Raw genomic sequence first — 72,089 nt, 5'->3', positions numbered from 1 at the left:
AAAATCCTGTGCTGCATTTAGAATAAAATCCATATCCCAAAATGTGGGGTCCAAAACCCCAAGAACTTTTCCCAGCTCTTCTCCCACCTTATTTCATATCACCCTCCTCCTCACTCATTGTGCTTGGTACTCATTCCTTGGTACCTGCCAACTCAGCTCATCCTACGGACCTCGTCGTCCAGGTCTCTGCCTAGACGGCACCTTCCTTGAGAGGGCTCTGAAACCCAGTCCGACAGAGCCACTCAGTTCTTCTCTGTCGTGTTCCCCTATTTTAATTCTACCAGTTTGTCACCTGATATTTTTCTTGTTTGCTTCCTGTCTCAGCTCATTCAAATCCAAGGCCTACAGGAGCAGAGACCTTGTACAGTGCACATCCTCAGCATACATGCAGAACGGATTCTGGCTCGGAACAGGCTCCCGATGCACGGTAGTGGAATGAATAGATGAATGAATGCACACCAGCATGGCTACTTGAGTAAAAGGCATGGCGGGAGATGCATGATAAACAGCAATGGTCCCTGTGGCATCTGGAGCCTCCAGTCTGTTGGGGGCCCAAGCAGTGAGGACTGCATGACTAAGTGCTGAGCTGTGGGGTATTGACCTTCGGTTACACAAGAGTTCAGAGAAGACTGTGGGAAATGCAAGAGACCTAAGCTGGGAGCCTGGGTTCCAGTATTTGCATACTGTTCCAGCATGCAAATCACTTAACTGAACGTATAGAATTTCCATTCCCAGCAGTGTGGTGCAGCAGGAGCGGAATGGTGCAAAAGTGGCCTGTGATAGTTTTTGCCCCCAAACCCCGACCAGACAACTTTTTTCCAGTGCTTTCTCATTTGAGTCTGCCTTCAACAGAAACGTTTTGAGTAGGTTTTAAGCCTTATCCAAACCAGGTAAACAATTTAGCAGACTTCTGCCCTTTCTAAACAAGATGCAGGCTTGGGATGACCTTGAAGACTTTTCACATTAATTCTTAGGCAGTAAGTAAGGGGACACGGTGAAAACTCGATGACATCAACATACCAAAGGACACTTGGATATTAATGCTTGGTTTTTTTCTCCCCCTCTTAATTGCTTATTTTTTAGTCTTAATAGATTACCCTACTTTGGCTTTTGAAAGATAATTGTTTTTAGAATTTTTTTTAGAACCTCTGATTGCTACTTTATTTTAGAAGATCAGAATTAACACCTCAGTGGTAAGGTTAGCCAGTTAATGCTCTTGTGGGTTGTCCTTGCGGAGCTTGCTCTTCCAGGTCTCGCAACAGGCCCAAGAGCGGACCAACTAATCACGTGATACCGTGCAAGGCGAAGAAGACTCGTCTTAATGTCCCAGTCTACTGTTGAAACGTGCAGAAAGGTGTAAGGAATCTGCCTGGGAGGAACAGGGCGGCAGGGACGGGCGGGGAGGGGAGCCTGCGCCGCCGTCTGTCCTCCACGAGCCATCCTAGCAGAGGGGTGACCTGAGAAGGTACCGCCTTTGCTGTTCAGATAAATGACTTGGGCGTGAACGCGGCACATCCGCCTGCGGTCGGCCCTTCTCTCCGAGCGGCGTACTTTGAACTCGTCTGCGGGGTGGGCTGGGCGCTTCCCGGCCTCCCTTGGAGACCCTCCCCCGCCCGCTCTGTTACTTTCAGTTTACCGAGAGACTCGGGGCCGCCGAGGAAGAGAGCAGTCTCCTCACTTCCTGCCTTCAGGCTGCAGTGATTGCATCTTCAGAAACAGAGCTCTGGACTCCGGGCAAGTACCCAGATCCTAGTCTATCAGGAAAGCACGATCCCAAGTTATTGCATTTATCACTGAATACAGGGAAACCTCCAGTAATAGGAACCACCTAACCCAACTCTGTAATTAACCACTAATTTTCCCCCCAAATTCAACTTTTAGGAAAAGAGGAGAATAGCTACTGTTTCAGGAATATATTTATTTACTTTTAGAATGTTTTTATTATGATATCTAGCCATAAAATATAATAATTTTTAAAACTAGGACTCCAAACTTAGTTCCTTTTACTTATAATAAAATGGCTTTATTAGCTGTTTCCTCCCGTCCTCTGGGTTCTAAATAAGGGAACATGCACACCACAATCATATCTGGATGAAAATCAAAGTATGACTTTATTAATATTAGCAAAAGCCCTAGAATGCCTACCTGGATGGCTTCCCGTAAACAAGGGAGGCCCTGAAAAACTGGTGTTTAATATCTGTTTTCTTTCATGCAAATTGAAGAAAACGGGCCTGCAGTGCGAACTTCCTGAGCTAGCCATCCAGGTATAAGAAGTCAAAAGATGGTGGTCTCTTTCCATTTCTGCCGCTCTTCAGGAAAGGCCCTGAGCAGGTGTGCAGAAACCTGAAGAGCACTTGATGCTCCCGGGCAGAGAGAGGGCCTCCAGCAAGTGGAGAGAGAGGCAACTTCTCTCTTAAAATACGCAGCAATGACCCTCAGGCTCCAACCGATCAGAGCAGGGAAGGCAGGCTTCCTGGGGGTGGGTGGGAGGCACCGCACAGAGTCTCAACCAGGTGAGCAGGAGGAGACAGGGTGCCGCCGTGCGCTCCACCCCTGTAAGGTGTAGAAGGGTTCTGTTTATACAGACCGTGATGCCAATGTGTCCCTGAGGGTTGTGCAGCAACGGGAGAGCATTGTAAAGATTTTAGGACCTATTTCTGAAGCTAACTAGTTACCCTGGCCATGTCACTAATCCCGGTCCCATTTCCTTGGTTAGAGACTACTATTTTCCTACCCAGTAATCATTCTCCCCTACTTCCTTAGTGGTAGATGCTTATATTGACAGGGATAGATCTGTGTCCAGATTTAAAAAAAAATTCCAAGGCCATTTCCCAGTCTTCCTTGCAGATGGGAGTGGCTAATGGGAAATCTCCACATGAAAGCAACTCAGCTGGGAGATACACCCTTTCTCCCTCCTCCTACCTAAAGAAAGACGTGATGGCTGGAACTCCTGTAACCACAAGGTTACCATGAGGTCACCTAGCGGATGGAAACCACCGCACTGAAGGTGATGAAGCAGAAAGAGAGGAGGAGTCTGGGTCCCTGATGTTGATGGAGCACCAGATACAGCCTTGGTTCCCAAGCTTCCTGATTACAAGAGATAAAAATACAATCTTATTTTGACTAAGCTATTGTTTTTTGTTTTGTTTTTGTTTTTTCTAACATTGGCCCTGAGCTAACATCTATTGCCAATCTTTTTTTCTTCTTCTCCCCAAAGGCCCCAGTACATACTTATATATTCTAGTTGTAGGTCCTTCTGGCTCCGCTATGTGGGATGCTGCCTCAGCATGGCCTGATGGGTGGTGCCATGTCTGCACCCAGGATCCCAACTGGTGAAACTCTGGGCCGCCAAAGCGGAGTGCGTGACCACTTGGCCACAGGGCCGGTCCGTAAGCTACTGTTGGTTGAATTTTCTCTTATGTATATCTAACCTAATCATAAGTGATAGATACTTTATCTGTAATAATACCTGTGTGAGTGAAGAGAAATAAGAGAGGAAATACTGGGAAACACTTTGTGCACAATAAAATGTGACATTAATATAATGGTTTTGTGAGTATCTGGGCTCAAGCGGTGTCCCTTTAGGGCACTGATGACAAAGATTAAAACAGAGCCATGCAGTGGGTCATTCTCTTCCTGCCCTGTTCTGCCCAGATGGCAGTGTAGCTTCCTGAGGGCTCAGGCGCTCGTTTCCTGAGCAAGCTCCGGCGGCGGCGTTCCATGCACGCGCAGCAGAGGCAGCCATGAGATCCTCGGAGGAGCTGGAGAGAGCAAAGCAGAGGAGTAGCCTGGTTCTGAGGTCTGGGGATTCCTTCCTCTCGGGTTCTCTGCAGTCAGAGCCAGAGCCACGGTCGGTGACCCGAGGGGTCCTGAAGCTGAAGGACCAGAGCCGTAACGACTTTATACACAACCCAGAGGGTCCTTAGACATTTGGATACAGCAACTCAGGCATCGATAAGTGGTGTGCAAAAACAATCTAATGTAGGTGAGGAGAAAGAGATCTCTTCCTGGAGATGCCAAGGAAGCGTCCGTCATCCTTGGTCCCAGGTGCTGGCCAGGAAGGCCACTTGCCCTTGAGACAAGGGCAGGACAGTGTGTTGGTGTGGTAGAAATTGCTGAGGACAGGAGATCCGGGCAGCCCGTTGGCAGTCACAGGAAGCTCTTCTGCATTGTCCTCAACAAGCGCGTATATTCTCCGTTCGCACACCGAGAGCGTGAAGAGGTTAAGGAAGTCATAGGATTTACTACCCTCGTAAGGGGACCAATCTGCTTTTGAACCTCTTTCCTTTTGTAAAATGTTCCTCCTTATAATAAGCCCCGAAGAGCTCTTCAGCTTCTCCTCATGGGCTGCGGATCTGTTTCTGAAGGCAACAAAGGAAGTCTGGTCCTACCCGTGTGTGAGCCACCCCGAAAGCCCCTGCGAGCCGCTCTCAGGCCCTCCTGCCAGTCTTCTCGTAAGGAAGCTTCAAGGAAAGAAAAGAAAAATACAAAACCTGGATTCTAAAATCAGATTTGGGATAAAATTCTAGCTTTATCTTCCTGATGGCTATGTGACTTTATTAATTTATTTAACTTTTCTGAGCCCATTCCCTCTTCTATAAATGGAAATAATGATTTCCAATTCCTGAAGTTGTAGGAATGATGATAATGAAAATGATAGCTAAGCCTTACTGGCTATAGACTCTGAGTCAGGCATGCACGTTTTTTCACTCGCTCCTAACAAGAACCCCATAAAGAGAGGACCACTGCTAGTAGCATTTTTCAGATGAAGAAGTTGAGGCAAAGAGGTTTAGTAACTTCCTGGTGGGCACACGGCTGCACTTAACCACTAACCCTCACAGCTCTCCTCTGAGACTGAGTTTCCATCCGGGGCCAGGCAGGACTGATGCTGCTAAGCTCCAGAGGTCAGAGAAGATGAGGCATTGCAGGGAGGTGAGCTCATGGAAGACAAATGAGCTGACAACGTCTGTGCCGCCTACAGAGCTCGACCATCAGTACAGTGGAGGTCATTTTGTCTTTCCTCTCCTCTAGCTTAGGAAGCCACAGTTCCTCTGAGTCCGCTTAAAGGGTGAGAACAAACTAATTTTAGTTATCCTATCGGGGACAATCAGGAAGGTATTTCTGCCCTCAAGGCCTCGTGATTACTCCTAAGTACCTCAACTAGCTTTATGGAGCCCCAGTGACGTGCTGAGCTCTGTCCTGAGTCTTGTTTGCCCATATTAACTCATGTAATCATCACCCCATCCTATGGGGTGGGTAGTGTCGTTATCCCTGCTTGCCACAGGCCCAAGAGGCACAGCAGCCTTTCCACCGTGGGCGCAGACCACCATTCGCTGGGCCTCCTGCCCCTCAGCCTCTTCTCATCGCGCTGTGAAAGGGGACATAGTTTCTCTAGTGAAAATCTCTCTTCATTTTAAGGGTTACTCTAATCCTAGAAGGGAAAAGTTGGAGGATAACAAAGACAATATGGGGGAATTAAAAACTTTATCAAACCTCGTCAGATGTCTGCAGTCACGTGTCCTGGCCTAATGGGGCCCGAGAGTGTGGCAAGCTCTGTTGGACTCCTGCTCTTGACTTGCCTCTGGACACGGGGCTTTCGCCACTGTGCCTGATAAGGAAGTGTTCATGGAGTTCTCAGGGGCAACAGAAGCTGAACACAGGTGCCCCAGTCTCGGCTTTCATTTCTGCAAACCTCCAAATGATACCCGTTTCGAGGAGCACCCTTTTCACAGAATCATAGTCTCTTTGGGTATTTCCTTGTGTTACAAGGGAGGTTTTCTGTGCGGGCTACCCAGGAACCCCATTAACACTTATATAATACTCTTTTTTCAGAACAAAAATTTTATGTCTAAAAAGTCAACTTGCAAATGAGTGTTCAGAACTCAAATTTCTAAGTCAGGACGTTTATATGTAGTGACTCACTGTGGACATTGAATTTCTAGGTAGAATAATATCCATCTTCAGTTGTGTATTATGTGAACACCATCATTTGATTCTCTGTATTTTGTAAAATTACCCAGTACGTTTGGATAAGACTCAATCTTATAACGATGACACTTTTCCACCAAGTTAGTTCCTAGCTTTAACGTCAAACAGAATTCTAACATCATTCTTCACAGAACTGGGCCTACTGGTTTTTAAATTGAGTTGGAAATTAAACAAGAAAAACATCAAGGAATATTCCAAGAAAATGAAAAATGATGGGAGAAGATCATTTCAGATAGTAGAGTATGTTATAACAGTAATATTTAAATGGTGTAATATAAACACCAAAATTATTTATGTGTTTAGTGAAATGTAGTAGAGGTTCTGATCAATTTACTTTGTAATAGCACGTATACGATCAAATTAGACTACAGAAAACTTTATTAAATGTTATAATAAGTAGATAGTAATAGGGAGAAAAATTAAGTTAGAGCTATGTGCCAACATAAGACATAGGAGAGTAAAACATTATTATTTTTTTAAGTAGAAAGAGAGTTAATTCCTGAGTATGTCGAAGAGTTGGATGCTTCTGAGAGAATTAAAGCAATAGGAGACATCACAAGGAAAAAGATGGGCAGTTTTGATTATGTAAAATTGTTTACAAAATTAAAACTAACAAAAAAAGAGGATCTGATACAAAATGGAAACATGGCACCCCATAATGGGAAGGGAGAGGTTCCAGGAGTGGTGGTGAAAGCGCGGGCTTTGAAGTCAGACTGATGGGTCCAAATCCTGCCTCTACCACATGTGTGAGCACGTCCAGGTTACTTAATTCATCTGTGCCTCAGTTTCTCCTTGTGTAAAGGTAGGCAGTGGTATCTAACTTGTAGCATTGTTGTAGGTCCGAGATGTGTGAATATAGATACAGCACTTAGGGCAGTGCCAGACATGGAGAGACTGTCATCGTTGATGGCTAGTCCTGCTGTGTTCTAGGGCAGTGCTGCTTCATCTGGGGCAATTTTGCCTCTAGGGGACATTTGGCAATTTCTAGAGACATTTTTGTTGGTCACAGCTTGGGAGGGGGGTGGTGCTATTGGCATCCAGTTGGTAGAGACCTGCTCAACATCCTACAATCACAGGACAGCCCCAAACCAATAATTATCTGGCCCCAAATATCAATAGTGCCCAGGGTGAGAAACTGCTCTGTGGTATGTAGAAAGCTCATACAACTTTACAAGAGCTCCTGCAATATCCTAGTAGATACGTGGAAAAAAGGACAGGGACCACTGACTTCAAAAGAAGTTTCGAAAATAAACAAATATTTGGGAAAGCATTCAAATTTTCCAGTAAAACAAAAAATGATTAATTCAGACAACAAAGAATTATTTTAAAATTTCAAAAGAATTAATATTAAAATCCAAAGTCAATGATTTACCAGGGAAATGGGTCTATTCATACCTTGTTGATTGCTATGCAAATAGATAGCAGTCTTTGGGACATAATTTGGTATTAAGAGCCATGAAAATGTGTAGAACTTTTGACCCTTTGATATCAGTTCTGGAAATTTATTCTAAATTAATTACTCCAAAAATGACTTACATAGGCTAATATGGTTAATGCATGCTGTAACATTTCTTACATTAGCAAAAACCTGAGAGCAATTTAAAGAAACACAAAAGGGAAACAGTTAAGCATGTTATCTCAAAATGAACTATTTTTTCACCATTGAATTTATGATAAAATAAAAAATATAGCTACATGGGAAAAATCTAATGTTTCAAGGGTTGTGAAGTGAATATGAGTAAAAGACTTTATATTCTATTAATTACAACTATATAAAATATATACACATAAGTAAATATGAAACACAAAACAAGTGTTCAATGACACTGATCAAATGAATTAAAAACAAAAAGAAATACGATGTTATAAGGGTGGTGTGTATGTACTTTTTCCATTTAATTTAATATTTTTTAATGTTGTAATGTTGTCTGAATAAGTAGAAAAAGAAAGCAAAATCTCATGAGGCCCGCCTTCATTTTGTGAGTTACAGGTAAGCCAGCAGGAAGGGGCACAAATGGGTGGTGGTCTCCACTTCCCCACAGCTCGCATTGCTGGTGGTCTTCACAGGCTGTGGTGTTTCTGGGCACACACCTGTCTCAGTTTTGGCTTTGTAGTGTCCCTACAAACCTTGCATCCAGCTTGCAGTAGGCACATTTTCATGGTGCTTTTTTTCCATTTCATTGGGATCTTAGGTGGTCCTTAAGAAAAGATGTAAACAAGTCATCTGACCTGTTAAACACATTCTTAAGGATTAAAAACAAAAGGATAGAGATGAAGTGTTTGTGACTCTATGAAGCTGGTGATGGGGAAAATTCCGTCTTAGAGAGTTTTGAATATTGGTCCTTGGAAAAAAATAATTCACGGGTTAATTATTCTTTAAATGACTTACTTTTTATACAGAGAAAAAGTCAAAGTTTTTGAGAGTAGCCTTCTTCTTTAATTTGATATTTAAGCAGGCATTGTAGTTTATATATTTACAAATTTCCTAAGCTTTTCCCTTTGGAAGAGACAGCTTATAGACAGGAAAAATGCACAAAGTCACTTTGGAATTGGTTCTGAGAATCTCTAGTAAGGAGAAATTGCTACTGATATTGTATTTTGCTCCAAGACTGTCAATTGGAGCTACATACCACACCATGTCATCATCTTCCAATCACTTTTTCCTGTAGATTATTTTTAGGTACAATGAACCATTGGTTGCCAGAAAGAAACTATAGAAATACTCTTTTTTTTGACCAGAAATCTAGTTCTGGCCCCACCACTGTTTCTCAGTAATCTTAAATCATTTAACTCTTTGACCCTTGGATTTCCTAATTATAAAACAGGAATAAAATGCCTCTCCCTGTGCATCCCACCCCTCTGAGATTTCACATCACACAGCAAAAGTTGCTTATTTCCAAAAATGGGCTCATGGCAATAGGAGAGCCATTTGTGGGGAAAAAAACTGTATCTGTCTCACAGCATCCGTACACAAATTAAGTAGAGATGGAGCAACATTTAAATGCGTGAAATGCAACTATGAGTTACCAGAAGACAGATTATTTTTATAATTTTGGAGTGGCTGTTGGGTTTTTAATATTCATTATTTGTTGACTTAAACCTGAAAGTGCATAGGAGGTATTCTGGGTAAGAGACAGATTTCTTATAATTAATCCACAGTAAACAACAAGTGAGATAGCTGGTTTACCTCTGGGGTGAGGTGAGGAAAGCCCAGTCACGTATCCTGCCAGAGTAGCTCAAGGCTACAGAGCATTTTCTCCATTTATATACAGGAGATACCGCCATCCGCTCCCTTCCTGAAAGGAGAGAGAGAGAAAAATACTTTTTTCTCTTATTGCTCCTTATTGATAGGATGGAAAGCATCCTGGGTCCTCACTCTAAGTTTTTGGAATATAAATATATCTTTCCAAGGGCCAGAGAAACTGTGGGTACCTCCAGCTTTTATGACCTAGAGATGTGTCCAAAGTCTGGGCTTTATCCCTTTTAAAATGTAGATACCTACAGAGACAGAGTTCCCATATTCCTGACCCCTGGAGGCCCAACCTGGGCACCTAGTCCAGGCTGTAACCATTTGGCCCTCGTGGCTTAGAGCAGTTAACTAGACACATGGTTACAGATTGAATTCTCATGGTACGTAATCCTTCCAGGGGAAGTGAAAAGAAACATTCCCTACCTTATATCCTATGCTCTTCCATGTCTCAGGGGGCTAGGACTTCTTAGAAGACCACTGAGAAATCCAGGGATATTTTATTTCCTTGTAGTAGAGAATACTTTTCTAAACAGAACACAAAAGCTGGAAAACCCTAAAAAAAATAATTGACAGATTTGACTAGGTAATAAAAAAATGAAAGTTGAGGGAAAAACGATGAGCTAGAAAACACCCCATGTTTACAGCACACATGGTAAGTAAAGAGTTGGTCTCTCTTAACTCTTAAACCTTTAAAAAGACCTTTAAAACTTGTGCAAAGCTCACGAACTTCTTCACCAAAGAAGAAAAGAAGTGCATCTGTAGGAAAGATGTTTAAGCTCACTAGTAGATAAATAAATGTAAATAAAGACCATATGCGATATCATCGTCCACTGAAGCTGGCAAAGGAGTGGCAAATAGCCCTTTTCATACACTGTGGAGGGAGAGTGCTGCTTCCACAGGACGCTTTGGCATTACACATTGTGGGAGGCGGGAGAACAAACCCAAAGATGTCCACATCCTAATGCCCAGGACCTGTGAATATGTTATGTTACAGGGCGAGAGGGACTTATGGTTGCAGGTGGAATTAAGAATGCTAATCAGCTGACCTTAAGGGGCTTGTTCTGCATTACCCAGGTGGGCCCAATGTCATCCAAGGGTCCTTAAAAGTAAAAGAGAGAGTCAGAGGAAGAGGTCAGTGATGCAAGGCAAGAAGGGCTTGACTTGTTGCTGTCTCTGAAGATGGAGAAAGGAGGTCTCCAGAAGCTGGAAAAGAAAAGGAATCAGATTCTTCCCTAGAGCCTCCAGGAGGGAGCTCGGTGTTGCTGACACAGGGATGTCGTCCCAATGAGACCTGTGCGAGACTTCCAGCCTACAGAATAGTGACATAAATTTGTGTGGTTTTAAGCCACTAAATTCATGGTAATTTGTTACAGCAGTGATAGGAAATTAATACAGTTAGGCTTTAAAAAGCTTGTAGGAAGTGCCCAGGCTTTGAGACAGCAGGCCATGTTGTTGGCACCATCGAGTGTATTCTGATTCCCAGTGACCCCGTGTGCGGCAGAGCACAACCCTACCCCATCTCTTTGCGCCATCCTCTCACCTTCTGATGCTGCTATTCAGAGGGTTTTCATGACCAGTTTTTTCACAAGTGGGTGGCCAGTTCCTTTTTCCTAGTCTGTCTCAGTCCAGAATCTCCACTGAAACCTGTCCACCATGGGTGACCCTCCTGGAATTTAAAATCCCAGTGGCAGAGCTTTCAGCATCACAGCAACACACAGCTGCCACAGTGTGACAACCGACAGATGGTTGATGTGGTTCCCTGACCTGGAAACAAACCCGGGCCATGGTGGGGAGAGCACCAGATCTTAACCACCAGACCCAGGACTGGCTAGCAATCTGTAAGCCATCATTCGAATCTCTTTCTAGCATCCACACTCAACTCTCTTGTTTCTCTCCTCCTTGTCATATTCCTCTGGAAAAACCAAAGTCCTGGTAAAACCCTCGTCTCCTGTCCTTCACTCCTTCAGCAGCACAGCTGAACACTGATGGAGAAAAACACGCAGCTGCACTGGCTGGCTCCCCTTAGGTCCATGGTCTTTAACCCCAAAAGGAATCTTAGGACTGCCTGGCAGTCCCACTCTGTTTGTCTAGTCCGTTAACTCTCCCACTCTCTTAGGTGAGCAGTTTACATCTTGTCCTCTCTCCAACTACCTCCAACCCCTCCGTGATCCCCACTCTCGGCTTGCTTGCTGTTTCACTGGAGGAGCCGAAGCATCAGAAGTGGCCTTCCACCGATGCGCACACCCCTCTCCCCACCATCTGCCCCTGTGTCCATACACCCGCCTTGCCCTCTGAGTCCTTCCCTCTTGCTGACTCAAGAATACGCTTGTCCCATCGTCCCCCTACATCCACAGCCTTTTCCTTGATAATGGATTATTCTCATTAGGATACTAAGGTGTCATTTTTACCATCTTAAAAAAAATTCTTAACCCCACTTCTCCCCTCAGCTGTCTCCCCATTTCTTTTCTCACCTTGAAAGCAAAGAAGTTGTCTACACTCACTGTCCCGATTCTTTTCTTCCCATTCCCTCTTGAACCCATTTTAATCAGGCCTTTGCCCACACCTCTCCACAGAGGTCACCAGTAACTGCCCGTTTCTCTAGATCTAATAGTCGTCTCACCATCCTCATCCTATTTATCTACCAGCAGCATTTAACATAATTGATCACTCCTTGCTTCTTGTATTTCCTTCACTTCTCTCCAAGATATCATTCTCCTGGTTTTCCTCCCCCCTCAGTGGCCACCGTAGGCTCCTTTGCAGTATCTGCCCAGTCTCCAGATCTCCACCTATTTGAATTCTCTCCTGAATTCAAACTCCACTTGGGAGTCTAATTTGTGTCTCAAATTCAGCATCTTCCAAGCAGAACTCCTCCACCTTGCTCCTCTCCGCGTCTTCCCCATCCGCTCCAGGAAAGGTTTGACTCCCATCCACCATGTCCAATTCCTTAACAAATCTTGAAAGCCCTAATTTCAAAATATACACAGAATCTACCCACTTTTTTCCTGTAAACAGCAACACCTTCTCTTTCCATCCTGGTCCAATCCACCAAAACTCTCTTACAAAAGCTTGACTGTTCTCACTTCCATCCCTGCTTCTTCTCAACACTGCGAGTGAGAACGGTCCTTGAAAATGAAAGTGAGGGCAGTACTTCTGAATTATCTGTGATTAAGCATCATTTAAAAATTTTTCATTCTATCAAGGATTGATGCCTTTCGAAAATACAGTTGAAAATGAATTACTAGAAAAACTAAATTTTAGAAGACACAAAGTACAAGTTATTTTTATTATTTGATGCAACAGGTATAAAATTAAATTTCAATGACAAGATGAAACAAGAATTTCCATAATGAGTTCTAAATGCTTATTCTTCATTCCTGTACTTGTTTTGTCACAAACGCGTCACACACTGCTTGCAGCCTGGCACAGACTCACGGGCCTCACCTTGGGCAGCACGGGGTCAGAGCGTGTTAGTTCCCTGCTCAAACCTTCCAGTGGCTTTCCCACCGCCTGCAGCTACAGCCAAAGGCTTGGAAGGCCTCCAGGGTGTGGCCTCCTTTTGCCTCTTTGACCTCTTCTCCTCTACCTCGCCTCCAGGCCAGCCATACTGGCCTCCTGCTCTTTCCAGAGCAGGCCAAGCATCCTCTGAGCCCAGGGCTTTGTCCTCGCAGTCTCCTCTGCCTGCAGTGTGTCCTTGGAAAGTCACACAGCTTTCCCTCGTCCCTTCAGGTCACTGGTTAAGCGTCTCCTTTTAATGCTGTCCTCCCTCAACACTCTATTTAAAAATAGCAATCCTCACCCTCCCCATATGTTTTCCTTTATTTATTTACTGTCTGTCTTCCCGTTTGAGAATGTCAGCTGCCTGGAGGTAGGGGTTTTTCTGTTTTGTTCACTGCCGTTTTCCTAGTGCCCAGAATAGAGCCTGGCACATAGTAGATACCGAAAAAGATTTATGGAATGAATGGGATGGATCCAATGTTAGGGATATATCATAAGGATATTATCAGATATGTGCTAAAAATTAAATGTATAAGAATGTTCATGGTAGCTTAAAATATTTATTGAGCATTATTTATAGTAATAAAATTGTAAGCCTCCTATATGTCCATTAATAGGATATTGATTAAGTGAATTATAGTGAACATCTATAATTTCGTCTGCTTAGTAACTCTCTTCTCTGAGGACCTGCCTCTGCCCATTCACATGGCTCCTGTGGGAGTCGCCATATTCCAATATCCAATGGGCACAGGGGTAGAAATTCAGCTCTGAGCTTCTTCCCTGAGATTTTGAACATCATACCCTAAAAACTATAGTCACTGCAGTTAGGGTGATGTTTCTTGCTGTGTGGAGAAATCCGTGCTACCGTGAATTAGCATGAACAGGACCCAAGGGAGAAAACAGACCTGGAGAAGAGAAGTCTTGGTGCTGTCTGAGTCCCTGGTTCCAGCTGGTCCTGCAGTTCCGCTGCATCTTTGCCCTTTCCTCGATTAGTCCCCTTCCCTGGGATTCCACACTGAGTAGCCTCCTCTTTTGTTAAAGTCTGTTCATACTCGGGTTCTGCTCCTGGAAGGGTCAGAAAGGATGAGGCAGAACCATATCATGGATGTAGAAAAACTCCACAATAGACTGGTGGTCAGGAAAGCCAGCTGTGAGTGACGATGCCGCCATCCCGTGAAAGAGCAGGAATTTCAGATATGTAGATGCATTTAGAAAGGAGTGGAAGGCTGTGTGCCAAACTGTGGTTATCTTCGGGCGGAGAGATTTCTGAGGACTCTTGTTTTGTTTTGTTTTTTTCCTTTATCTTTACCGCATTTTTTGAATTTTCTATAGTAAATGTTCTAAACATCATAAATCTTTTACATACAAAAGAATAAGCATAACTTCCTCATACCGAATTTATTATCCTGATATTTTCACTCAATATACATTATATGTAGGAGAGAAAATGGGAAAATTATTCAAAAATGTTCTGGGAATTGACCCATTTACCCTCTTGACTGCTTTAATAAATTTGATGTCCACACCCCCTCCCCTCCAACACCACCACCAATTTACTAATGGAAAACTCAATTCAAAATGCAATTAGAACATATATCCTCTAAAATGTTCTACTTTTTTTAAAAACTCATTTCTTTCTTCTCTTTTTAGAGTGGAAGACTATATGGGACTTTCCTATAATTAAAGAGGTTAATTTCTTTTCACGTTTCAGATGGGGTCTCAAGCACAGGAAAAATCAATCACCAGGTAGTTAGTCCCCGAGCATCAACAGTGTGAGAAGTCATGCTAGTTTTGTGGGGTATCCAAAGAAGTATAGTCCTGCCCTCAAGAAGCTTAAAAGCCACGTGGATTATAATATAGAAACACTTGGAAACACACCTACCCATGCTAGACAGAGCACGGGGAATGACGTGTAAATATCGGGCCTGCAGAAGGGGAAGCGGCAGGCTGGCGGGCATGGCCAGGGAAGCTCTGTGGAGGCGTCTGGACTCAAGCAGGATGGAGAAGAAAGAAAGGACATTCCAGGTAGGTGTGTGTGAGCGTGTGTGGGTGTGTAGGCTGCACAGATGAGCATGTGGGGATGGTACAGAACATGGCGAGGGCAGTGACTCGCCCACTCCAAATGGAGCCGACCAACAGAGTTTGGGCGGTTTGTGCCCAGATTACAGAAGGACTTTTATGACATTGTAAATAATTTTTATTTTAGCTATTAGTCCAGAATGATAAACAATAGCTTTTAGTTCCCGTGCCAACCCAATCAACAGCAGCTGTCTGGAATGTTCTGAGAGGGATCATGAGGCGATCTCTGGAGAGAAGCCCCGTGATCAGTGAGTGGTGTCCCCCCTGGGATGGGAAGTAAGAGCAGCGTCCAGCGGGCTGTGGTTTGCTGGGCTCCCCTGAGGAGCGAGGGAAGCCTGGCTTCACTTCTTGCACTCTGATTTTGGCTAATCTCTAGTTCTGGTCTGCGCTCCTGAAGTCAACTCTTGATGCCCGTGCCGGTTTGCCCACATAGACGTGAGTGTCAAGCTAGCTTTTTGTATGACTGATGTTTCTAAGATGTATTCATGTTGTTCTGTGTGGTGCAGTTTACTGTCACTGTTGCTTATGTTGCTAAAGCCAGTAAACCATCCCCTCTGACCAAGAATTCTTGTGAAAAGTCGGTAATGAGGCTTCTGATTACAGTGTGACTGCCTATGTAGTTTGACTACAGATAAAGGACGTGCTCATCCTGCTAGACGAGTGTGTCCAGTGTGGGAGATGTGTTTCTCCTCGTAAACACATACCTGGGCATGCTGACCTCTCTCGCTGGCTCGTGCACGTTTTAGGAAGCGGGAGTAAATCTCTCGTGACTAGTCAAGAGCAGGTCTCCAAGACCTGGAACTGCAAGGCTGGATCTAGTAGCCATCTCTTAAAGGACACAGAATCTGTGCAATTTCCAGAAGGTTGTCTGTTCCCTACTGATTTAATTAACTACTCTGGCTCTATTGGTCACCCTTTAAATAATTCTATTATGCAATATTTGGCATGTACAAAAGCATACAGTAACATAATAATAAACCATACACCCATGACCCTTCCTCCCAACTAGAAAAATAGCATCTTACAATGCATGACTTGAGCCATGTGCCTTTCTTCTGCTTCTCCCCAAGAACAGCTGTGTTCCTGTGAACTGTGGGTATCGCGGCCTCGATAATCTCAGCACACGTACACATGTAACCATGTAGTTTTGCTTGCTTTGAGCTGTATTAACATAGTGTCACATGTTGGTGAGCTTTTGGTGTATGATCTTTTTACTATATTGTATTTAATTTGCTAAGCTTTTGTTGAGGATTTTTGCATTGATGTTCATCAGTGGTATTGGCCTGTAGTTTTCTTTTTTGGTGCTGTCCTTGTCTGGTTTTGCTATCAGAGAGAGATACTAAATGAGTTAGGAAGAGTCCCCTACTCTTCAACTTTTTGGAAGAGTTTGAGAAGGACGGGTATTAAATCTTTGAATGCTTGGTATAATTCACTGGGGAAGCCATCTGGTCCTGGACTCTTGTTTCTTGGGAGGTTTTTTTTTTTCTGTTTTATTTTTATTGAGATTATGATAATTTACAACCTTGTGAAATTTCGGTTGTACATTATTATTTGTCGGTCATCTTATAGGTGCACCACTTTAGCCTTTGTGCCCAACCCCCAACCCCTTTCCCCTGGTAACCACTAATCTGTTCTTTGTCCTCGTGTTTGCTTATCTTCCACACATGGGTGGAGTCATACAGGGATTGTCTGTCTCTATCTGGCTTATTTCACTTGAAATAATACCCTCAAGGTCCATCCGTGTTGTTGTGATTGGGACGATTTTATGCTTTTTTTGGCTGAGTAGTATTCCACTGTGTATATATATCATGTCTTCTTTATCCAATCATCAGTTGATGAGCACTTAGGTTGCTTCCACGTCTTGGCTGTAGTGAATAATGCTGCAATAAACATAGGGGTGTATGGGTCTCTCTGAATTGCTGATTTCAAGTTCTTTGGATAGATACCTAGTAGTGGGGTGGCTGGGTCATATGGTATTTCTATTTGTAATTTTTTGAGAAATCTCTATACTGTTTTCCATAGTGGCTGCACCAGTTTGCATTCCCACCAGCAGTGTATGAGGGTTCCTTTTTCTCCACAACCTCTCTAACATTTGTTGTTTTTTGTTTTTGTTATTTCAGCCATTCTAACAGGTATAAGGTGATATCTTAGTGTAGTTTTGATTTGCATTTCCCTGATGATCAGCGATGATGAACATCTTTTCATGTGCCTATTGGCCATCTGCATATCTTCTTTGGAGAAATGTCTGTTCATATCCCCTGCCCATTTTTTGATCAGGTTGTTTGATTTTTTGTTGTAGAGTTGTGTGAGTTCTTTATATATTATGGAGATTAACCCTTTGATGGATATATGATTTGCAAATATTTTTTCCCAGTTGGTGGGTTATGTTTTTATTTCAATCCTGTTTTCTCTTACCTTGTAGAAGCTCTTTAGTCTGATGAAGTCCCATTTGTTTATTCTTTCTATTGTTTCCCTTGTCTGAGAAGACATGGTGTCCAAAAAGATCCTTTTAAGACTGATGTCAAAGAGTGTACTGCCTATATTTTCTTCTAGAAGTCTTATGGTTTCAGGTCTTACCTTGAAGTCTTTGATCCATTTTGAGTTTATTTTTGTGAATGGTGTAAAAGAATGGTTGATTTTCATTTTTTTACATGTGGCTGTCCAGTTTTCCCAACATCATTTGCTGAAGAGACTTTCTTTTCTTCATTGTATGTTCTCAGCTCCTTTGTCAAAGATTAGCTGTCTGTAGATGTGCGGTCTTATTTCTGGGCTTCCAATTCTGTTCCATTGATCTGTGCACCTGTTTCTGTACCAGTACCATGGTGTTTTGATTACTGTAGCTTTCTAGTATGTTTTGAAGTCAGAGATTGTGATGCCTGCAGCTTTGTTCTTTTTTCTCAGGATTGCTTTAGCAATTTGGGGTCATTTGTTGCCCCATATGAATTTTAGGATTCTTTGTTCTATTTCTGTGAAGAATCTCATTGGGCTTCTGATTGGGATTGCACTGAATCTGTAGATTGCTTTAAGTAGTATGGATATGTTAACTATGTTTATTCTTCCAATCCATGTGAATGGAATGTCTTTCCATCTCTTTATGTCGTCATCATTTTCTTTCAGGAAAGTCTTGTAGTTTTCATTGTATAGGTCTTTCATACCTTGGTTAAATTTATTCCAAGATATTTTATTCTTTTTGTTGTGATTGTGAATGGGATTGTGCTCTTGAGTTCTCTTTCTGTTAGTTCATTATTAGAGTATGGAAATGCTACGGATTTATGTAAGTTGATGTTGTACCCTGCAACTTTGCTGTAATTGTTGATTACTTCTAAGAAGCTTTTCAATGGATTTTTTTTTAAGGTTTTCTATATATAAGATCATGTCATCTGCAAACAGTGAGAGTTTCACTTCTTCATTACCTATTTGGATTCCTTTTATTTCTTTTTCCTGCCTAATTGCTCTGGCCAAAACCTCCAGTACTATGTTGAATAAAAGTGGCAAAAGTGGGCACCCTTGTCCTGTTCCTGTTCTCGGATGGATGGCTTTCAGTTTTTCCCCATTGAGTATGATATTGGCTGTGGGTTTTTCACATATGGGCTTTATTATGTTGAGGTACTTTCCTTCTATACCCATTTTATTGAGAGTTTTTATCATAAATGGCTGTTGGATCTTGTTGAATGCTTTCTCTGCATCTATTGAGATGATCATGTGGTTTTTATTTCTTGGGAGGTTTTTGATTACTGTTTTGATCTCCTGGCTAGTGATCAGCCTATTCAGATTCTCTGTTCTTCTTGATTTAGTTTTGGAAGTGCATAATTCTAAGAATTTAGCCATTTCTTCTAGATTATCCCCTTTGTTGGTATATAGCTTTTCACAGTATTCTCTTATAATTCTTTGTATTTCTGTGGTATCTGCTGTAATTTCTCTGCTTTCATTTCTGATTTTATCTATTTGAGCCTTCTCTCTTTTTTTCTTAGTGAGTCTGGCTAAGAGTTTTGTCAATTTTATCTTTTCAAAGAACCAACTCTTTGAATCCTTGATCTTTTCTATTATCTTTTTAGTCTATTTCATTGATTTCCGCTCTGATTTTTATTTTTTCCTTCCTTCTGCTGACTTTGGGATTCATTTGTTCCTCTTTTTCCAGCTCCTTTACATGTAGTGCTGTGTTTAGGGACTTGCTTATTCTGTAGCTTACCTTTCTAGAACACATTCACATTGTGCATGTAGCTGGGTATATGTTTACACCTGTGTGATGTATCCTTTATGATTATACCTCTTTTTATTTTCTATTCTATTGGTGCACATGTGCATTAGTTGAGGTTTCTTTTACATTACAAAAATGCTCCGTGTTCATGTGGTTCTCTCCTGTGCCCTGTCCCCCGTGCCAGAGTTTCTCAGGGGTATGCATCCAGGAGTGGGAGTTCTGGGTCATAGGGTATGTGGATATTCGCATTTATGAGACAATGCAAAATTGTTTTCCAAAGTGGGTGCTACCATTCCATAGTCCCACCACTGTTTATAAAACTTTGTGTCTTCCTTAGGGTTTTTGGGCAGGGAGTGACCTAACAAATTGGCTAAAAGAGACTTAAATTGGGAAATCCAATAAGAAAGCTATTAAAGTAGTCCAAGTTTAAATTCAGATCCTAATTTAGAGGGTAAACAATGGCCTTGGTGGACCAATTATTTTGGTCATTGTATTTGGTTATTAAGGGAGAAGAAAACATTAAAAATAATTCCAGCATTATTTTTCTGAGCCAGAATTCATTTATTCACACAGTTAAAATATATGGAGAACGGACTATGTGTCAAGGGCTATGTTAAGCAAGAGGAATGTAAAGATGAAATACAGAGACCCTTTTTACAGTTAGGGAGAAACATCAAGTTACCGACAGCTACAGTTCAGTGTCATCAGCGGGATACAGAGGATTAGCACAAAGGTGCTTGGAGGTGCAGAGAAGGGTCACCTCATGTAGTCTGCTGGGGGCCTGCTGGAGGAGGGGATAGCTGAGCATCCCAATTTGGAGAAGCAGGAGTTACCCAGGAGAAGAAACAGTAGAAAAGGTCTTTTTAGGCCAAGAATACAAATGAGGGAACAGCAAGGACGAGTAATGAGTCTGCTGCTGCATCTGAGAGAATGCAATTGCTTCTTTGTGGCCAACGCCTGGTTGGGGTGTAGGGAGATGCTTTATTTTACCTTATTTTATAGAAAGATTGTAGCAGTAGGCACGAGCTGGATCATGCCACGCTGAGGAGTGCAGACCTTTTGATGAGACCATGAGAAGCCTTTAGGGTTCTCGCTCAGTACCCACACCCAGCTCTCTAGGCAGCTCACCCGCCTTTACTTCTGAATGTGCCTCATCGGCTGACACTTGCAGCTTATGTCTAGTTACATTCTCTAGTTTCTACTGCCAAAGGGATCACAGAAAAGCCTTCCTGGCTGAGGCACAAACTGCTTCATTCCTCAAGGTCTTTGCACCTCCAGGAGCTATACTCCTGGCCTTACTCACCCTGTGTCTAGTTTCCAACCATCTCCTTAACTAGACCATCTGTGGCTTGTTGAGCCTGCCCACGTTGTGTCTAATTACCATGGAACTCATCATTCACACTCGGCCTCTTTTGAGAGTGAATTGAGGTGCTTCTAGTAGTTATTCTGGGCAAGAAGGGTAAACCAGGGTTGCCTCTGGGGAAAGAGGTGACGTGTGGTCACCCCAGATTTATCTATTGTGCTTCATCTTGTCTTTTGCGTTTGTGTCCTACAAGCAACTTGCCACGCTTCTGACCCTCCAACTCTGTCTTAATAGCTAGATTTTGTACATTTCCCCAGCTGGGCAAATTCGTTGCCCTCGATTCTTCTGTTCTTCTTGGATTGCATTAGATCTTCTTGATCTAATGTCCTTTAAGTCTCTGGGCTCTGCTATCACCTGGTCCTGGCTATCAGACTGGGAGACTGTGGCCAAACCTGGATGGTGAATGTGGTCCTGACAATGTAAATGCCCTCACAAAAGTGGGTGACATTTTTGTATAACTTCTAGATCCAAGGCTCCCTATTTGTTACTTTAAATACCTTATCTCGTAACAAGGTTAGTAGTATTATATCCACTTGGATGCTCAGGGAGATTAAACAATTGTCCTAAAACCCCTTTGCTAGTAAGGATATGGACCCAAAATTTATCCCACACTCACACCCTTCGCACTCTAATGCCCACAGGGATTTGGTTTAAAAGGCAGCTAAGGTGACATAAGGGCATCCAATTCAATAGCAAAGATTGAATCAGGAGAACATGGCGCCAGGAGAGCCTGGGTTCTCTGACAAGTGCTCAGAGGCCCATCCAGTGGGGTGCGTGGAAGGGCGTGGACAGTCCTTGGAGATCCAGACAGAGAGGCAGTTGTGGTCAACTTAGGTTGCACTCCCTCAAGGCTGGGTTTACAGCAGACGTTAGTGAACAAGTTTACCAAGGTGTAAGGCAACTTAATGTGAATATGAACAGTGTACCACTGGGAAGACATAGCTGAGTGAACAGGTATGCAACCAAAATTTCCCCAGGCTTCACTATTGTCAGAAAAGACATTAATTATGTCAGATTCAAATCCCTCTGGTGAACTGGCCCCACCTCCGGCAGCACGCTGCCAGTTTCCTCCCCACCAGCCTTTTGGAGGCCCTCAGGGATTCTGCTCGGAGATACGTCTGCTCCCCTGGGACCTGCTGTCTTTCTGGCACGCATCTGCTAGGTGTTGTCGCAGGAGATTCTCCTGAGTGTCAACAACTCTGTGGGCTTCTTGCCAAGCACCACCATTGGTCCTGGAGTCTGATTTCAGAGTGGCCATAGGGGTCTAAAGGGCCCCCAGTGACCACGGCAGGAGCTCCCAGTACCAGCTCAACCAAAGCAGCCCCCTTGTGTCTGGTTCACGAGGGGTTTGTTTCTGGGCTGGATTTCATTAAAGGAGAGCCCAAACTTCTAACAGATGTTTGAAGACTATTCTGGGGCCTCCCTGGTGCCAGGATCCTGCTGTGTTCCAGGGAGAAGTGGGCGAGGGCTCATTTTCTGCTCGATGTAGAACTTTGTCGCCCCAGGAACAAAGTCCTGCTGTTCAGACTCCGAGTCTCACAAAACTTCTTGTTTAAATCGTTACTGCCGTTCTGGCTTCCAGCGTGTTAGGCCTGCCCCGTGGGGTAGACGGGGAACAAACATGCGCCTGGCTCTGACAGGGCCTCAGCTGCTGCTAACTGAAATCTAGGGCGAGCAGGAAAGGAACTTAGTAAAGAGTGTAAGATTTCCCAGGAGGCCAGAAACCAGGCTGGGAGGCTCCCCTCGCATGACCACAGCCCAGGAACTCACTAGAGAGCTGCTCTCTTAGCTGCTCTGTCACCTCTGGTGGGCACATACTCGCTGCCATGCTGGGTCTTGGCTGGTGCGTGACCTTGGCCCTCTCCGTCTGTGACTGGATTTACCTGCTGCCATTCTCACCGGAGTGGACCCCAGCTGGCTCTTGTTTCTCTGCAACGCCTACTTCTAATTAAAACCCTGCTCAGGTGTGTGCGATTATTGTGGCCTGTGTCACAGCCCAGCATCCTGGCTGCAAAGGAGGTGGGGAACCACAGTCTCCTTTATCTTCCACTCTTTAAAACCAAAGACTTCATCAGAATTGAACTCCCTGAGGCCTGTCACCACCAACTCACCAAACATGCCCAGAATTGACCAAGGCCCGGCAGTGCAAACACCCGGGCTCAAGCGGAAATCCCCTCAGCGTAAACTTTGAAACAACCACCATCCCCACCCCGGAGTCTACACCCCCCAGGGCACGAGGAAAGGATGACCCTTAACTAACAGAGGGCACAGGCCTGTTCTCACGATGGTGAAAGTCCGGGTCAGCTACCCCACCACCAATCAGAAAGGCCATGAAGAGTCTGTTTTCTTTTATTGTTTATTCAATATTCAACACAGCTATTTATTGACTGGACCTAACGCTGCCAATAAAAGCAGTGAACAAAAAGTGTGCCTTGTCTATAAAGCACTTATATTCTAGATGAACAAGGAAGCAACCCATCACCGCCGTGATCTCACAGTGTGGGGCGTGATGAGGACCTTAGGCAGGCTGAGGGGTCAGGGGCCGTGATGGTGGGTGGTCTGGGTAGGTGATCTCCGGGAAGAGATCTGAATGGTGGGATGGAGCAGTCTCAAGAGATTTGGGAAGAGAAGGCCTGAGACAAAAACACACCAGCGCTGGAACTGCAGGACGAGGTTGTGTGAGTGCAGCGGAGCGCAGCCCAGGAGGAAGCGAGAGGGGCAACGGGTCAGAATAAGGTCAGATTCGCAGGCCACTGTGAGGCGTCAGGCTTTTATCCTGTGGACGACCTTGCGTCCAGCATGAGAGGCCAGGCTTTTATCCTATGGACGGCCTCACGTCCACCATGAGGCGTCAGGCTTTTATCCTGTGGATGGCCTCACGTCCACCATGAGGCGTCAGGCTTTTATCCTGTGGATGACCTTGCGTCCAGCATGAGAGGCCAGGCTTTTATCCTGTGGATGGCCTCGTGTTCACCACGAGAGGTCACACTTTTATCCTATGTGTGTCACAGGCCCCCAGGAGAGGCCATTCTTTTATTCCTTGGATGGCTTCGATGCCACCATGAGAGGCCAGGCTTTTATTCTCAGGATGCTGGGAAGCCATTGGGTGGTTTTAACTTGAGAGTGTGACCTGATGAGATTTACAGCTAAAAGTTTTCCCTGGGTGCAGGATATATGACAGATTATGGGGGGCCAAATCAGAGGACAGGAAGCCCCTGAGGAGGCTCTCCTGCATCCTAGTGGAGAAACGAGAGGCTTGGACTCGGTGGGGGTGTGGGGGCGAGGTCAGGCTAGACTTGGATCTGTGAAGCCTTGCTGATGCTTTGCCTGTGAAAACGAGAGACAGAAAGAATCCAGTGTGACTTTCCGGGGAACCAGTGTGTAGTTGACTGCTTTTTACAAAAGTGGGTATAAGGATATTTCCCATTCCATATGCTTTTCCAGAACTTCGCCCCTCCCCCATCAGGAGGTAGCATCTATGTCCTGTCCCCTTGAAACTGGGTGGTTTTTGTTACAGCTTTGGTTACTAGAATTTGGCAGAAGTGACACATGTGGCTTCTGAGGTTAGGTCATAAAAAGTGATGCCACTGCCTGTCCTTCTCTCTGGATGCTCACCCTGGTGACCCAGCCACCACTGTGGGAAAGCCCAGGCCCCAGGCGGAGGGAGCAAAGGCCCCGCCCTCAGCCTCTGCTGAGCTCCCTGCCCACACCCACATGGATTTGCTGACCATGTGAGTGAGCCATCTGTGAGGTGTTCCCAGATGAATGCCTGCATCCTTTTCATTGCTGGACATGCTCCAGTCACTGATTTTCTCTGCACTGGTGTCTTGAACTATTAGTAAGAACAAAACAGCAGGCCATAGGTGGCCCTGAGCGCAGCCTCCGTTTTGCATGATTCAGAGAAGCCTTCTCCCTGTTTGTTCTCATCAGATAGTACATCTTTGATAACTGATGTGAATCTGGCATCCTGCGCATCTACTTCTGTTCTTATTCCTCTGCTGCCCCCTAGGGGCCGCAAGCCGTATCGCCCCATTTCGATCCTCCGTGTGCCTGGCAGAAGCCAACCAGCCCTTAGGGCCCGGCGGCATCTGCTATTCTTCACGTTTCATACACTGACTCCTTTACTCCCGACTCTCTGAGATGGGTACCTCTTTTAGCCTCCTTTTAGAGGTAAGACAACAGAGATACAAGAATCAAGTAACTTGTCCAAGGTCCTTCAATGGCCGACGCTGGACTTTGCACCAAGGCAATCTTGTGCTGGAGTCGATCCCTCTCGGTCAATGTGGCCAAGGAGACCCAATAGCATCCATGGAGGCTTGTTTACTTCCTTAACTTGTAAAAACAGATTTGCTCTGCAGCATGGGTTTTCCCTCCTCTGGTGATGGCACCAGCTGCCTCCCTGGTCTGCCCAGTGCTGGTCTTTCCCCGCAAATCTATTCTCCACACCGTAACCAGAGGGACCTTTTAAAAAATGATCAGCAAATGCACAAGTGAAAGAGTGCTTTATCTTTTCACCTCTTCCCTCTACAGGAAAAACATAAGAACCAGTCTTATCAAAGGGTAGATCAGTCCGCTAAGCAGACGGGGCTCGAATATCCTAACACCTTGAACCGCAGTCTAACATGGAACCTATTAATCGTGGTTATAATACTTAATATGCAGGGTTTGTCTCTGAGTAACTGTAGCCTCTATCTTGTTCATCATCGCACTTAGCCTGTGAGGAAGCAAGCACATCTTCTCTACTGTACAAGAGAAGAATTCTCCGGTCCAAAATGGTGCTTGGCTTGGATGGGGTCGCACAACCAGGAGGGTGTGGGGTTGGCACTGTTACTTACAGTTGCACAGGGACTCCGGAGACCAAAGTGGTTTCCGCTTCTGGCTGAGATGCCTGCAGTGGAGCCCTTTAAAGCCAGTCTGAGACAGAGGTTAAGGTGTGAAACAGGTCAAGCTGCTCACGTTGAACAGGGGGCAGTAACTGTAGGGGTGCATGACTGGCCGTCTGCAAGGACCCTGGAGCACAGCTGAGAAGCCTCTGGGGCTCAGCTTCGGAAGTGTCCCCGGGAAGCACGTGTGCTGAAGACCCCTTTCTAGCCATGGAGACAGGGGTTGGGAAGTTGCCATCCCACACCCACCATCAATATTTGTGCTTGTTCCCAGCATCCCCCAGTCCCTTTCTGTATCTCTGGACATTCTAGTTTTCTATGGAACATCAAAGAAAATAAAAATAAGAAATGTTGAAATTCACACCAAGTTACCTTAGGACCTCGCCTGGGAGTAGCTACGGAATGCAGGCCTCCCGGCCGGGGCCTCCAGCCCTGTTCCTCCAGTCCCCACTCTGCGCTGAGCACGAACAGACTCTCCTGGGCTGTAAGTCCCTTTGCGGGTGAATCAGGGTGGGGAGGGGTGGAAATGAGGAGGCAGCTTATTAAGTGTGTGCTCTGGGGGTCTTCTCTGGGATCAGAGTGTGCACCTGCTGACTTGTCAGCTGATATATAAAGAAGACGCGAAAGAGGCAACAAGACACACAACACAGGTTCTTGACTCAGAATACTGCTTCTCGAGCTCCTGTCTTCCCAATCCTCATGACAGAGAGCAAAGTCACCGTTTCCAGCTTCACGGTGAATCTACATCTGGGGAGATGATTTTAGAAGATTCCCTATGACTAAGTAGATTTTTGTCTGTTTGTTTCTGTCATTTAAAAATGCCTACAGAGTGAACCTGATACAAACAACGCCGGCATGTAGGTACCAGAGAAAGTGGAACTTATTAAATAGTAGTATTAACATTATTTCCTCCTTTCTTCTTTTAATTTGGTTATTTGGATTCCTCCCAAGTTTTTTTTTTTTTTTTAATTGTAGATCGGCTCCAGACCTGGGGGAGAAACACATGACTGTGATCACGTTGGCCCTGAGGTTTGAGCTCTTTCTGGATCCATCTGTTCTGACGGACACGAGTGATTTGTTCTTGCTCCATTCTGCAGTCCACTGCAAATGCATTCAGCTGCCAGGCCATTTCCTCCTCTTCCTTTTCTACTTGAGCTTTAAAATCCCATCGTTATAAATCTCACACCTCCTGGACTGCTGCCGTGGCTTGTTCCTTCTCTGCCTCCCAGCCCTGGGGGAGAAAAGTGACATCTCTTTACAATCACCCTCCCCACCCCACCACCACCCCCCCCCCCCCCGCCGCCATCCCTGTTCCATGGTGACATCTGTAAGGAAATAACTCGGAAGGGGAAAAATACACATGTTCTGGGATTAACGGTGTAGCAGGCAGGTACTGACAGTCTCAGAAGATTTGAGACATTGAAGCAGCTGAAGCCACGGTCACTACCTTATGAGTGTGACGCCGTGAGGAAGTTCAAAAGTCTTAAGAAGCAATTGTGCTCTGTGTTCCACCACATTTCTAAATCTGCAGCTCGTCACTGGAAAGTCCGGTCCCCTTGAGCCATGAGGGTGGGCTGCAGTGGGCTGGTGGGTTTTCTCTAAAGACACTTCAGCTCCTCTCACAATGCCCTCTTCCTCCCAGCTACTGCACTTCATTTTTCTAGACCATAGGGTTCTGAGACACCTAGCCTGATTTAGAGGAAGTCCCTCAGGAGGTCACTGAGGCTGAGGAAGTTCAAACAGTAGGACCTAACTGGGAAGCTTTATAGAGAGAAGTCCAGACTTAGTTATCGATAGCAATAGGTGGATCCTTTCATTAACGTCAGCCGACCAATGGACTATAACATACCATGGTCTAAACTTTGAAAATTCTACTCTGTGCTTAATCAAGTTTTCTTCCATCTGGTTAAGTGTGACATAGTCTCCCATCCGGTGCGTATCTGCTGTTCCTGTTGGTCACATGAAGGCTTACCTCAAGACTGGAAGATAGGTCCAGAAAGTTCCAAACCACTCAGAGATGAGTCTCACATTTCCACGCTCATATATTTATGAATCTATTGTTGGTCCTGTCTCAGCCAATTGGAAGGTGAAATGGAGAAATGTTATCAGCGTTCGGGTCAGAAGGCTCACTACAGGGATGTGAGTTCCAGCTCTGGGGAAAGTACGAACAAGGAGACTCCAAGCCTAGAGAAACTACACTCCTGTTTAGATTGTGGAGTCCTTAGACATATATTGATTTGAAAAATATGTATTTAGTAAGTTCCACGTGCCAAGGATGAGAGATTAGTTTTAAAGATGTAGAACAATGACTTTATAACATGGATTAAGAAAGATACAGCTTTGTCCTCTCACGTCTGCCTTTCCTCTGGAGGGGCAAGTTTGTGGCAAGTTAGCAAGGATGGCCCTAGAGTGGGACGGACAAACCCCTCCCTATTAAGGGCAGCCTGTGGCAGTTCCTTCTGGGGAACTGTTTAAGCAGTTGACTCCTGTTCTGTGTGGGATCTGCCCCTTTGCTGAATTTGGCTTGGTGGGCCAATCTTAATGTCCCAATTCATAAAATTGGAATAGTAATGCCTACCTTGTCGAGTCAGTGTGAAGATTAGACATGGTTAGGTGTGAGAAAGAGAGCTATGACCAGGATCCCAATCCCCTTTGTCTTAGGTTGGGTTCTCTAAAAGCAGAGCCTGAGACAGATTCAGGCCAGGTGACCCATCGAGAGAGTGTCCTTCAGAAAAAACCTATAACAGAGAGAGGGAGGCAAACCAAATTGCTCTCCCAGGAGACAGTCACAAATGAAGTCTAGTCTTGGCCTGACCAATGGGGCCTCTGCAGCAGCAATGGGGCAGCAGAGTTATCATGGTTTGAGGACAACTGGCCTTCTGTATTCTATGAGTCAGCCATGGGCGGCTGGGGAGCTGGGGGGCAGGTGATGGTAGTGTTGGTGCAGGTGACCTCCCAGGCATATCTAAGGGAAGGGACTTCTGTCAGCCAAGAACCACTCATGTCCTTTTAACCATGCTCCTCAAAGGAAAACTTCTAACCCTCGGGACTGTGTCCATGAGGACTCCACTCTGTCTCCAGTGTTCCCGCCTTTGGTATCCAGTTAGAAGGTACCTTTAGCTCTCCTTAGAGTACTGAGTGTATGAAACAGAAGCCGTGTGCTTCAGGATGCTGGCGCAGTGCCGGCAGACAGCAGGGACTCTGTAGATGCTTGCTTTTCTTTGTTAATCTGCAGTCTCTAAAACTCTCTCATTTTAGAGAATTGTTGGCAAAGTTCCCTCCATGCAAGTCATGCCAGAGGTGAAGACATGGAAGAGACTGGTTGAAGCACCTGACCCATAGTCCATGCTCCATAAGTGTTGGTACCTTCCCTCCTTCCCTTTCGTTAGCTTTGTCTCAGCATCATTCGTGTGTTTTGAACTTTCTTAGCGTGTAGAAGAACTTATTTCAGTCACTCAATTATGATGGACATTGTTATCAACAATAATCACCGTAAATACTAAGATCCAAATAGGTTTGCAGTCATAATCATTTTGGAGGAATATATTTATAGAAAATAGCCAGATTTTTTCTTTTAAAAGAAATCTTTATTCTATTTCTGATTCTTTTAAAATGCATATAGTAGACACTATCACCCAATTTGGTACTTAAATATCTATATTTTTCTTTACTTTTTTTGAATGGTCCTAAGAATGAGGACTTTCTATCATATCCCTTGGCCATCCCCATACCTCCTGCCCCAGTCCCTAGTTCACCATCAGAAGCAAAGAAAGTGCTCAGTTAATACTTGTTATCTTGATCAAGCATAGTAGTGGGCAAATTAAGACATCCACGAATCAACTGAAAATAATCTCTTAAACAAGAAACCACACGAACAATTTCTGCTAGAATTTTGTGCCAGGAATTTAGCAATAACTAGTACTATTTTAAATGCTCATATCTTTCTGCCTAGTGATTGCACTTCTGTGCATGTCTCCTTAAAAAACTGGAATCCAGCCCTGTGTCCATCAAAAAGATTAGTTACATAGTTAGATTCGAGGGCCATGAAATAAGAATGAGATAGATCTATTTGTACTGATGCAAAAAGTCCAAGATGCAAGTGAAAAACACACATATATATAACTATATATATAGTTGTATATATACAGCTTAGACACATACATATATACTTCATACATATGTCTGTGTGTATATATATTATAAATATAAATTTTTGTATTTAGTTGTGAGCTAGAGATTAAACAATTAAACTTTGTTTCCTTCTGGATGAATCAACAATCGTAACACCATTTATGAAATAGACTGAATGTTCCCTATTGAATTGAAAGCGTTGGTTTTGTCACATATTGAGCTACCATAGATAACCGCGTTCTTTTCTGGATGCTACTGACTTGTCTCTTCCTTCAGTGTTGGACTAATCTGATCACAGTACCTTTGTAGACAGTTTTAATAGCTATATGGCAAGTATGCCACCCTGCCTTGCTCAATTTTCTTCATAAAAATTTACAGGGAATCTCCTACATTTATTTTTATATTAATTTACAACTTTTATTTGGTTTTTCAAAAACCAAAAATATTTTAATGCAGTTGTAAGTGCCTTAAATATTAGTTAATTTGGGCAGGATTGATACTTTTATACAAATGTCTTTCTGTTCACTCTCCCTTAGGATAGTCTTCTTAGAGGTTTCTATATTCCTATCTCCATTTGGGGGCAACAGGCTATTTCTTCTTTTGTTTTCTAACTAGTTAATGCTACTATAAATGAAGGTATTGATTTTCAGTTGTTTGTTTTATATCAAGTCACTTAATAAACTCTTATTTGTTCTGATTCTTTTTAGTGTTTTGTTGATTTTTCCTTCAAATTTGTTGGAAAATGTCTGTGGTTTCTCTTAACCTTGAGTTTGATACAGAAAGGAGATAGTAAATGAAAAACTCTCTTGCAGTCAAGTTCAAATTAGTTTCACTCTTATTCTTTATCATCACCATTCCTAACATACCTTCCCAACCTCTGAGGGAAGAAGGAAAGCATGACGTGAGCACCTGTGTGGCTGGGTCCTCCTGCTCTCACTCTGTCCAGGACAATGTGACTACTAGACCCCTGAACGGGAACTTCCCACAGTCAGTAGAGGAAAAACCCCGGCAGCTGATGCATGGGGATCCACAGCCGTGTAAATCCTCCATGTATCCTGCCAGGTGGATAGGAGCTGGCAAGGTAGGTTTATTTCAGTTTTCTTTCAGTTTTCCAGGACTGGTTTAAGTAGTCAGATTCGGTCCCTGAAGGCCAGCCTCACTCTCCCCCATATTCCCCACTCCCCAGCTACACTCAGGATTTTAGTGACCTGAGCCTGATGGTCGTCCAGTCTAGGAAACGTTTTCGCAAGACAGCAGTCTCTAAATAGGTCTTGCAAAAAGAGAGATGTAAATTTATTCAGGGTAGCTGGTTCAACAATTTTGTGAACTAATTTCAAAAGAAGGACCTTGATTTTATTTCTTACATGTTTTATCTAAGCTGGAAAGACAAAAGTAATCTCACTAATGGTTTTTAGCCCAAGGAATGAACTAGCCCATGGAGTTTTCTGTGATCATTCATGATACTGCTCTTCCCCAACCCCCATGCTGAACTTCTTGGCCGTTGTTCTCCTCAGCACATTGTAGTCACCATTTATCATTCTATCCATCATCCACAGAGGTTCCAGGGAGCTGTCAAGAATCACCCCCGCGACACCCTCCCCCCACCACCTCCAACAACAAATCTTGTAGAGGTGGAGTTATTTTATAAGTACTTAAAACAATACTGAAATGAATTCAAACGCCTCCATGAACTTCCTTTTTAAAGAAAAGAGAAATGGATGATAAACTTTTCTGCAGCTCTTCTCACACTATCCCCCTCCAGGCAAAGCCCCTGGGAATTTGGTCACACTGTTTCATCCCTCACAGTGCCTAGAATTCTGCAGCACATCTTTCTGCTGGATATGCATGTTTTGGTTATTTGTAGGTTCTTTTCTATAAAAAAATCATCCTGGCGGTGACTCATGATGTCTGTATAACAACGCCTGTTTTGTTATTAAGCGTTTCGAGCTGAGAGACCTGGTGTTTCTCTGCTTCGTTGCCTCATCAGATGCTGACAGATGGGGGGCCTTCTTCACGGAGAGGTCCTGTTGTCTCAAGCAGACTCTTCAACAACAGGCCGTGGGAGTTCTAATGCCTGTTGGCCCACAGTATAGGATTATAAATTTACCCTAATTTGGGGAAGATATTTTTCTTAATTATTGTTGGTACATGTTGTCACATTTTTTCAATTATAAAGGTAATAAGTCATCATTAAAGACATTTTTAAAAGATCAAGAAGAGAAAAGTAATGACTGCCCCATTATCCAAACACAAATCTCCATTGTACCATCTCTGCATCTGCACTGAATATATTTAGTTAGAAAAATACGGTTTATATCAGCAAAACAATGATATCTCAGAGTGGTTTTCTTTTGTGTTCCTATTACTAATAATGGATATGTTTTGTATGTTTATTGATTTGTTACAATAAAGACAATTATTTTTAATTTCCCTTTTGTATTTCATTAATTTTGTATTTATTTGTATTTCCCCCTTTTTTTTCCTGTGGAGTTTTTGGTCAATTAATACAGGCCCATAATACAGTAAAGATATTAATGTTTTTAGTATTTTCTGCACTTCCACAATTTGATACCAGTCTCATGATTTTCAGAGTTTCTGTATTGAAGTTTTATATTTTCATATAGTGTAATCTTTAATTTTCTCTCATCTTCTATCATTTCTAACTTTAGTAAATCCTCCTGCCTCTAGACATTTGATATTCATTTTACTCTTTTTTTCAATTAATTTCTATTGTTTGATATTTTATGTTTACTTCCTTATCTAAACTTTATTTTGGTGGGTGAAATGAAGTGAGGTTCTAAGTAGACTTTTTTCCAAATTGCTAACTGATAACTCAGACAGCACTTATTGACCAAACTCTCATTTTCTTATTGATTAATGGCATCTCCTTTATTGAATACTATGGTGCTACATATAATAGGTACTAGTTCTAAGCTCTACATTCTGTTTATTTTTAGCGTAGTAATAAATTGTTATTATTTCAGAGGCTATAGAACAGATTATAATAAGTTATATCTGATAGGATTAGTGCAGTCTTAGTTTGTGTACTAGTTTCTGTATTTTCTCATCTCTATTACTGTCCTGATTTATTTTGGAACAGTTTACTCGTGTGTGTGTATGTGTGTCACTGAAATTTTGACAGGAATTATTTTGAATATATACGTTATTTTGAAAGAATGAATATTTTTATAAAAGTCAAAGATGAAAACCACCTTTAATCTTTCAGCTTGAAAAATAGCTGTGATATATGCTAGTACTTTCTCAGAGTACACTGAAGGGTTTGGAAGTGGAAAATGCAAGCAGGTGGATTAATATGGTAAGTAACTGTTTAGCACGGCTGCATGGACACCCAGGTCAAGTTCCACAGCAAGATCCTATTCTGTCACTATTAGCACCATCATAAGTTCATAATAAGCATAAAATGATCACATCATTTTTAACCACAACCATGAGGTCAACAGGCTAAAATTCATTACTGTTGAGGTGGTAAGATACGGGGGCACCAAAGGCAGAAGCCTTCCTCGGTGTGGTATCAGGTTTCACGTGCTCTTTTATCCTTCCAGGCTTGCTTCCTTCTCCTGAAATGGCACTTTCTGCTTCTCCCCTTCATGAATTCTTGCCAATCCATCAAGATCCAGGGCATATGGAACTTCTCTATTGGTCTTCAAAGACCCTGGTGATAGTTTCTTCCTTCTCTTCAACCCCCAGAACTTTGTTGTTACCTCTCTGATGAGCTTGTTGCTTTGAATTGCAGCTACTTGCATATGATTCTGTCCTTCGCTAAACTGAGTCCTTGAGTGCAGCACCTGGGTTTTTCATCATTATAAACTGAGTGCTAAGTATTGAGGATAGACTTCAATGCATGTTTACTGAATGAAAATATAAACAAAGAAAACATTTCTATTTCACAAACGTTTCTATAGTAAGAATATTAAAACAAAAATTTTTTGGAAATTTTTGATGTGTTTCAAACATTCCGAAGCCATTTAATACAACGTGGTGAAACTCAAAAATATTAAAAACTGGTCGTGTGTGTGTGTGTACACGTGTTTTGTAGGCACTAATTTCCTCCTAAGGTCTCAATACGACATGCGTGGGTTAGTTGGCTCATCATTTTTGTTTTCCAAATAATGCTCAGCTTTAGAAAATATCGATCTAAAGCACACAGCAGCCAGTAGGTAACCGATGACTGAAATGTCATCGCCAAGCTGGACTTTCCCAGGTGGAAGGCCTGTGTGCTAAATAGAAACTGCAGAGTCTGCCTGTGAAAACCTTGACACGTCAGCAGAGCTGACTTTAGATGTGGATGAGGCTGGCAATTCTCTACGTGGTGTTTACTTCCTCCAACAAAACCTTCCCTGTCTGCCTGCAAAGGGACCTAACACTCTACCATTGTGCTGCTCTTTGAGGAGTGTTAAACAGATTAAATCTTTATGATCTAGAACACTAAGTTATGCATGTCTTGGATCATGTGCATTTTTTAAACCACTCAGTACAAATGGCCACCCCGCCCCCAAGCATATTCCAAATCCTTTGTAAAAGGAAACTCTGTTGTGTATTCCACATCCACAACCTTGCCCACGAACATGGGCCTGATTCCACGCTCCCGGACGTGGGCTTGTTACCTTCAGGTGCTTCACATCTTGGGCTTGACCCTTGGTTCGAGTTACCTGGTTTACGTTTGTGTTGGCTCTTTTCTCTCAGCGTTTCTGGCTCTCCACCGCCTGGAAGCTTAAAGTTGTCTTCACCATTGTAGATAAACGTCATTTCTAATATCTTTAGGTCCTGGGAACGTATTGCCCTCTTGTGTCCAGTAGTGGATGGAGATTCTTCTGGCTTACTCTGGCACAAGGAGGAATTAAACCCTGCAAGGGGTCTCTGATCCCGTCAGTCAGGGGGATAGTGACTGCGGGTGGCTGCTTCAAGGGAGACCAGCTCTTTGGAAAAATGTTAAATATTGTGTCATTCTGGCATCACAATCAAGTCAGGACCAAGCACATCACCTTGACAAACGCCATATTATTCTAGGGTCCTGCCGTTCACCATGACATTTTCTTTCTGACAATAAAACTGAGGGACATTTAATAAAAGGGTTTAGTGAACTCCACTGTACTTCAATGATCTCCACAGCCAAGCAGGGTTCCCCGCATTCCTCTGGGTGCCCTCTCCACCGAAACGTATTTTATCAAAAGACTTCCTTGTAAGAAGCCTGTGTAGAGCAGCTTGTCAGAAATGCTGCACTAAGAAATGACTAAGAAAAATGACTGTTAGTGCATATTTGATTAGTTATTAATACTGGCTTGTTTATAATTTACAGAATACTTTACATATTATGATTTCATCTCCCTGATTTTAACCTTACTCTACCAAAATATGTTCTCAACAAATAGGTTGTTAAAACCCAGTCAGATGATGAAATATCACTTCTCTGCACAAACCCTGTAACGACGTCCCAGGTATCCCACTCAGGTTACAAGTCCAAGCCCTTACCACGAGGTTGACAATTCTCTCAGTGATATTCACTCTTCCCAAATCTTCCCTGTCTGCTTAGAAACAGGTCTAAATTCTCACCCTCTTTAGTTTGGGGTCGTAGGAACCAATTAAGTCAGATGATCTGGAATCCATCTCTGGCCCTCATGGTCTAGCTCCCTCTACTTCTGAGATCTCATCCCGCTTCCCAGCTCTTCCCATCGAGCCATCCCAGCCTCCATACTCTCCTTCCAACAAGCACTCGTGGGATAAACCCCACCTGGTTCTGAGCTATTACCCTTCTTACATATTGTCACATTCAATTGCTAAAGTCTTGTTGAGAATGTTACATGTGTACTCAGAAGGGACGTTGGTCTTCAATTTTCATTACCATCTTTGTATCGTCTTGATGTCAGAGTAATGCTAGCTTCACAGAGTGAGTTGGGAAGTATTCCCTCCTCGTCAGTTTTCTAGAAGAGTTTGTTTAGAACAGGCATTACATCTTGCTTAAACGTTTGGTAGAATTCACCAGAGAAATCATCTGGTCCTAGAATTTTCTTTGTGGAAAGGATTTCATTCAACTTCTTTAACAGATTGCATTTAAAAAATAGATTTAATTTTTTAATAGATACAGGGCTATTCAACATCTGTCTAGTCTTTCTAGAAACAGCGAAGGTAGTTCATGCTATTCAAGAAATTTGTACATTTCATTCACGACTGTTGAGTTTATTGACATAAAGTTGTTCATAATATTTCTTTATTTTTCTTTTAATGTTAATAGAATTTGTAGTGTCACTTCTCTCATTCCTGGCTTTGGTAATTTGTGTCTTCTCTCATTTTGCAGTCTCTCTTGTGAGAGGTTTATCAGTTTTATCAATTTTCTCAAGAACAAGTTTTTTATTTAGTTTATTTTCTGTAGTATTTTTCTATTTCATCGTTTTCCACTCTGATCTTTGTCATATATTTTCTTCTCCTTATTTTGGGGTTTATTTGCTCTTCTCTAGTTTCTTAAGGTAGAAGCTGAAGTCATTAATTCCAAACCTTTGTTCCTTTATAATATACATGTCTTAGTTCTATAAATTTAAATTGCATCTTGCAAATTTTGGTATCTTGTGTTTTCGATTTCATTCAGTTTAAAATACTTTCTAATTCCTATTTTGATTTCTTCTCTGATCCATGGGTTGTTTAAAAGTGTCATTTAGTTTCCAAATATTTGGGGATTACCAGAGATGCATTCTTTTATTTATCTTTATTTATTAAATTTATTTTCATTTAATTCGGTTGTGGTCCAAGAGCATACTTTGTATGATTTGAATCCTTTTAAATTTACTGAGAATTATATGATGGCCTGGAATACAGTCTTGAACACCATGGCTTCAGGGCCTCAGGGCCTTTGTACCTGCTGCCCCTCTGACTGGAATGTTCTTCCCCCAGATCACCACATGGCTTGTTCCCTCAACAATTTCACATCTCTGTTCAAATATCATCATCTCTGTGAGGCCACCTGACCACTGAATATGAAATGTGTATACATGTCACACCAGACACTCTTCAGCCTACGGTACTTATGACCTGTGTGAGTGTGTAATTAAACATCTTTCCTTCACTAGAGCATAAATTTGGTGAAGGCTGGAATCTTTGTCTCTTATACTCACTTATAAATTCCCAGCACCCAGGACAGTGCCAAGCACATAGTAGGCACTTTAAAAATATTAAATGAAGTTGATTAAAAAACCACTAAACCTGTGAGATGGGTAGGAACTGGTAGAGTTGACTTAACTTGCTAGTGGGCTGGACCTGAGGTGTGAAGAAAAGAGGAATCTTAGGTGATTCCTGAGGTTTTGGCCTAAGCAACTGGTCAATGGTGGTGCCGCTTCCTGAAATGGGGGAGGTTGTGAAAGGAGTTGTTATGGACTCAATGGTCTCTCTCCCCGCCCTTCAATTCCTTTGTTGCAGCCCTAACCCCCAGTGTGACTGTATTTGGAGACAGGGCCTTTAAGGAGGTGAGGAAGGTTAAATGAGGTCGTAAGAGTGAGTCTCTAACCCAATATGGCTGGTGTCCTTACAAGAAGAGAGAGACAGCAGGGACGCGAGCACATAGAGAAAAGGCACGTGAGGACCTAGCAGCCAAGGAGAGAGGCTTCAGGAGAAACCAACAGTGCCGGAACCTTGATCTTAGACTTCTCGCCTCCAAAACTATGAGAAAATAAATTTCCGTTGTTTAAACCTCCCAGCCTCTGGTATTATAGCAGCCTTGGCAAACTAATGCAGAAGAGAAGAAGAGAATGATAAAAATCGAGAGTTCTCTGCTAGACATGCTGAGTTGGAAATGCCTGTTAGACTTCCAAGCAGAGAGGATGAATAGGCAGGTGGATGTATAAGCTGAAGCTCCGGGAAGGGGTTGAAGCTGGAGATATAATGGAAAGCCATCACCATAAAATGGATTTGTTATAGGGGAGCACATATGCCTTGAGCTTTGTGCTCCTAGAAGGAGCCTCCATCCGCACTATAGTCCTGACTCCTCACTGTGATTGTCAGTTTGGGAGAAAGAACCCAGCCTTCACGGTTCGTTAACTTTCTTGTGATATTTCAGGATGTCTGCCTTCAGAGAAGATACATTTTCTAACCCTCCATGCTGTGAGTTTTTCAGGAGTCAGCGTGCATTGGGAGAGGCCTGTGGTTGTCCAAATATTCCTACAATTGAATGAGTTAGTCAGCAAAATATTAGCAAGTCCAGCTACCCTCTGACTCAGCTATGTTCTCCAATATAAATATTTTAAAAATCCGCAATAAAGGTTATATTTTGATCTCTCTGTGACTCTATGTCTACCCTGCTGAACTTGAGGGTTCACTGGGTCAGGTCGCCTGTCCAGTGGGTACCGAGAGAAAATCTTAGGGTCAAATACAGAAACCTGGGGCTTTCCCACATCAAGAGAGGAGAGAGAGGAGTCATCAAAGGAGACTGAGAAATTGAGGTGGGAGGAAAGCCAGGACAGTGTGATGGCTGCAAACCAAGTGAAGAAAGTATTTCAAAAAGGAAGGGACAGTCGTCTGTTTCAAGAGATGCTGGCAGGTTGACTTAAACAAGGGTATATGAAGTTGGTGGTATGACCACCTCTCTTTCTGGTTAATTTTGTGAAAGGAAGAGAAGAGCCACAATTCCAAGCGGCTTCAGTGGAGGCAGAGCATCAGCACAGCCTCCCTCCCCCCTCAATCTTAGTTAAACGTCTCCCTCGAGAAGGGCGACCGGTCCTCCTGGTTTGCCTGAGAGTGAGATGTTTCTTGGGATGCAGGACATTTTGTGCTAAAATAGGGAAAGTCTGGAGCAAACTAGGAGGAGTTGGCCATCCTGTTCTCAAGCAACACTTACTCCCTACAAACCCCCCCATAGACAGTGATCATAATCATATCACTGTGACTAATTATCTGGCACCACTCACGGTAAGCTACTCTGTTGACAATCGATGTATACCCTTCTTAGTAGTGAAGTGGACATGGATCAGGAGAAGGGAAAAAGTAAAGAGGAAAAGGGACTGACCCATCCAATCAGATAGGGGACCAGCAACAAGCCTGTGTGCAATTGTTTAAGGTGAAGATAACGATGTCCTGATGTAAGACAATGATAGTGAGGTGGATGAGAGAGTGTGGGTTCCAGCTGGTGTGGTTCCTCATCAAGTGTTGGGGGATTTCTCCTTTGGGCCTGTAAGTAAATGGTAATCATTCATCAAAGTAGAGATTATAAGGAATATGAGGTTTGTGAGAGAAAACAATGAGTTTGGTTTTGAACATGAGAAGTTTGGAGTGTCTGGAGGTCACGTAGAGAGCATAGCACAGCAGTTTTTAAGGGCATGGACTTGAGCCTTCCTGCCTGGATTCAAATCTAGTCCGTCCCCGATTGTCAGCTCTGTGGCTCTGAGCAGACTTAATCTACCACACCTCAGCGTTCTCATATGTGACACGAGCAGAGGGATGAGGTGATGGCAAGGAAGAGCTTCTGGCAAGTAATAAGTGACAGCTACTCTTCCTAGACGGGAGGAGCTGGATGTTTGGAATGGGGCTAGTTAAAAGGACTGAGCTGGAAACATAGCAATATGGACACTGAGAAATGAAAAGCCCCAAACTCACATGAGCAGAGCAGGTGGGAGACTGAAGACTGTGTGTGTGTGAGTGTGTAGTGGTGGTGGTGGGAGGGCAGTTAGACATTAAAGAAAGCTTTAATGGTGACTGTTAAGAAGATGATATGTTTGTATCATGGTAATATAAGAGGTATGGAGTTTCTTGTCTCAGTTTGCATTTGGGGTTTTTATCAGTTAGCTATTTCTTCATAACAAATCTTGCCAGAGTCTGATTTAAGAAATGACAATTTATCTGCTCATAAGTTGCTGTGGTTTAGCAATTTGGGTGGGCCTCAGCTGGGTAGTCCTTTTGCTGGTCTTGCCTGGGGTCACTGAATGGCTGCAGTCATCTGGCAGCACAGCTGAGGCTGGTGGGCCTCACTCACGTGTCTGGAAGCTGGTTCTCCCTGTTGGCTGGAGTGGTCTCTCACCCTCGTGGAGGCTGGCCCAGGCTTCCCAATGTGGTGGTCTCAGGACAGCAAAAGCCTGACAGCAGAAGCTGAAAGGCCTTTTGAAGCTAAGGCTCTGAAGTCATATAATGTCCCTTCTGCTGCCTCTGCTGGTTAAGGCAAGTCACAGGGCCAGCTCTGATTTAAGGGGAAGGGAAATAGACTCTATGTCTTAATGGGAGGAGTGGCAAAGTAGCATTGCACAGAGGCACAAGAATCCAAAGAATTGTTGTAGCCATCTTTGTAAACTGTGAACAATGGTCTGACGGCACATTTCTCATGTCATTACTGAAGGCCTACTAAACAGGACCTCAGTGTCTAACAATCTCCCTACCCCCAGTTATGCCCAGAGTCAGCCTTGTGCATGATATGTGATGGGTATGGAAGGGTAGGAATGGGTAAAGGGGCAGGTTGGTCCAGAGTTTGTACTCTAATGTGAGTACAGACTGTCCCTTTATGAGAATAAGGGTAGCTGGCCAAGTGGACCAAGTGGTCAGAGGCACAGAACAAGAGAAGCGAGTATTCTGAGACCTGAGAGCTGGAGAGGAGAAGCCAAGGCAAAGCTATATGGTGGAGAAACTGAAGTTGAAACACAATGAGTAGACCCCATAGAAACATAAATCCTCAGAAAGCAGAATGGCGATAGTACCTGCGGCGTCCACCGCTCAGCTCTGCTTTCCAGTGGAGTGTGCTGTGCTGGCTTAACAGGCCCAGAGGAAAGCAGGTACTTACTGTGGTGGTTGAAAGGGAGCCTTGGTACCAAGGGACGGTGCTAGTCCTGATGATGCCCTGTTTTTGCTCTGAATTCCTCTGGAGCCATTGAGGTTGTTCCTCCTCCCTTTGTCACATGCCAATCACAGCCATTAGCTAACCAGAAAGTGAGAATAGTTCACGGTCTCAGTGAGGAGGGGACGTGTTTTCTGTTTGAGCTGCTGCTTCTGCTTCCTCCACCAGCTCTGCTTTACTCACCTGTATGCTCAGGTCCCGGGCAGGGCAGCACATGAGATCGGGGCGGTGTGGTGGATGCAGAGGGCCGGGAAGCCTATTTCCTTTGGTGTCCATGTCAAAGATGACCACATGTGCTGTCATGGGCCACAAAAGCTTGCAGAGGCCATGGGAAGACTGTTTCTCAATTTTTTAAAAGCCAAACCTTACTTGATTCTAAATCTTGTCTGCAGTTTCTAGCTCAGGCCTCTGATTTTCAACTCTGTTTTCCTTTTGGAATTTGACTTCGGGGAAAAAAATATATTAAAGGTGCACTGGGGCAAAGCTCAGGTGTCAGACTGCCTAAGATCATACCCTTACTGGCCGTGTGACTGGGGCAAAGATGATCAATGTTCCGTGCCTCAGTTTCCTCAAGTGTAAACTGAGGGCCATAACAGCATCTACCTCACGTAGTTGTTGCAATGATTCAATGAGTTAAAACATATACAGTTCTTGAAACTGTGCCAAACACTTAATTAGCATTCAAAAAGTCTGAGCTATTATTGTTACCACTATTCTGTTGTCTTTTTACATGACACGTAAGGTATGATGAAGAAATTACAGAAATATACCCAATGTTCACATTTTTAAAATGTCTACAGTTAAATTGAGGAAACAAACTATATATACATAAAATATTTAAAGAACAGTTAAAAGGTGATGTTTGAGAAAAACAGACACTTGGACTAATTACCCATGAGTACTGAGGATGATCAATATGGGGTAAGATATTTGATGCGGGGACATGTCACTCAGAAGGAGAGTCTTGGGAAGGACCTTGAAGAAATGGTATTTGGTTTTGGATTAAGTGGGAGAACCAAGAACCGGTGTGGATGACCACGTTCCATTCCCCAGGCTCCCACTCCACCACAGTCAAACGTGCATGGTGGGGGAGTGGTCTGCCACGTTCTATTACTCACACCTGATTCTTCTGAAACACTCTCTTCCTCCACTTTTGGGGGCTGTGGGTGAGAAGTTCAGCAACTTGACACTTTGCCATAATACCACTTTACTCATATAGGGTTGCAGTTTTCGTTGTGACTTCAATAGTTGAAGTCTGTCACCTTCTCTTCAAGAGAACGAGAGAGCTGATTCAAAAAAACAGCATTGGCCCTTCTTGGGGGAGAAGCAAGCCCTTCTTAAGCTTTGAACGCTGTTTACCACTTTGCTTACTTCACCCACTCTGTCCAGATTCCGGCCTCTGGTGGAAATATGTGCGTAATTTTACAATTACATTTCTTTGCTTGTCTGAAATTTTATGTGGCGGTTCTGCCAACAGCTACAATTTCTTAGTTTAATCTTCCTTAGAGATTATAACAATTTCTTTCTACTTTTAGTGGAGTGACAAATAACTTTTGGCCTTTCTCTCTCAGGACTTTATCATATTGGCATAATTTGGGGTACATGGTAGCATATTGGTGTAAAAGAAAACCAAATGGTCCCTTATACCCTCTGCCTCCAAACCAGTCTTCCTGAGAGCCCTGCTCTGCTCTCATCCTCACACAACCTGTCCTGCACAGACCGTCCTACGAAAGCACAGCTCTGACAGTGCCCTTCCTCCAAAAGCGCTTGGTGGCTCCCTCCAGCACACGGAACGAGCCCACATGCACTGCGTGCCCTCCGAGGCCCTTCAGAGCCTTCTCCCAGTGCAGCCTCCTCCTCTCGCTGTCACCCAGTGCCTGCCCTCCCCCGTGTGAAGTGAGTTCCCGGGCCCCAGGCTCTGATCCCACAGACGCCTCTGATTACCCTGGCCTTCCCCTTCTTGCCTGGAAATGTTCTGATGGCCTCCAAGGGCTTTTCTAACTGGCCCCTCTGGGTCTGAAGAATTGGTCTCCCTCTGGGTCCTCCTGGCTTTTGACTTGTACCACCAGCTGGTTGTTACCTGTGGATGGGCTTCTGTTCGGGAACAAAAGCTAGAGTTATTCGGAAGTATTGTGATAGCTGGCTTCATACACTAAGACTGCCTTCTGGATCAGTTAGAGTGTCTGAAAAGCACATTTTGAAGCCTCCAGTTTGTCCAGATCACCCATATATTTGCTGTTCTTGGACACTATAGACACCCCAGAATTTTATTCGAATTCTGACAGTACACCATGAGTGTACAAGTTGAAAATTAAAGGCACTTACCCTAGTCTGGGCACCCCTGTGGTGTGGATGGGTCTCCTTACATCACCTCCTCCAGGCCTCACGGAGGTTGGCCTCATTATACCCGCTTTACAGACAAGGAACCTCAGATTCCGAAAGTCAGCCCACGTGCGGCTGAGGCCCCTGGGAGCAGGCAAGGCAATGGATGCGGGCACGGCTGTCTGGAGGCAGACGTCATGATTTCAATCCCATGTCATGTCACCTGGGTTTGCATCCTGGCTGTGCTGTCAGCTAGCTTGTCCCAGCTACTAAACCTCTTTGCACCTCAATGTCCTTCACTGTAGAATAGGAGAGTAGTGTCTTCCTCATGAGTTTTATTTTTCTTAAGACTAAAATAAGCTGATATATGTAAAACACTTAGAACCAAGTCTAGCATGTAGTAAACCCATAGAAGTGAGCTGCTATTATCATCATCGTCATTATCAACTTTGATGAGCACACAACTCAACTAAAAGGTGAGGAGTCAGCATTGGGACACAGGTCTGTTTGGTTCCAAAACCTGTCTGTGTGTGCTGGTCAGACTGCCCCCTCTATGCTCAGTTGCCTTGGGATGAAGAATAGAGTGAAAACTCCTTTTCACCTTTTCCCCCAGAGATCCAAACCTTTCATCAAATTAATTTAAAATGCATGACAGTACCTTCTGCATTCTTTCTGGAGATCAAAGGCTCCAGAAGCCTTAACATGAGTGAGATCAAATTCTGAAACTGTTTTGGTTTGAAATCATGGCCAGCATGTCATGCGCACTTTCTGGATGTCGAAGGCTTCAGAAGCATCGGCGTGAAAGAGATGAAGCTCTGCTGCCACACAAAGGCATGGTGCCAGGGCATGGTGCAAGGGCGTGGTACAAGCCATGTGCCCTATCATAGAGGTGGATCGGGGGGTTGGCTACACCTGTGATATTGTCGGTATTTGCCCTCCGGTGTTTGGACTGCCTGTCCCAGGCCGCATGGTTCGAAAGGACCTAAACCAACCTGAGCACGCTTGTTCCAGCACGTAGAGCAGCTCTCTCCACGTTCCTTCCCCCGTTCAGGGCTGAAGTTGTAGGAGTGTGTCTCTTCCTCTGCAACCCCTCCCGCTTCTTCTGTTCCTCAGAAAGGCATGGGCCCCACAGTGCTCAGTAAGAACAAAGCAGAGGTGAGAGGCAGATAAGAAAGGTGTGATGTTTGGCATGACTGGTTTAGGCTTAAAGTTGGGCCTAAATAGCCATTTAGGGTGAATGTTTTTCTATCGCTTGGGTGTAACCTGCTGTGTCTGCATCCATACGATAGCATGTAGTTAAACAAGAGACTGTGTTTGTGAGATGCGTTCCCGCAGGCTATCATGCTTTCAATTTAGCTAAAGTCAATTAAATCCAACAAATCCACATGGGTCTTTAAGCTACGACATCAGACTAAGTTCTGTGGATATAAATTTGTGTAAGATGTGGCCAGCTACTTCTGGGAGTTCCAAGTCTTGTCCAAGAGACAGACAAATAAATCAGTAACTCTGACATATCTGTTAAGTTCTACAATTACATAAGCAGGAGAAATGGCCTGGATGATTGGCTGCGGTGAGTGGTGGTGGGGGAGTCGTCAGGGAAAGCTACCTCTGAAGAGAGGACAGGAAATCACATGGAAAAAGGGGAGATGAACCCATCAAGCAAAGGGCAAGGCTAGGGGTTTGAGATGTTAAAGCACCTGTTTACTGAACTGACCGTCTAAACATGGTAGCTTTCAAGAGTTCCGAAAGTTGTGTAAGATTAACACCTGACAACCTCCCTGTGAGGCAGGGTCTATTGTTACTTCCATTTCACAGATGAGGAAACCAACTTGCCCAGTGACGTAGTGATGGAGCCAGTATGTGGCGAGATTTGAACAAGGCAGGCTACCTCCAGAGAAAGATAGAATCATTAGCCATTAAACTTAACAACTATGCTCCATACCACCTCTCCGGGTTACCTCTCCCTGTGACTGTTAGCCATCAGAATCACCTGGGAGAGTTCTAGAAATATACAGACCCTGGATCTCCCCCCACCCCTCCAAGCATGCTTTAGTGCCTCTGCTTGGTACACAGCTCTACTGTCCAGCCAGTTGCTCACTTGACCTTGGGAATTCAGGGCATCTCTTCCTTCTCTATTTTCAAATGCAATTCGTCTCCAAATTCTCTCCATTCTCCACCAAAAATTTATCTCAAATTCTTCTACTTGTGTGTCCACCTGCACTTTCAGCACCCAAATCCAAGCTCCCCAAACCAACTGATCTCTCAACTTCTCTTATCCATCTTCCCAGCGCAGCCACAGTGATAGTATCACCCTCTGGCTCAGTCTTCCCATGGCCCCAGGTTGCCCTTGGAGTTCAGTCTGAACCTTCATCATGTTCACAGGCTCCACGTGGCTCAGCCCACGCCTGTTCTCCCAGTTCATTTCACCCACCCTTCCTCTTGTCCAGCCACATGGAGCTTCTTTCACTTCCTTCAATGTGACGAGCTCTTTTCTACTTCAGGGTCTTCTCATATGCTGCTGCTCTTCCTGTGGGCATGACTTCTTCCACACTTGGCTCCTTCCTGGGTCTCAGACCTTCCCGGATGTTCTTTAAGAAAATATCCCTCTGTCATTCTCTTTTAGAGCACACTGTTCTTTTCTTTCATAGCACAATTAGAAAAGAGGAAATAAAGTTAACGTCATGTGAAGAAAATAATAATAATTACTATGTTCCAGACTTTGAACTTGGCACTAAACATTCATTATTTAATCATTGTGGCAACCTTATGAGGTTCTCTTATCTCCATGTTTTGGATAAAGTAAAGAATCTGAGAGAGGTTATGTAATATGCCTGAGGTCACATATCTAGAATATAACCAAGCCAGGGGCTGACTTCAGAGTCCATGCTCCCAAACAATAAGCCAATGGCTCTTGAATGCACAGAGGAATCATGGCAGAGATGACTTATCATCTTGACGACTCATCAAGAGATTGAAATCAAGCGGTCTGGGTGAGGGTCCAGGAATCTTCAGTTCCAATAAGCATCGTGAGTGAGTCTAAGGCTGGTTGACCCAAGGGTCTGGCTCTGTGGAGCATCACTCACGCTATGCTTCACAAGAGAGCAGGTCGTAGGCCACTTGTAGCCTCTGATCTAAGCCTTAGGGCCTCTAGGACTCCATTTCGTCCATATGTGGATAAAAATGTTTCCTCACCCATTTATGGTGACTAAATGAGATAACCTGTAGAGTGCTGACATATAGCAGTTGCACAGAAACTGTTGGCTTTCCCTTTCTCCCCTAGACTTTCTTTCACAAACTTTCACTAGATTAGGAAGGAGAAAAATAGCCAATGATTTGAAGATGTGTTAATTCCTGGGAAAGTTTTGTTTTCCCCTCCCATCATCTCTATTTTACAGATAGAGAAACAGAGGCACAGAGCAATTGAGTAAGGTCACCGTAGTAAACAGCAGCCCTCTTGGCCTCCATGATGGCTGGGGAAGAAATGAGATTCGGAAAGTAGTCTGTAGTAATGCTCGTTGAGTTGGATTTCAGACTTTGCTCTTCTTTCTATTGCTTTTCTCTTAAAATAGAATATTATCTTCCCTTTCCCCTGTGTTTGTTGACCTTTGTCTTTGACTCCTTTTTAATGTATGTTCTTGTGTTTTTATTATAAAAACCAAATTCTTCTTAGGAGATCATATAGTATTAAAATCAGACAAATATAGTCAACGTGTCTGGTACTGGGTAGCCCAGAAGCACAGTTAAGGAGAATTGTGGTGTTTCACATACTGAGAAATTGCTAATAAGCTGGAAGAACTCTAGAGGTTCCAAGTAGCAGGCTTGGGGAGGAGGTGACCTCTGCCTTGAAGGGAGGGACGATGTGCTCCTGGCACCTTATCTCGCGCTGGAGGAAAGGTCAGCAGAGGACCCGGGACCTTGCCTTGGGCCTTTCCCTGACCCCAGCTCCATGTTCCATCCTTCCAGTTCTTCTCTGGCTGTCCCTTCATCGTGCAGAAGCACGTGGCCCCACACCCATCGTTCTGTGGCTTTACTTCTAGAGCATGAACACGCGAGGTGGCCCTGAGCCGAAGCTCTGCTGCCTGTCAGCCGAGAGCCTCCGTCTCCCTGGTGGGCCTTAGACAGGCCCTCACGGAGGGTCCAGGAGTCTTTTCATTGGGTGTTTTGACCCCTTAGTTCTTCTGTTGGTGCTTTTGCTTTTAAGATCTGCTTTGTTCTGACATGTTTCATATTTGATCTCAGTGCCCGAGTTTTTAACTGTCCTGGCATGGTGCTTATGGTGTGGACTCCAAAGCCAGGCAATCCTGCGTGACTTTGGGCAAAAGCCTTTGCCTCTCCTGGCCTCAGGCTCCTCCTTTGTAAAATGGGAATACAAATAGTAACAAGTTGGGAAGGGTTAAAACACGTCAAGGGCCATGGCCTCTGTTGCTCTGCATTCTTTTTATTCTCTTACGGTGGTGATACATCCAAATCAGGCAGGCGGTAAATATCTGCTAAATGAATCAAGCGATGGTATTTGATTGAAAAGATGGACACAGACACAGAAAAGCATTTGTTTTGTTTTTTTATCAACATTGACGTGGAGCATCTAACATTTCCAAAATGTCAATTTCTCTCGCATCTTCAATGGGCAAAGTGCTCAGGGCTGCAGGTAGAGGTAATTGCCAGGGGACGTGGCTAGAGTTGAAGCTTCAAAGCCTGATATGTCAGGCGCTCCTGGGATCCCTACTGTTCGTTTCTACAAGGGTCAGAAAAGATGAGTCTGGGAAGGCAGACTTTCCCTCAGGGGTAAGCAGGAGGCAGTGGATTGAACCTCTGAGATCAGAGAACTGGAGCCATCGAGGTGGAGAAATTGCATGGAAATCCACCCCCCAGGAGTGTCGGTAAGAGGCCTCGCATGAGGCAAAGCAGGAAGGTGGAGCATTCGCAAACCCGGCTGCCCAGTCCTCGTGGGAGGCCGATGCCAGCTTTGCCCGTTACTTAAAATATATTGGATCTGTAGTTAATATGATTGAAGATACTTGGCATGAAGAGCATAACCAATTAGAAAGAGAGAAAAAGCAAAACAACCTGGAAACCACAATCTAGCAACTGGGGCTAAGGAGGCAGGAGAGAAATGTCAGAGTAGGATGTGCCAGTTTCCATGCTGCAGTACCGAGGGGGAGGCTGGCCCTCCTTCTGAAGAAGTGAACACCCCCACACCGAGAGACGTCAAGCCTTTCCAAACTCAAAACAGACTGCTTGTTCTAACATCCCAGAGCAGCTGAAGGAGCCCGTGAAGCCAGGCAGGAGCAGGAAGGCAGCAGCCCCCTCTTCACTGGGATCTCTCTATTTGACATGCCTCTCCACTGTAAGGCTGGGCAGGGGAATGGCCGGCAGGGCAGGTGTGGTGTTGGCTCCCAGAAGATTGGGCCACCTCTTATCTTCTCGCTTCGGCTACATAGTACCAGGAGCAGGGAGCAACAGCCAATAGATGTCACTTGCTGGGATCTGATGTCGTCTTGGTACCAGCACTCCTGGGTTCAGTCTGCTTTTCTCTCCACTTGAGCTTGGCCACCCCTTAAATGGGAAGTAAACAATATAGACTATTATTGAGCAAAATCGAGACTCCAAGGCCTCCAACAGTCAGCTGCAGACAAGAAACTAAGGATGACTTTTAGGGCTGGAATTAACCACGGTGTCATCTCAAGATCTATTCTGTGATCCCTCTCAAAATCCCCATTTGAAATATGGTGTCTGTGGGGACGTAGCTCCCTGTGCATTTGCAGTTGTTGGAGAGGAGGCCAGTGTTTACCTGGCAGTGAGAAACAGCAATGTTAGTTTCTGAGAGAGACCACAAGAGAAAGACTGTGTTTATGGTGGTGGTTAAAAACTTTAAATTCCCAGTAATCAATTGTTGAATATTTGAACCACAAGCCACATTTTGATTAAACTAGGTCAAATGTGAGTTTGTGTTACTTGACTTTTGGTAAAGCAGGCTGGTGCGGCAAAGAACCACCAGAGAAGCGTGGCTAAATGCAGCACACGACGAGACTGTGGTGTCTGTTTCAAATGTGCTCTGTCATCACAGTTTCTGTTGTGACTGTATTTAGGAGGCAAGTCCATCAGCTGAGTCACTAGCACCTGGCAACTCTAAAGCTGCAGGGACTATGGCCTAGCTGAGTGAGCCGCTTTCCCTGCCTTAGCTTCAATTTTCACATCTGAAAATACGGGCAGGTGAATAAGGCTTACGTCCCGGGGATGTTAGGAGGATTACATGAGAAAACACCTTCAACACTTGACAGAAAACCAGGCACATAGTAAGGACCTAAATAAACAGTGGCTGTTAGTTGAGGCTAGGAAATTGTTACCATCCCCATTTTGCGGAGATGGAAAAGGAAGCTGAAATGCTCAAGTAATTTCCCAAGGACACCAGCGTAACAGATGAAACGGCGCCATGAGGCCTGGCACATGGAAGGTAGCCCAAATGTCCTTCCCTAGTGTGCGGTCTAGCCAAGGCCAGAACTCAGACGCAGGGAGCCCACTGACGTGAGAACGTGGACTGCCACGTTGTGAATGAAGCACAGGACAGCGTGGGGCGCGGGGGACAGCTCCCACAGGTTATCAGGTCCGCGAGAGTTCCTCAAACTCGAAGGAGGCCTGAGAGATGAATTTGCATGGAATCAGGGAAGTCGGATGGAAGGAGACAGGTTCTGAGATGCTAACTGCACAAAACAGCTAACAGCACAAAAGGTGCGTGCGAGTGCCACGGGGGAGGGGAAATGGGGTTGGAAATCAGGAAAGCCGGAAAATGGTGGAGAAACCACAAGATGAGGCATGCAAGGACATATTTTGCTCTTAGTTATTTTATTTTTTAGTAATTGGGACTAGGGATGTAGTCCTCAAATTGGAATCTGAAGACAGAAAACTGTGGATATATTCTTACAGCTTAGTGGAAACTATTGCAAAAGAAGTCTGCACAGAACTCAGCTCTGAGAAACGCTGAACAAGGGCCCCACTCTGCCTCTGATAGAAAACTGCATTGATTAGACTGCGTCCTCACACTAATCCAGACGTCACGTCACTGTGTAAATTAATCCTTTCAGCTGTACAGAATTCAGCTCATCCTTGACGGTGTCACTCGCTTCCAATGATAAGCACTGCACAGCTCAGGTCCACTTCTGGACTCGAGTGTTCACAGAGTTCCTTAGGTGGAGTGGTACACATCTATTTGTATGTGGCAAAAGTTAAATCTAAAGATATATCAGATTCCATGAATACAATAATCAGATTGTTGTATATCTCAGCTTGAGAACTACACCACTAACGTTGTAAACCCCTTCATATTTTAAGATTGCTCTCTATTTTAAATTAGAGTAATTTTTCTCTCTGAGAACTTCAAATATTCTAATACTGAGACACCCATTCCTAGCTCAGACCACAGCACATACTACCTCCACAGCGTATCTCTGCACACTGGGTGAGATGATGATAAAGCCCTCGGCTCTGGGGGAGCCCCCAGATGGAACACGACTGGACCTCTGAGTGACCGCCTGGAGGAGGTCTGCCTGCTACCTTGAACACTTGCCCAGGAAATCTTAAGCGAGCAAGAAACCAACTTCTACTGTGTTAAGATTCTACTTTCTAAAATCTTCTCAATCCAATAACTCAGTCGGAATAATATATTTATTCTGATATTGACACTTCCGATTTCTTAGCTCAAATAGCAGAACATCTTATTTCCTTTTCTTCCCAAACCAACAGTACAGTTAGACTAAAGTGCTTATGACTGTTAACTAAGTGCTGGTTATTATTCTAATGATTTTAAACATATTATCTCACATCAGTCTCACAAGAATCTTAAGATGTAGAATTTTTAAAACTCATTTAAAAGATCAGGGAGTGAGGAGATTGAGGCACAGAGAGAGGAAATATTTTGCCTAAAATCAGACAGCTGTCAAGTGGCTAAATTTGGAACTAGATTATTTTCACTCAAAAGTTATATTTTCACCTGTGAATTTTCAACATGCACAGTTGTACACCGAGATCACACGGTGTGCTTATGGCAAGGACTGCTTCTTGTTCCCTGAAATCTACTTCTGCTTCTGAAGGGCACAACAGCTACACTGTGTTTCCCTCCCGCCTCGCGGATGGGGTGGCCATGAGACCGATTCCTCCTTGACAGAATGAAAGCAAAAGGGAAAAGGCATGTTACTTTGTCTGGCCCACTACAACTTCCCACATGTGCTCCTCCATGCCGTTTCCCCTCCATCAGGTGGAAGCGGTAACAACGAAACCCTGGGGTCCCGGGGAGACACAAGATGGAAGCAGTCTTGTTCCCAACTGACTGCGTGAGGAGGAGCCTCCCTACCAACCCCACTCTGAACCATTTTGTGAGCAAGAAATCAATTTCTATTGTGTTAATCTACTGGCATTTTGGAATCTGTTACCACAGGCTGCCTTTTCTTAAATAATACAGAGAAAAATACAGTTTTCTGATCTGTGCTCCAGACCTCATAGGTCAGAACTCTGAGATGAAGCCTAAGTAGCTGTAATTTCTTGACCTTCTCCCAGGGGAGTGTGCTGGAGCCGGTCTTTGACAGTTACATGCTTCATTCCACAGCTGACTTATTCCTTTAACCAGCTAAATCCTTCTACTTGGATATTTTAGGGAAAGAGTTTCTTCATTTTCAGTTTTGCCTGAATTTTAAAAAATTTATAGACCAACAATTTTTATTGATTCAGAAAAAGCTTCACTTATTTTTTGATACTTTCTTTAAAATTCAACCCATTTGACCCAGGGAATTCAAGATGTGGATTCCAGGTCACTATTTCCTTCCTTCCTTCCTTCTTTCCTTGCTTCCTTCCTTCCATTTATCCATCCATCTATTGATCTATCTACCTACCTTCTATCCATCTATCTTCCTACCTATCACAGCTGGATAGCTTTCCCTGAAGTATTTTCCGTCAATTTTATTTTATAGATAGAACGTTTGCATTGTGTCATTCCTCAGAAATAATACACAATTACAACACAAGAGTTCAGCCGCTGTTCATGCATCTTAGTGATTACTTTGGAACTGTGAATGTTCTCCAAATCTTCAGGGAAGGGGAGCATTAAGAGATTTTCAGATGTGGTAAGGCCTCCTCCAGCTTTTTTTTCTTTGCTTAGGAAGATTCACCCTGAGTTAACATCTGTGCCAGTCTTCCTCTGTTTAGTATGTGGGACACGGCCACAGCATGGCTGATGAGTGGTGTAAGTCCATGCCCAGGGGCCGAACCCACGAACTCTTGCTGCCAAAGTGAAGGGGACCAAACTTAACCACTAGGCTATGGGGCTGGCACCTCCCCCAGCTATTTTTGTAGTTTAAAATGGAGATCCTGTTTTCTTACATTATTTTATTCTTTACTTTGGTTTTTTTTTTTTCTGATTGAAATTGATTATGGAAACCACGCAATGATAAGTTTGATTTTTTTATCAAAGGCCTTGAGTGTTTATAATAGGATGTCACTAATCTGTTAAGAGGGTATATGAGGAGAGCCTTTACTCTATCTAGAGCCATTGATAATTAGTAGAGAAGCTTCGTGTAAGGATAGCTAATGCTTTATAGTGTGCTTACTGCATGCCCAGGTGCCTAGGGACTTTGCATAAATTGAGTCCTTTAATCCTCAGAGTAATCCTAGAGTTAAGCCCTCTGCTTATCCTCAGCTCAGAGTGAGGACATTGAGGCATGGGAGCATGAGGGAGCGCGCCCAATTTACAGAGTGAGTAGGTGGTGGTGGTGGGATATGAACCCACACAGCCTGGCCTGAGGCTCTGTGCCTGTAACCGTCATCCACACTGCCTGTTCTAGGAGGTCAGTATTGAGTCCATGTGATTTTCCTTACCATTCTATGGGTATACTAGTTTTCTATTGCTTCATAACAAATTACCAAATTTGGGAGCTTAAAATAACATACACTTATTATCTCACAGTTTCCATGGGTCAAGAGTCCAGACTCAGCTTAGCTGCGTCCTCTGCTTAGGATATCACAAAGCTGCAGTCAAGGCATTGGCCAGGTCTCAGGGCGCATCTGAGTTTCAGATTCCTCTTCGAAGCTCACATAATTGTTGGGAGAATTAATTTCCTTGTAGCTGTAGAATTTATTATGGCAACTTATTTCTTCGAAGTCAACAAGAGAGTCTGTTTCTGATCTCTGTGAAGTCTGAAATCCTCTTTTAAAGGGCTTCCAACTGATTAAGTTGGGTTCACCTGGGATAATCTCCTTTTGATGAACTTTTCAGTTAATTTGGGATTTTAATTACATCTGCAAAATCCCTTCACTCTTGCCATATAATGTAACCTAATCGAAGATGTAACCTAATTATGTGTGTAAGACCAGGGACAGAGATCATGGGACCGTGATAGAATTCTGCCCACAATGGCACAGTGGGTGTGTCTGGTCCCTCCTTGCATGGGTGAAGGAGATGGGTAAATACGATCATCCTTACAAAGTGAGATGGTGTTTCCATTAGGACTTCACTCATCAACCTCAGCTTAAAAAAATATCAATATTTGTTAAAAGAAGTTTTATACATAAAATTTCCTTTTCACACTGATGGAAGGTTGATGGTATAAATAAATTACTTTTATGAAATTATTGCAAATTTACTCTGCTGATTAGTTTTCCAGGACATTTTTTAAAATCACCTAGTCACTTTTGTCCTATGATCCCCCACTGGGTAAAAATCAAACTCCATAGTGTGGACAACCAAGACCCCTCATACACTAACCAAACATACCATGTTGCCCTCATCTCTTGTCACTGCCTTCTCCTCCAATCATTTTAATCTAAGTCCCTTTCATTCCTCTGGGTCTCTGTGCATGATGTGCCTACATACATGCTTAATTTTATCTGGCACACCCTTTATACCTCACTGCCACCCTGACACTGGTCGTCTCCTGGTAGATGCCCTGGTTCTTCAAGACTGGGCTCAGATGTCATTTCTTTTGTGAAACTTTCCCCAATTTCCAAGATGAAAGATAAGAGTAGAAGCTGCAGAAAAGGAATTTGAGTTCTAGGTTCAGCTGGAGGGTGGAAATGGGAGACGACACTGGCCTGAGCCCTCCTGAAGAGCCCTGTTTCAGTCAGACATAAGTATGTTGTAGGAAAAAAAAAAAACACTTTCGAAGAAAATAAAATGGATTCAGGAAATCAAAGATAAACTAAAAATGTAAATGTGGGCTTTTAACCTGTTCCATCACTACAGAGGTTGAACCATAAGACAGTGTCAAATGCGCTCTCTAATGTCTACGACTTCGCTCCCTCTCCAACTCTCCACTAAAAGGTACCAGGCTTTTTTGAAGACAAGATGAGCATTTCACTCTTGTCTGAGTGCAAGGAGGCTTTAAAAATACCTGGGGTAATGCTGAAAGGACAATGGAGTCAGCTTTGAGGAATTTCCACTATCCAACTTGGAACCGTTTGAGCATTAAATGGTTACGCACTTATATTATTCATAAACAAGTTGAGTTCATAATTCCATGAATCCACAATGCTATTCAAAATGGGAAAAGGTAAAGTTCACAAAAGACATTATAGTACAAAAGAAAATTCAACATAAATAGGTATGCTTAAATTTTACTAATTTTTAAAAGAATGGTGGTGTTGACATAGGTGAGTGTTCTGTTTCTTCTATTGAGTATATGGCTCTTTATAAAACATAGATATATACTTTTCTTCGCCTGTATATGTAGACCAGGTAAAGAGAATAATGAGTAACCAAGAGTTCTGGAAAAGTAAGTATACCCAAAATAGGAAGGATTGTGACCAGTAGTGTAGGCATACGTATGTAGAAAGAATGTGTTGAAAGAAGATTGATTCCCTGTATTTCCCAAGAGTAAACGCAATCTCTCATCTGCTAGGAAACAAAACCTCTCGTTTAGTTGGACAATTATCAAGAGACAATGCTAACTAGGCATCATAAGTTCTCATAATGCTAACACATTATGCCAAAATGATTTCTAATAAGGAAAGGACAACAATATGTTTTGCTGGCCAAGTAAATCTTTAAGAATGTATCATTTCAGGAAAAAAGCCAGATTGCCAGAAGCCAAAACTCTGTGAAAGGTGTGGGCTTGAAAAGATGCATTGACGAGATCAGTGCCTGTGGCTCTGAAGGGAAAGAAGGAGGTGGAGAAGGCAGAAAGATGGCCCTGGATTGAGTCTGAATCACTCTGGAGGTTTCAACCTGGCCCCAGGACCGGACCAAGAGTTAATTGCCCGGAAACCTGGAATCTGCAACCTTAGCTGGTCAGAGACAATAGTTATTTTCTTGGTTACTTTAGCACTGGGAAGGTATGAACTAAATAGAGAAATATGAATAAATGAGTCAATAATTTTTAATATGCTAAGTGAAGGCACAACAATAACTACTTTAATCATTATAATAATTTGAGTTCCACTTCTCCTGTTATTCTGCTTGTCTGCTTTAAGGTACAATTTTATTTAGTTACTTATTTAGTATACTGTTTATTCTCTGCTTCCATTTTTCTCACCCTTTTCCATCCTTCTCAATTATTAGGGCAAACGTCGTAGTCTATTTTTTTAGTCACTTTATTGAGATATGATTGACATACAAAAGTTGTCGATATTTAACGTGTATAGAAGTTGATGGGTTTGGAGATGGATAAGCAGCTGTGAAACCATCACCACCACCTATCCCATAGACTTGCCCATCGTGTCCAACAGTGTCCTCCTGCCCCATTGTTTGTTGTGGCTTTTTGGCCTATTTTGATCACTGATGTATCCAAGAACCCAAGACAATACCAGTCACATAGCAGATGCTCAAAAAATACTCATTGAATGAATAAATATATAATTGTTGTCTTTTAAAGGTTTTTGCATTTGTAAGTTGTGTGTTTAAGGCTTTTGAATCATTTAAGAAAAGTCAACACATTAGACTTGTAACTATGTTGAAATTTTAATGATCGGTATCTTGCTGTTTGAGCCTAAGACAGATTGAAGGACATTTCCAGGGAGAAGGGGGGCAAGTGGCGAATGGTTCTGCGTATGCGTGTCCGTGGGTGTGTGTGTCCTTGTGTGCGTGCACGAGCACATTTTCATGTGCCGGCTTGTGGCTAAGTTGGCAGGCAGGATTGGGTGCTAGTATAGACCTTGTGAGAGCGCAAACCCTCTCTGACGCAGGTGCCTCCATGAAATTCCACTTTCTAGGCTTTTTATTCAGACTGATTTGAAGAGGGAGACAGAGCTCTCTGTCCCTGGAGGGTGGGTCCAGGCATTATGAACTCCAGGTTTTTGGCTGAGGAAACTGAGACCTACACAAGTTAGGGGTGGCAGGGATGATATTTTTGGAATCTCTCCGGATGCACCTTTCTTTGCAGGTGAACTAGCTTTTCTCTCTGCAAGCTGTCCACTGCTATGGCTTTAGGAAAAGAGACTACAAAACACCACCTCACAAAGGAAATAAAAAGAGGGTATGTAAGGAGGATATACAGAGAAGTTCCCCACGGGTATTAAAACGAGAGGGAGGTTACCCTTCCGTACCCATGGGCTGCAGAGCGGGAGAGGAAGGAGAGTCAGGGAAGCGGGTTTTCAGTACATGCATCCTGCTCAGAAAGTTCAAGGAACGGTTCAATATTTTCCCTCTCAGTGCTTGGAACTCTAGGAGGAAAAGGCCGTATTGGAAGGCTCTTTGTCCATGAGTGAGGTGATGGAGTAGTGGTGGCCTTGGCAAGTGGCCAGAGGAAGGAGGCAGCACTTTGACTCCTGGGGTTCTGGAAGGTCCCTTCTGCCTCAATGAGTGCATATGTTAGTGCTTAGAAGACCAGAGCCCTGGCAGAGGCCTCAGGATGCCTTAAGAGGCTGCAGTGTGGGAAGGCAAACCAGAGGCCAGCGGTTAGGACCCAAGTGTGTGCCAGCAAAATGTTCCAGAGACCCGTGTGGACCCAGTGACACAGCCGCTGGGAGGGGGCCAGGTCCTCACTGAGCATGCAGAGGCTCTACCATGCTTGCCCTCTGCCCTACCATCCAATCAGCCCGAGCCTCCCCCTCTCTGGGAAGAACAGGGGAAGAGAGAGGATGCTGGAGAGACTCAGCATTTACCTCAAAGGATATGCCTCACAGAAGAGCCCGCTTATAAAAGAAGAGACTTGAATACCTAGTATCGGCAAGTTTAAAAGCGTGCCTTCCACCTCCGGTACCTGGGGAGGTGGACGTTTCTGAGGAAGGGGAGGGCTATGAGGGAAAATGGAGATGCAGCCTTTCTTCATACATGTAGGCAGCAGTTGAAGTTTCCACCCCTGTCACCCGGGGGACATGTCCAAGCGCAGCCAGGTGCGAGGGGCGTGACCTCAATCTCCATCCCCAGCCCTCGGGCAGGGCGCTTCCCGGTAAACCCCAGCCTCCTGTTCTTGGTTGTCAGGAGAACCTGGCTGCCCCACAAACTGTTAGCCACTTATAAACTAATGTGGACCCAGACATTCCCCCAAACAATAGAATTCTGTGAGCGTCGGAGCAAGGGAGGCACGTGAGTTTGGGAAAGGAGGATCTCCATCTGACCTGAGCAGGAAGGAGAGGCCTTCCTGTGATGGGGGTCCCTGAGGGGCACCCGATAAGTGCCTGGGGTGGCAAGTGAACTCTGCTGAGCTCGTGGCCTGCTCTTTTTCTCTGCATCGTTTCCAATACCGATTCATGGAGGTTAGTCAGACGCTCATTGCAAAAGAATAGGATCGGCTTCTGTGGGCCCATGCGGAGCGGATCCTGATGCGTGGGCCAAAAGGCAATGCAGGCAGGTGTTTCCTCTGAAACCCGCTCAACGCCGTTAATGAACAATTTGGCTCCCAAATGTATCACAGCAACATGAACAGTCAGATTCAAAAGATGGTTTTCATAGATCAGTTAGACACCGTGGGGCTCAACGACACCCATATCCGAAGAGGAAAACTAAACCTTACAGTGAAAGACTGACTAAAGAGCAGGAGGTGAGGAAGCAGAAATGAAATACTGAGCTGTATTAGGCAAAAAGAGACTTTAGTAATTTCAAGACAATGCAGAACATTTATATAATACAATGATTTCTGGGACTACTCTGAAAAAGTAAAAAAAGAAATATTGCTGTTATCTCAAACATATGAGAATAATGTAAATAGGCACTCTAATAACGCACCCCCTCCTTCCTGACCCTTCGCCCTTACATCCGGGATTGTTACTAGAGCACGCTGGCTAAGTCGTCAGGACGATCATCTCAGCTCCCTGCCTTACTCGGGAAACACGCAGCACCCTGGTCCTCCCGCTGCACAGACACGGTGTAGTCAGGACCATTCTCAGACCAGCGAGGACTGCTTTGGATACAGAAATGTCGGGTTGATTGTAACCAATATGCAGTTTCCCTGAAAATTCCTCATTTATGAAAAGAGGACTAGCGATTCTTACGCACAGGGGAGGAGGTGATCTCGCTGTAACGGGCGAGGAGCCACCTGGTGCAGAGGGTGGGGATAAATCAGGCAGGTTCAAGAACAGGCCTAGGATCACCTTCCCATTCCAGCTGTTTCAGCAAAACTATTGGCAGAATTGAAATAGTTTTTAAACCATTAAAATCAATAACTCACACCTTTTCCATGAAAGAAAGAAAAGTGTTGGGGCTTAGGTGAGAAGGGAAATAGAAATGAGAAAGGGGGCTTTGGGAAATGATGGCGGGAGGAAGAGAAGTTTGAATTGCTTTCCTCCAAGTGATTTCTAATCTCAAGTTCAAAACACCATCCACTTGTGAGGAGGTGACCTCCTCAAGCCCGCCTCAGTGGACTGTGCGCTCTGATTCAGCTCTGCAGCGCGGTGCCGCATTCGTGCCTGTGCACAGGCTCCCTCACCATCCCAGCCACCCTCGATGTGCATCTGCTGGTCACGGGGAGAGGTGGCCCTGATTTAGAGAGATGTTCGCTGAGCCAAACACAAATTGAACTCAAGACCTTGGCCTCATTGATTCGGGACCAGCTCATTCCTCATTTTTGAGATACGATTGCATTGATCAGGCAATATTTTTCTCAAACTTCACCAGGAGAGGAAGCACCACAATTTATCACCGCCAACCTCTTTCAGCGTTTAATTGAATGCTTAACCTAAATCAATAATATAATTAATAAACGTATGTGGGTGAGCACTTTTTAGAACGCAGTTGAAGATTTCATTCTTATGAAAAATGGGAGTTTCCCCCTGCGAACCTCTTCCTGTCCTCATTGTACCTATCTTATTTGTCTTCCGAATGACTTTATTTCTGGAAGCAGTGACCTTGAGACTTCAAACCACGGAAGCCGAGAATCTCAGAAGGGCAGCTAGACCTGTTTCTGAATGTCTCACGCCCTCTGGTGGTCAACCCAGAGGACCTGCTGTTTCCACTCGAATTCCCCAAAGCGAAACATTTCACTAAAGTCGTATAAAGGAAGCATTTATCATAGTCAGCTACTTACTGTAAATAAATCTGTTTTAAGGAAATAAAGTGCTTCAACATAGTTTATTTGATACGAAGGATGTGAAGGAACCGCAGAGTAGTGAAGAGTTTGTGGTTGGCAAAACTGACTGCAGTCTTCTACAGCCCCCTTTCTGCACCTTTCTTTTGAAAATAGAGAAGAAAACGTCATAATTGCACCTGAGTGCTTGTTACATGTGGGCCGAGTCTTCTTTGCTGCTGAATTCCATCTAATGGCTTGGGCAGAGGTGGAGCTCCCTGAAACTTTTTGCCTAGGACAATCTATACACAAAGTGAGGCAGCAAGAGGCTCGACATCCACTGGGTTAAATTATCACTAGGAGTTAATTCACAGAAACGTTACATTGTTTCCTGGATCATATCCTTCGAAAATATGAGCAAGAGTTGGAAAATTAAAAAATGAGTCAGAAAGAGAGAACATACTGATCTGATCTGGGGGAGAACTTAAGCAAAATATGTATCTTTCCATGTATATTTTTTAGCTTTTCATAAAGCAAAATGTATTTAACATTTCTATTTGAGAAGAAAATATCCTCTTATTTTGAGGGGGTGTTAAGTTGTCTCTTTTAAAATAAAATTTTATAACCATAGATGGAAGGATTTTTAAATGCTGTTTCTTTCTTTTTAATATTTTTTAACCTTTTTACTTTGAAATAATTTCAGATTAGCAAAAAATTGGAAAAATTGTACAAAATATAGCATAAAATTCCCATGTACCCTTTACCCAACTTCATCAAATGTTACCATCTTACTTAACTACAGTACAATTTTCAAAATCAGGAAATTAACATTGATACTATAGTACCAACTAATCTACAGACATTATTCAATTTTTGTGAATTATCCCATTAATGCCCGTTTATGGTCCAGGATCCAGATTATGATTAAATTCATAGTTATTAAATTCGTATTATACATATACGGTAGGAACACCACAGAAGTGATATTGTGGGTTTTCCAGTACGTCATATTGGGAGTCCCTGATGTGGGTGTGTCTGTTATTGGCGATGTCAGCATCGATCACTTGGTTAGGGTAGGGTCTGCTGGATTTCTCCACTGTAAACTATTTTCCCTTTGTACGTTAGTATCTTATGGAGAGATACTTTAAGACTACGTAAATGTCCTGTTTCTTATCTTCTGTTGGCCCACTAATTGCCAACTGGTGGTCTTCTATTTCAATCATTACTTTGACATTTGTTAATTGGAATTCTACTGTAAAGAAGAGAGCTTTCCCTTCTTTCCCTTTTATTGGTTATTCAATGTTTTATGTATATTGGTATGGAGTCACACATATTTATTTTATGCTCTGCTATAATCCATTACTATCATTTACTTTGTTCTTCAGATTGCCCCAGATTGACCATTGGGAGCCTCCCTCAAGTTGACTTCTATGTGCTTTCAACATGTGCCCAACATTTTTTTTTGAGCACTTCTTTTCTTTCCTGCACCATAACATGTTCCAGGCTAATTTTATACTTTTCCTGCCCCAGCCCTGGGATCAGTCATTTCTTCAAGGATCCCTGGTTTCTTTGATTGGAGAATGGCGTCTAGAAACCAAAATCTGGGTACTTGCTGCTTTCATTACTACTGGCGTCCTCACTTCTAGGCCCTTTCAGCGGACAAAGCTAAGCAAATCGACGTGTATGTAAACATGCACAAATACACGTCCTCTAGATTCCCATCTGTCCCTCTGTCATCTCTCTCTCTGTCGTCTATCAATCATCTATCTATCTCTATCTGCCATGTCTATCTATCCATCTACCTGTCATCTCTCTCTTTTTTAAATTCTTTTATTTTGTGAGGAAGATTGGCCCTGAGTTAACATCTGTTGCCAATCTTCCTCTATTTTGTATGTAGGACGCTGCTACAGCATGGCTTGATTACTGGTGCTAGGTCCACACCCAGGATCCCAACATGTGAACCCTGGGCTGCCGAAGAGGAGTGCCCAAACTTAACTGCTATGCCACCAAGGGACCCCTCTCTCTCTTTTGTATCACCTATCTATCTGTCTATCATCTTTCCCTCTCTCTCTCTCTCTCTCTCATCTCTCACCTGATCTATCATCTCTCTATACTGATACATTTAATTCAAATCCAACACCACAGGGTTCATTTGAGCCTTCCTCTTTTTCTTATTTGTAACTCCTTCCTCTGACAGTAGGAAATCCATCATTAGTCAGAGTTTATTTACTTATTCGCACAACCTAACATATGCGCAAACTAGTTTCAGAGTTACGAACCTATGCCACCCTAGGGGTGTGGAGGAACTTACTAACTAGTATAAAATGTCTGTGTACATTTCTTTTTGTCGTCAGGCTTAGAGTGTATAGTCAAAATACTGTTTTTCAAACTTGTTTAGGTTTGTTCTTTGCTTCCCCACCCCCTTCAGTGTAGTTTCAAATCAAGTTAGGCTCATTTGCTATTGCTTGTACTGTATTTTGGATTCTCCCCTCATCCTGCTTGATTTGAATCATTTATTTATATTTTTGGTCTGTGAAACATTCTCACAGTTTCTAAAAGTCAGAGCTGTACAAGGAGTTCCACTCCGAGAACTCTTCCTTCCCGGCCCCGCCTCCTCCTCATTCCTGGATGGAAGCTATTGTATTAGTTTCTGGGGTATCCTTTCTGTGTTTCTTTTGACACGAATGAGCAAACGCATGTATATTTTATTTTCTGTCTTTTTTTTCATGAAAGGTGGCACATATAGATACTCTTTTGCATTTTGTCTTCTTTTACTTGCTGTATCTTGGAAAACAATCCGTATTAGTTCATAGAAATCTTCTTCTAATTTTTTTCCTCTTACAGCTTGCAGCTATGTGGATGTACAGATTTAATCACTCTCCTATGTTTAGACATTTACATTGTTTCCAATATTTTGCAACAACAAACAACGCTGCTATTAATATCGCTGTGCAAATGTATTTTTGTATTATTGGAGGTGTGCCTTCTGGGTAAATTCCTAGAAGTGGACTCGCTGCTTTAAAAGGTAAGTGTAAGTATAGTTTTCTTAGGTATTGCCAAATTTCCCTCCAAAAACCTTGTACCAGTTTATGTTCCTACCCGCAATGCATGAGAGTACCTGTTCCATTACAGAATGTGCTGTCATACTTTTTAATTGTTGCCAATCTGATAATAGTCTCCCAGTATACTTTTAATTTGTGTGTCTCTAATTATGAGTGAGGTTAAACATCTCCTCCTATCTTTACGGTCATTTTTATAACTCTTTTTGTGAATTGTCTGCTTATATCTTTTCCCAATTTCAATAGGTTTTTAAAAATCCTTTTCCCCTCAATTTTTAAGAGTTCTTTATATGTTAGCAACACTACTGCTTTATCTATGGTTAAATCTATGTGGCAAACATTTTTTCAAAGTTTCTTATTGTCTTTGACTTCATTTTTTTTTGACATGCTGAAAAATTTTTATTTTTATATAGCCAGTCATCATTATTTTTATATTGTCCCTGAATTTTGAGTCACAGTTAGGAAATCCTTCCTTATACCAAGATTAAAGAGGAATTCGCCCATGTTTTCTTCTAATACTTTAAAAAAACTTTTTTTACATTTACATCACTGTTGCATTTGGAGTTTATGCTTATATACGGTGTGAGGTATGGATCTAAATTTATTTTATTCCAAATGGTTATCTCTCTGTCCCAGAAATCTATTAAAATTACCATACTTTTCCTACGAATTTGTGATGCCACCTTTATCATATACTAAATTTCCATATATACTTGGGTCTATTTCCGGTCTTTCTGATCTGTTCTCTTCTTCTGTTTGCTTATTCATGCATCAGTACCACACTGTTTTAATCATAAAGACTTTATAGGATGTTTTATGTCTGATAGAGCTGCTTCTTCCTCATGGTCTTTCTTTTTTACTGTGTTCTTATCTATTCTTGTGTGTTTGTCCACATGATTTTTAATATCAATTTGTCTACCTCCGTAAAAAAGCTTATTCATGTTTTTATTGGGATCATGTTAAATTTTACATTAACCTAGAGAGAACTGACAATTTCTGATACTGAGTCATGCTATCCCAAAACTGGAAGTATCTTTTCAAGTGTCCTTTTGTAGCTTCAGGAGCGTTTTCATCAGATAGTTTGTGCACCTTTTAAGTTTATTCCAAAGTATTTAATCTTCTTGGTGGGAATTATAAATGAAAATTTTTCTATTATCATTCTTCTAATTATTATTTATATATATGAAAAATAATTCCTGTATGTAGTGTTGTTATCTTGCTATTTTAACTTATTTTATCATTTTAATTAATGCTTTTTCTTGACTTGAACAGGAAATAAGTTTTTATTGTGTTAAGCCTTTGAGATTTGGTTTATTTTTGATAGTAATTAGCCAATTCTAACACAAGACAGACATAATTTATCCCCATCTTAAAATAAAGAAATGGAGACCAGTGATGTTGACAGAGTCACCCAAGGTCACAGAGAGAACAATGGGTAAACTTGTCTTTTTAATCAGGATCCTGCACTATTAACCAGTGCATAATACTCCCTATTCAAGATATGGATTCCCTGACAGTCTCTATGAGTTTCTATCTGAAAAAGAGACGAAGTGAGTTGGTTCCTCATCCTCCTCTTCTTTGTCTCCTCGGCAGCCGTGTTGTTGGCCGTCGGGAGCTGAGTGGTGTGTACGCAGACTCTGGATGGGTGACGCCCTGCAGTGGAGCATCTCTTACATCCATCCACAGGTGTAAGAGAGAGCGAGTTCACTGCATGTTCTGGACACAGAAAACTACACAGGTTTTGTAGCTACGAAATTCATAAAAGCTCAGCTCTGGCCCAACTTCCAATTTGTTCCTGGTGTGCAACCGGAGTGATCTTTCAAAAATGAGAATAGTTCAATGTCACCTGCCTTCTTTAAATCTTTCAGTGAATTCGTGTGGGTCTCAGCGTAAAGGCAGAACTCCTTCACCTGGCCTCTGCTTCGCTCTGCAGGCTCAGCTCCACCCCCCGCTTTCCACACTGCACTCCAGCTGCGCTAAAGTACCTGCAGTCCTTCATCCTTCTGCATCCCGTTCAGACAGCATCCCGTTCAGACAGCATCCCCTCCAGGACGCCTTTCCTGATCCCCTGCCTCGTATACCCCTCCAACCCTTTTGTAGTGCCTTGTCCCAACTTTTACCACACTGCATTTTGATCACTTATGTATTGTCTGTCTTATAAACTCAGGAGGGCACAGACTGTGTCTTTTCATTTTTCATTCCAGATCCCACCTCCATGCCTCACACGTGGTAGGCACTTAATATATATTTGTTGAATGAGTGAGTGAGTGAATGAATATTGTTTTCTTACTTTTTTAATTTCATGGCATACTCTTATCTCTTCTTTAGAATATTTTCTTCTTTCCTACATGGCAAATGATTTTCCTACATCCTTAGGATTTTCACCATCATAAGCTGTGGGCTGTGATGAACTTTACAAACTTGAGAGAGAAACCTTAAATCAGTGATCTAAGATTTGTTTTTTAAATAATCAACTGACATGTTTTTTCTTACTACTTACTTTCTTTTCCCTATGGGAATGATTTGCAGTTGTCATTGGGATGAATAATCCCTGGTCTTTTATAAAATGCCAACCTGAAAACGTTCTTTGAAAATCTGACTGTGCCATTTCTAAAAGGCATCCCTTTCTGTCAAAGGCCTGGTCTGACTCTGACAATCAGTATTTTCCAAGGATCAGTTGTATTCTCTGAACTATTTTTCTTGGCATTTGGCAGGAATAAGAGGTATTGTTTATGGAGCTCCATCTATATGTTAGACACTCTTCTGAGCGTATACACGCAGATTATTTCCTGAAGCAGATTTCATTTCAATGTTCTACAGATGAAGAAAATGAGACATACAGGTGTTAAGGAACTTGCCCAAGGTGCCTTAGACACAGCCAGAAATAAAAGGAACTGAGACTGGATTTCAGGGGAGCTGAATCCAGAGCCCATAGTCTAAGGCTGCAGTGCACCACTTTCTTCATCGCTACCTCACCCCACTGGCCCTCTTGGAATATGTAACGTTGTTTGCGCCACATGTGTGTCTATTTTATCTCCCAAATAAGATCGTAAGATCCTTCTTTAGAGGGAGTCTTATCTCTTTAGCCTCCACATTATCTAGCATAGTGTAGACACCTACATTGTGGGTCCATTTCATAAACACGTGCTCAATTGTTTTGAAAGTTTATTTAAATTCTCCCCCTGCTCTTAGGAAGTTGTATGTAGGGGTTTTAAGAAGTTAGGATAAAGAAGCGTATTTTAAAAATTCTCAAAATTTGTTGATCCAAGAAATGAATTTATGATGGTGATTATAACAGACATAATAGGAACTCCAGAAGGGGAGGCAACCCCCTGACGTCAGCCATCCCATGCTCTCTTCCCTGCTTCCAGATGGATGGAATGATGCTTTGACAGATGCTAATAAAACGGGCTGCCTTGTGAGCTATTTGCTATGCACGAACACTGGCCAATAACGCCTTCGTTTAACTCATTCTCTTTCATAGCTTCTCCCGAATGTCATGGTTTATCTTTGAAGGGGGAGCAGGAAGCTTGCTGTCACACCCCCATCTCAGCTTGTGTACCACAACTCTCCTATAACAATGCATGCCTTCCTCAGCTGGAATGCCTCCCAATGCTCAGGGCATTAAAAGACTCCCCCCATGCCACAATAGATGGGGTTTTGGGAGGACACAGTGGAACCAACCATTAGCCCCAAGAAAATAGTCACTTTTCATTGCCAAGACCCTCTGTCTTTCATGCAAATAGATCCCAGAAGTCTACCAACCTTGCCTGGACATGTCCAAATTCACTGAACGTATATTTACAAAATATATCTGGAAACAATTCCATTATTATTCTCCCAAATCTATGTCAAACTCAAGGAAGCAAAAAGAAAATAATTGTATATATTAAATTTCTTCATCAAAGCTTCTATAGCATAAGACCAAGTCTTCCTAGAACTTTTGTCACATTATATTGTTTAATTAATAAGTACTTTTTGTCCTAATCATTTTGGATTACAAAAATAATACACATTCGTGGTAAAACTACTGAAAACCAGAAATACATTTTTCAGTGTTTAATAATTCTCAGTTTCTTCACTTAAAGATGCCAACTGTTAATATTTTGGTATATTTCCTTTGTCTAGACAGACAGATGGATAACTAGATTGCAAAATAGAAACATAACTGCTCTTGATATGTATATATATATCTCTATATATACTCTTGCATATATAGAGATGTATAGTTTATTTCCACTGACTGAACCTATCTCGTGAACATTTTTCAGACCAATTAAGATTCTTCAATGAACTTTTTAAAAAGGCTTTATAATATCTATTGGACAACTACATGATGTTCTATTTAATGATCTGACATTGTTGGCTATTTTGATGCTTTCCCTGGGATAAACACCAGACTGCTCTTCCAAATCTGTGTGAGTAAGAGAGGACAGTGCATCACGAACTGCTTAAAGACAGAGGGAGATTTGCTAAAGGAATGAAGCAACTTTTATCTCCCCAGTAAAGTCCTGAAATTAAAAAATAAAGAAAAAGAAATTCTTTTTTTAAAAGGCCGCAGAGTCTAGCTGCTTATCTGAGCTTTATCAACGTGATTCAAATACACCAGCGGGCTCCTGGCTGTGTCTGAAATCCCTCAGCACCATACGAGGCAGAGAAGTGACAAGAGGACGTCTCTATAGAGCCTCGGCTGCTTCGTTTTCTTATGCCAAGCTGCTAACATCACACGTATGAAGTTACATGCAGTATGTTGGCTGTTTGCAATGGTTATTAACTATTGGGAGGACTAAAGGGAAAGAAAATTGGAGAGAAAAATCAAGAGATGTTTTCTGAACCTTAAAATTTGCACAGCAATATTACCTCTACTTATGCAAATAATTTACCTTTTCTCTGTTACTGTGCAAAGTCAACACCTCCTTAGACATATATTTACTCAGAGAAAAATGATGACTAATTTGTCAGCCAAAATATCAACTAAAAGGAATAAAATTAGTCCTAAAAGACTAGATTGGGGGATGTAACAAGAGAAATAAAGGAAAAACTTCACTTTAGTATTCTGTAAAATGGAGAGTGCAAGGCTTTTATAGCATGAAAATACAAATTAAAATATTATATACTCTTTATACCTATCAACTTAAAAAGGATTCAAGTGCTGAGTGCAGACAAGGATGTGGAGAAATGGACGCTCACGCGGTGCTGGGCAGCACAGAGCAGTTTTGTAGTGTCTCGTAAAGCTGGAAGTACAGATGCCTTCCTATGGAGCCCGGGGAAAGCCAGAAAAAAACTAAGGTGTTTTGGTTTGTTTTGATTTGTTTTTTAACATAATGAGATATAAATGATGATAAAACTTCAAGGTCAAAACGTCCTGCGTGCTTGCTAAGGCTGGGGAGAGAGAAAGACTAGAGCGCTGGTGTACAAGGGAGGGCCAGGGGGCCTCTCCATCGGGCACAGATAATAAGGGCTGCGTTGTCTGCAGGGAATTTAAAAACAGAAATAGAACCAATGGAAAGTCAGTCTGCTTTCTTATTATCACCACATGCCAACATTTCTAAACGGTATTCCTCCCTGAAAAACAGTCTCTTGTTTGTCTAAGAGAACCTGGACGATTGCTGCGGTTGTTGCATGTTTTTAAACTACTTTATCCTTTAATTGCCGTTGTTTTCTACGTGGAAGTTACTTCAGAGAGTTTTCGGTTATGTGGTCAAAATCTCCGACACGCATGGACTCGGCTACATAATAGCTCAGGGGTAATTGGGTTGAAGGGAGTTTTTCTAGAACACAGTAGATTTCACCAAATTGGTAGGTAAAGGGAAGGAGTCAGTGGAAAGGGAAGGATCGAAGAGAAGGGGTGGTGTGTAATTCACGCGTCAAATTCTTAGGCTTTTGTAGTTGTAGCTCCCTTTTGTTCACACCCTTGGGAGACTCTGGGCCTGACTGTGACTCTGCTTGACCGATGGGACAATAACACGTGTGATGCAAACAGACACTTGTGAAGTGCTTGCTGTGTGCAAGGGGCTTGCTCTCTTTTGTGGCCTGTGAGGGATACTGCAGTTACTACCACATGAACAGGCCCACGCTAGACTTCTGGTTGATGAGTGGCACAAGGCTTAGCCACCTTTGTCACCCCAGCTGACATCAGGATAATTGCCAGATATGTGAGTAAGGCCCAGACAAGCCTTCAGCTGGTCATTGAAGTACGAGTGAGTACAGCTGAGGTTAGCCAATCCTGGCCCATATGAGCAGAACCATCCAGCTTTCCTATAAACTTGAAAGCAATGATACATGGTTGTTGTTTGAAGCCACTAAGGTTTGGGATGGTTTGTTACACAGCAAAAGTTAACTGATACAAGGTCCTTGAGTAGGTGGATGAGATTGGGATGGAAGGCAGAGGTAAAAGGGACAGATTAATCTTAGATAGCAGATAATATACACATATCTATGCTCCAATTTCCCCCACACACTCCTCCCCCACTTCCCCTAGGGTCAGGAGAAGGAATGCAGGCTCTGAAGTGAGGCTATCTAAATTCAAATCCTGGCTTTGTTCTTTACTGGCTGAGTGATCTTGGGTACACATCTCATTCATCTGTAAAATAGGGATTTACCTGATAAAGTTGTTGAAGAGATCAAGTGGCATATATGTAAGGGCCTGGTTCATAATAAACACCTTTTAAATGCTAGCTAAGTGGGTGCCTGAGTGAAGATACATTTGAGATGAAGTGATAGGGAAAGTTGAGGGCATGTGTATTGGCCAACATCAAAATCCTCAAGAATGTAGGATGTACAATATCTGCAGAGAGCAAAAGAGCAATAAAAATTTGAAGATAAAGAAAATGAATGGTGGTGAAAATATTGAGGTGATTATAGAGGAATTTCAAAAAATGGTTAAGGAGCAGTGATAGTCCAGTTGAGGTTAAAAAGAGCAATTTTGGGGGGACACACTTAGCACAGTTCTGATTTCTACTACTGTGTTCAGTAGCTCAGGAGTGTAATTCGGGAGAGCAAACAATGAGATTGTTGAATGGCACGGGATGTGGCAGATCAACAAAGAAAAGGTGGGATCTAGGGAGCTGGTGCTAGGAGTGGTTGGCTGTGGGGTCTGAGTGGGCCTGGAGAGGGACCGTCAAGGAACTGAATGACTGAGAGAACAGAATGGGGTCAAAGGGCAAGGAGCAGGAGTCCTATAGACCTACTTGAAGGTGGGAAGGTGCGCTTTCTTAGTTGGTGGATTGTATCATTCTATCCTTAGTGACTTGTTCCAGTGCCTAGAGCCAATGGTCTTGTTAGCCTCTGATTTTGTGTAGTTTTCTTTCAGGAGAACTTATTTTCTGAACTTCATTAAGGGACAACAAACTAGTTAAAAGAGACCTCTGGGTTTAGAATCCAGCCCATCTTGATGGCTCTCCTCTGAGGATGCTGTGCCTATTGGATCACCTGTCTTAGCTACTAAAACTTTTCCACACATGATCGTTATTAACTGCATGTCAAGGCAACAGGAAACGGGATTTTCTCTAGCACTCAGGTGTGCATCCAGTGGTCGGTCTGAATCTAGCATAGTCGAGCATCCTCTGGTGTCCCGAGTGAGCCTGTGAACTCCTGCCCCTCCTCTTTGCCTTCTTAGAATCTTAGATTTTTCCAGATCTGGCCCCATCTCTCAGCCCCATGGGGTCATTCCCAGTGCACCCAGCCTTACGTAACGTCTTCCTTCTCAGAACCACTGGAGCAGCTCATTTGACACTTAGCACATGATATCTTTATTCCAGTTTTCTTAAAACCTAAGGGTCAATACATTTTCAAGCTAGAAGAGGTTTCAGAGATCACCTAATCCAACTCCCTGAGAAAATTGAAGCCCACAGACACTTAGTAAGTGACAGAACCAAGACTGGAATCCATCCTGCCCGTGTCATTATTTGGTGATCTTTCTACTGTGTTAGGTGTAGATCCTGAGAGCACATCAGGTTCTTCAGGAGAAGGACCCTGAATCTCTAGCATTTACATGTTGGGATCCTCAACAGATCTCCATCCACAGTGACCTGGTGCATTACCAAACCACATGAGACAGCTGAAAGAGGAATCAATTCTTGTGTAGAGCAGATTTTACAGTTAAAAAAATCATTAATGATTTCAAACCCTTAAATGTATAAAATTTTCCAAAAAAAATGTATCAAAGTTTTCATTTGTTATATAGGATGCTCAGGAGTTTCCATCTTTGTTCCTACAAGCAAAATGAAGTGAATCACTCAGCTTTGTTCCCTTAATTCACTGCTAAGGGTGGTCTTCTCTAAGATGTGCATGGACCAGTTCTCATCAGTGTAGCTTATATGGGCTTGTTTGAATCCCACAAAGGAAAATTCTCCCATCTGGCCCTTTTGCCAGTTAACTGGAAGAAGCTTACCTTTGTGGTTATTCATTTTAATTTCATTTCAGAAAAAAAAAGCATCAAGGAGTCCATTTAATAAACAACAACATTTATGCAATTTAACTTAATTTGGCAATACGGATTGGGAAAAATTGGAAGAAAACAAAGGAAAATAAAAGAACACATATTGGGAGATGAACAAGTAGTGTTACCAGAAATACCAATTTTCCCTGTTTTGAATTAGATATCATAAAAACATCAATCTATTATCCAAGATTATCCAGCACCTATGATGTATGGCCCGGTACTCATCACCTCCAACAACTTCTTCTCTGAACCCATTTGAAAGGTGAGCACAGAGCCTGGCATTCTCATTCCAGCTAGTCCGCCTGTGACCGTGTTAAGAAGACATTCCCCAGAATAGTTCAGTCGACGGTTACTGTGAATGTCGCCACAATTTCACCAATACTCTATGTGTTCATTTCAGGGTGGTGGTTCTGAAATCTCAGGAAAGGCTTGTGAGCTTCCTGAAACAGAAGAATTCTTCCAGTAATTCTACCCCTGGGCTCAGTTTGGGCATTCCAGCCATGCAGACCTCCTTCCTGCTCTCCACCTCAGCCTTCCTCCTTGCTCTCCTTCCCTCACGTCAAAGAAATGACAACCACCACCCACTTGTAGCCAGTTCTCCTAATTCCACCCACGAGAGCCAAAAACCTAAAGAAAACACATTAGTTTGTTTAAAAATGTCTCTTGCGAACAGCAATTTTCACAGAAAGAATGTTCTCACCCTCTCGGTGCTGGTCCGCCGTGTATTTTCCTTCCAGACCTGTTCTTCCCCAAATGACTACAGCGTTTGCTGGCATTTCTGTGAAAGTATGTTCAAGCCCTCTTTAAGAGTCAGAAAATCTCCCTGAATTTGCAGGCAGCTTCCTGTGGGCTCACATTTTGCAGAATGCGTGCTTGGTGTGAGAAGGTGGGCAAGGTGTTTGAAAACAGGAAGCAGCTGTGAATGTGCGACTTTGTTCCTGGAAGCAGAGGTCTCCCCCTGAGATGGCTGTAGAGGTTTCCTGCCGTTTCACCTGGGAGCTCTTCTGCAAGGACTTTAAGGGCTTCCAATGGGCAGGATGGTACATCCGTGGGCGTGGTGCAAATCCACAGCTTTTCTATTTTTTCCATGCAGGTTTCTCTTTTTGCTGAACATATTGCTATGCATGATGGTGAAGGTAGGCTTTTTAAAATTATTATTATTGTGCTAAAAATCACATGACATGAACTCTACCTTTTTAACAAATTTTTAAGTGTACTGTATAGTCCTGTTAACTACAGATATGATAGTGTACAGCAGATCTCTGGAATTTTTCATCTTGCGTCACTGAAACTTTATACCCATTTAACAACAACTTCTGATTTCCCCCTCCCTTCGCCCCTGGTAACCACCATTCTACTTTCTGCTTCAACGAGTGTGACTACTCTGGATATCTCATATGAGTAGAACCATGCAGTGTTTGTCCTTCTGTGACTGGGTTATTTCACTTAGCGTAATATCTTCAAGATTCATCCATGTTATAACATATGACAGGATGTCTGTCTGTTTTATGGCTGAATAATATTCCATTATATGTATATTCCATTTCCTTTACCCATCTATCTGTCAGTGAACATTTGGTCTGTTCCCACCTCTTGGCTATTGTTAATAATGCCGCAATGAACATGGGAAGTGCAAAT

The 72,089-nt window shown here is 43.1% G+C and overlaps 1 long non-coding RNA gene across 1 annotated transcript; it reads right to left on the bottom strand.

Moving 5' to 3' along the window:
• Positions 1-41,463: 41,463 nt before the first annotated feature.
• Positions 41,464-71,326, bottom strand: LOC106843592 (uncharacterized). The gene is made up of 3 exons (XR_001401223.3): positions 71,152-71,326; positions 42,532-48,084; positions 41,464-42,300 (listed from the first exon to the last, which is right to left on the bottom strand). It is a non-coding gene; the product is annotated as an uncharacterized lncRNA (long non-coding RNA).
• Between the last annotated feature and the right edge of the window lie 763 nt (positions 71,327-72,089).

Source organism: Equus asinus, chromosome 22 (genome assembly GCF_041296235.1).
Source record: "Equus asinus isolate D_3611 breed Donkey chromosome 22, EquAss-T2T_v2, whole genome shotgun sequence".
NCBI lineage: Eukaryota > Metazoa > Chordata > Mammalia > Perissodactyla > Equidae > Equus > Equus asinus.
The sequence above is the reverse complement of the archived record's forward strand: the minus strand, read 5'-3'. Positions and strand labels throughout refer to the sequence as shown.